The sequence below is a fragment of the Salvia hispanica genome, chromosome 5 (genome assembly GCF_029641045.1).
Source record: "Salvia hispanica isolate PSC_SH4W2 chromosome 5, Shi_PSC_v1, whole genome shotgun sequence".
NCBI lineage: Eukaryota > Viridiplantae > Streptophyta > Magnoliopsida > Lamiales > Lamiaceae > Salvia > Salvia hispanica.
In genome coordinates this window covers 9,176,457-9,248,545 of record NC_142696.1, presented here as the reverse complement: position 1 = coordinate 9,248,545, position 72,089 = coordinate 9,176,457, and the positions used below count along the sequence as shown (strand labels likewise).

General features: G+C 43.0%; 1 protein-coding gene and 1 pseudogene across 1 annotated transcript; one reads left to right on the top strand and one right to left on the bottom strand.

Annotated features, from left to right (window-relative positions):
• The first annotated feature begins 30,162 nt into the window (after positions 1-30,162).
• Positions 30,163-32,521, top strand: LOC148924326 (uncharacterized; annotated as a pseudogene).
• Positions 32,522-35,076: 2,555 nt separating this feature from the next.
• LOC148924325 (uncharacterized) lies at positions 35,077-52,087 on the bottom strand. Its single transcript, XM_089059054.1, has 2 exons — positions 51,191-52,087; positions 35,077-35,106 (listed from the first exon to the last, which is right to left on the bottom strand). Exons 1-2 carry the CDS (start codon positions 52,085-52,087, stop codon positions 35,077-35,079), a joined length of 927 nt encoding a protein of 308 aa, XP_088915180.1.
• Between the last annotated feature and the right edge of the window lie 20,002 nt (positions 52,088-72,089).

The following is a 72,089-nucleotide window of genomic DNA, read 5'->3' as shown; positions in this document are numbered from 1 at the left end:
GGTCAAGGGGGGGAGGGGGGGATCAATTCTGTGTCTGGCCCCCTTGGGAGCCAGACTTGGATGGTACGTTGGGGCGGTTCAACTTCAGTTTCTTCTTAGCCGGTGACGCCGCCCCTTCTTCTTCAGTTATCACGGAGGTTTTAGACAGGGGTTTCTTCGCAGGCACAGATGGGGCTACCAAATGCTTTGACGCAGGTGGAAGTTGCTGGAGTGATGAGCTTCCCTTACCAGGCTGCTTGACCGCAGTACCGGGTCTAAGAGGCAGCCTCTGCTGGGTCTGGAAAAGCTTCTCCTCTAGCCATTCTGCCATCCTTTTCATTAATTTGACTGCATCGGTCATCCTTCCGTTCTGCGCTGACGACCTCTCGGCCAGGACATCCAGACTTCCCTTGATTTCCTGCAGAGCCTTTTTGACTCCTCCGACCTCCTCTCTCATCACAACCATCTCTTTTCGCAGCTCCGCCACGTCCGCAGTCACCACACCCTCCACCAGGTCCGGTTCCCTCTTTACCTTGTCCACGTTTTCCCTTACATTGTAAAAGCACACCTCTTCTCCCTCCATGTACAACAACCCTTGTTGAAAAAGTAATCCATACTAAACACCTCCGGTGGCTCACACATCGTCACATCCGGTTCTTCCTTCCCAAACTTCATTATAAAATTACGTTGGATGTACGCACCCTGCAAATGACAAGTGTACATGTGGCGAGAGGGATTTGCGGTCATTTGATGGCAGGCTTGGGCTAACCAATAACCCAGGTGGACTTTAATTCGTTTGGACATGCACCATGTGAAGTAAAACTCGGTGGTAGTAAGGGCGGAGCTCGCGGTTCCCATCAGATTATATCCAATAAACTCCTGCGTGAATCTTAAGAGATGGTTTGTGATGTGTAGGACTTTCGAGACACTCGTCTTGAACTTTCCACTCCTTCCATGCGTGAGAGATTCCCATGCGGTGTAAATCCTGAGGTATGCTTTGGTGGTCTGAACATCCGATCATTCCAGATTCCTTCGTCATCCTCTTCATTTGTAAATAATCCCATACACACAGACCACTCTCTGATACTCATTTCGTGCTCTATGTTGAAAAGGCGGAAGGAGATCGAGTCTGCATCCAGGTCAGTGGTTGCCTTGAGCTTGAAAGTTGAGAAGAATTCCCTCGCTGCTATGAGCGGTACCTCCTGGTCACTATGGTTCAGCAACCATTCGAAGCCAATGTCCTTAATAAAGGACATAAATTCCTCTTCTGACTCGATGTGTTCCAGAGATTTCAGATCAAAGCGCTTCCCAAACTTAGCCAACTTGCCCACTGCACTCCTTTCTTTGTATGTTTGGGCTCACTTGGGGTCATCGAATTTCACCATGGATGTCAGCAATTTCTTTGTGACCCAGATCTTTGTCCGCTCATAATTCGGCACCTCTTCTTCCTCCGACTCTTCCTCTGACTTGTACTCAACTGCCGGACTTCCAGATCCAGAAACTGCTTGTCCCTTTGTGTAGGGAACTTTGATAGGCACGGGGAGTGGTGACTCTTCCTCTCTGATGGAAGCGACTCTCGTTGATTTCCTCGGTCGAGGAGTGGCCACGTGCTTTCCGTTACGCTTTCGCTCCAGTGCTAAGCGACTTCCCTCTGCTTCCTCAATGTTCTCTTCAGACCCATGAATTGCTTCCTCCTGTGCACCTCTCCCCTCCTAGGCAAAGAATCTTGGTTCTTGGGTTTGGTTGACATCGCCCACTTCGTCCAGCAGACTCCTTCTTGTTCTTCTCCTAAACTCCTTACGCTTTACTGGTGAATCCTCGTCCTCTGGTGCATCCACCAGGTCTATAATTACCTTCAGCCCTTCTTCTCTGGGCTCCTGTGTATCAGCAATTATGAGGATCTCATCCCCTACAGACTTTTCAGGGATTTCTCCCTTAGCAAACATGGTCGGGGTTGCTCCCTCAGATGATTTCAGACTCTCCTCCTCAGTATTTTTTGGGGTTTCCCCCTTAAATTTTTCAGGGATTTCTCCCTCAGCAAACATGGTCGAGGTTTCCCCCTTAGATAGTTTCGGAGTCTCCTCCTCAGTGTTTTTCGGGGTTTTCCCCTCAGCCAACATACTTGGGGTTGCCCCCGCAATAGATTCAAATGGGGTCCCCTCCTCAACATATAGATTTGGGGTTACCCCTTCCATAGACTTTGAAACAGGGGTTTCCCCCTCAACAGACTTCTCCAAAGACATTTTACCTTCCCCCGCACCCTCATTCCCAAAATCGTCCACCGTCAAGCTCCTCCGCAAAACCACGAACACCTTCCTGCTCCTCCTCAAGTCCACCCATGCCCTTTTGTTCTGCGATGTTAGGGTTCGGCCCTGTTTCTCCTGTTTCTGCATGTGGTTGATCTTGTTAGGTTTGGTATACTGACTGCAATCAAGCAGAACACTCCACCACCTTCTCCAACTGGAGGCCAAGAAGCCCCGGCACTACCATATGATCAGCCGGACAACTCGCTGGATGTGGAGCAAGCAAATGCCGCAGGATACTACAATTCCAACGGCAATTGGATTCCGGGGAAACAAAGAGATGCACCGTGGAGGGACCACCAAAATTTCCGATGGGGAGATGGAAATCAGAATCAGAACCAAAATCAGGCTCCAAATCAACCCAACCCCCAACCGTGGCCCAACAAACCCTGACTACCAGTCTAACTGGGCAGGAAGAAACCAGCATCCTCAGAACCAAAACTCTCAAAACCAGAACCCGAACCCTACCTATGTGCCACCCCATCAGCGAAACTCTCAAAACCAAAACCAGAACCAAAACCAAAACCAGAACCAATGTAACCCAGGGCCTCAGCATAACACCACCACCAAAACCAAAGTCAGTACCAGCACAACCACGACCAGTATAACCCTCCTGCCCAGTATAACCAGTACCCACCGAACCAAAACCAACAAAATTTCTCAGGCTACCAATCAAACCCACCACCTCAGTATAATCAGCACCAGAGTTCAAACCAATTCCATCAGCCAAACAGGTCGAGGAGGTCTATGGAGGGCATGATGGGGGAGATGCTTGCCTCGCAGCAAAGCATTAAAAATGACTTGCAGTCCAGTAATGAAATAATGCAAGGAATGCAAAGTGCCCAGAAGGAGCATAGGGAAAACATGGATATGATGAACAGACAGTTGGCCCAACTCGCTAACTCGGTGGGTGAAATGAAAGGGAACTCAGGGAAACTCCCATCTACAGTCCATGTACCTGAAAAAGCAAATGTGAGTAAAATTACACTGCGGTTCGGGACAACCTATAATGGACCTCAGCTCAAGAACCCTGTTGGGGAGTCTAGTAGAGAAGAGGTGCTGAGCGACATCATCCCAGCGGAAGAGCTCAAGAGGCCTCTGCCTCAGATGGAGGATCCATTTTTTCTAAACGAGGAGCCTACCGTGGAAGGAAAGGAGGGAGAAACACAACCTGGAAATAAGCAGCCGGGAGGAGTGATGCCCACATCGGAACCTCAAACCCAGGAGAAGCCAAAGGGAATTCCACAAGGACTGACTGGAGAGGCTAAGGGAGAAAAACCGTTTCCATATCGGTTTGTGACGAAGAGGAAGAAAGAAAACCCTGTGGATTTTATGTCGATCTTTGGGAAGCTGGATGTCACCATACCATTCCTCTAAGCCGTGAGACTGCCCCCTCTGGAAAAGTTTATAAAGGAGTTCATAGCCGGGAAGGCCCAGGAGGATGGAAAAATCATGGTGGAAGGAATAGCATCAGCCATTGTACAGGAGAAGCTACCACCCAAGAGAGCCGACCCAGGTATGTTTACCCTACCCATAACAATTGGGGATGTGAAAATCGAGCATGCAATGTGTGATTTAGGAGCATCTATCAATGTTATGCCGTTATCCATTTATAATCGGTTAAAAGGGGTAAAATTGTCGAATACTAGGGTGTTGATCCAACTGGCTTATAGGTCATGTATCAATCCTGAGGGTGTGTTAGAAAATGTATTGGTCAGGATACAGAACTTTACTTATCCCGCTGATTTTTATGTCATTAAAATGAGTGAACCAGAAGCTAGGGAGTCTAGCGGGATATTGTTAGGAAGACCATTTTTAAGAACGGCTAAAACAATTGTGGATATGGCTGAGGGGACAATATGCATTGACTTTAATGGTGAGAAATTTGTCTTTGAAATCAATGAAGCCATGAAAAAACCAATAGATTCTGAAAATCTATGTTATGTTGATGTAATTGACCCCTTAATCCAAGAATTTCTTGAGACCGAATTATTGCAGGAAAAACTCCAAGCCTTGGATGTGTATGCCCAGGTTGATGTGGAAGCAGCTGCATGGTGTGATCTGATCAGTAGCCGGGGGTTGACTGACGAAGAGATCGAAGAAGCAATTACGGAATTCTGTCAGAAGTCAGAACTAGCAGGATCCGTAGGGGCCGTTGTGCCGGCCCGGATGGAGGAAAAATCAGATGCTGAACAAGAGCAAGAGGATGATTCAAAGAAGAACCCTTTACCTACAGACACACTGCACCCGCAAGTGGAGTTGAAAAAGTTGCCAGCGAATATTAAGTATGCCTACCTAGGGGAGGAAGACTCATTCCCTGTAATCATCAATAGCGGGCTGACTGAAGAGCAAGAGGCAAGACTACTAACCGTGCTGGGAAAAAACAAGAAGGCTATTGGATGGAGCCTTACGGACCTGGTAGGTATAAGCCCGGATGTCTGCATGCACCACATTAGGCTGGAGGATGGAGCCAAGGCGCATAGAGATTCTCAAAGAAAGGTGAACCCAAACATGCGAGAAGAGATACTGAAGGAAATCTTGAAGTTGCTCTCACTGGGCATTATATATTCAGTACCAGATAGTGAATAGGTTAGCCCAATCCATATGGTCCCCAAGAAGTCAGGGATCCAGGTGATTAAGAATGAGAGAAATGAGCTAGTTCCCACCAGACTAGTTACCGGGTGGCGAATGTGCATAGATTACCGAAAGCTGAACACTACAACCAGGAAGGACCATTTTCCCCTGCCATTCATCGATAAAATGCTGGAGCGACTGGCTGGGAGGAAGTACTTCTCCGCAAGGAAGATCGATTGGGAAGAAGTGGTGAGACTTACTGGTCAGGACGCAACAACCAAGGGCAAGGAGAAAGAGGGACAGGAACCCTGGTATGCGGACTTGGCAAACTACCTAGTAACGGGAGAGCTACCAAGGGTGCCAAACGTGACAAAGGCTCAGAGGATGAAGATAAAGAGCGAAGCAAAGTATTATTTCTGGGACGACCCATACTTGTGGAAGGCAGGAACAGACCAGGTCATTAGAAGATGTGTTCCTGACTGGGAGCAACGGGATGTACTGACGCACTGCCACTCCTTGGCATGTGGAGGACATTTCGGGCCAAGAAAGACTGCCAGGAAAGTGCTAGATAGCGGATTCTACTGGCCGACCCTGAATAGAGATGCATACGAGTTCTGCAAAGGCTGTGACCGTTGCCAACTGACCGGTGGGATCTCCGCGAGGGACGAAATGCCGCAAGTTCCAGTAATAGTTTGTGAGGTGTTCGACATCTGGGGTATGGACTTCATGGGTCCTTTTCCCTCATCTTATGGGAACTCCTACATCCTGGTGGCGGTTGACTACGTATCAAAATGGATAGAAGCCAAAGCCACAAGCACTTGTGAATCCATGGAAGTCACCAAGTTCCTCAAAAGTCATATATTCAGCCGATTTGGAATACCAAGAGCAATCATCTCCGATCAAGGCACTCACTTCTACAACCGAACGGTCGAAGCATTGATGAAGAAGTACTGAGTTCATCACCGCCTATCCAGTCCTTACCACCCTCAAGCCAACGGGCAAGCAGAGATCTCAAACAGGGAAATAAAGAGCATTTTAGAGAAGACGGTCAACCCCTCCAGGAAAGATTGGAGCACAAGGTTAGAAGATGCTCTGTTGGCATATCGCACAACATACAAAACTCCTATCGGGATGTCCCCCTATCGCATCGTCTTTGGGAAAATGTGTCAGTTGCTAGTAGGAATTGAACACCGAGCATACTGGGCAGTACAACAGGTTAATGTGGATGCTAAGGCCTGTGAAGAGGAAAGGAAGCTACAACTACAGGAGCTGGAAGAACTCAGATTGGAATCATTCGACTCAGCCATGTGGTACAAGGAGAAAACAAAGATGTGGCACGACAAAAATCTGAGAACCAAGGATCTCCAAGTTGGTCAGAAAGTACTACTCTTCCAGTCAAGATTGAAGCTAATGCCTGGGAAGCTCAAGTCCAAATGGGCAGGACCTTACATTATCACTGCATTACGTGCTAATGGAGCGGTCGAGATTTCAGGGAGTATCCCTAACTCCGAACCTTTTGTCGTTAATGGACATAGATTAAAAATATATAGGAAAAATGAAGAGATGTGTGTTGTGGAAGAAATTCCACTACACTCTAATGGCATCTAAATGACCAGTAGAAAAGGGGTTTGGAGTTTCACCTGGTCAACATCATATGATCTGAACTTACTGACCTGGTAAAACTTCAAATACCCTTAGCAATGATGTAAATATTATAAATATTTAGTAAATTAACTTAAGTTAAAAAGAAAAACAGCAAAAATATTTTCGGATCTTTAATATTAATTTAGTGCCCGTACTGATCAGAGGATACTATTTGGGTGAAACTCTGAATTATATTAAAAGAGCCATTTAATTTCTTATTTTCTAATTCTAGCAAACTGAGAAAAAGGGGGATGAGTGAAGTTTGAAATTTTGGGGTGTTGCAGCTTTGCAGGCGGGTGCAGAGGCTGGGAGGCGCGTGAAGCAAGGACGTGACAAGCAATGTCCAATCAGCTGCCAGCAAGCGCAACCGCCTTCCACTCGAAGCGTCTCGATCGGGCGACCGTTTACAACCGGTCAAAACCCTCAACTACCTGCCCCTCTATAAAACACCCCACCGCCTACTCCCCTTCACTTTACAAACCCTTACCTGCATTCTCTCACCCTTAACTACCCACCCCACTCCGAAAACCACCACCCACTACAGAAACTACCGCAAACCACCACCGGTACAGTCATGGCAAAGCAAAAGGCAACAAACAACCCAGCAGCTACCACCGGCAAAGCCCCGTCAGAAGTCCAAGCAACAGTCGAGTCACAGCCACCGCCGACGACACAAATTCCGGCGATGGTTCCTTTAGACGCACTGGTGGCGTTTCTAAGGAAACAAGACCCCAACAGAGACTGGACAACAACCCTAGCCGGATTTAGCCTAACCGGAGGAATGCCGGCGACATCAAACCCTACCCCAACTGCAACCACAGAAAACCTACCCACCGCCACCCCAAGTACCTCAATTCCGACATCCGAACAGATTTCCACAACAGTAACCGCACAATCAGAACCCTTCCACCCTTATCCCATGCACCAACAAACAGAGCCGCTCGACGTCAGCCCTCTTTCCGCCCATCAAGATCCCAACTGGGGAGAAACAAAAGAAAAGGAGAGTGGGGAGAGAGCAAGCGCGAGCGAAAAAGAGGAAACAGAGGGGATAATGGCCACTGAGGCCAAAATCGATGAAGCAGAGAGGGAGGGGATAGATCTGAACGCAATGGACAAGAAGCAAGGGTTAATGATGGAAGATGAATTCCAAGCGGTTTTGGGCAAGGGGGATAGGATCGTGGTAAACCCTGAAGGGGTGGCTGAGGTACTGGACCTCGCATCCCAGGCAGTAGGGAAGGGGGAAGCAACAAAGGAAGCAGAAAGGTCGGAAGGGGTAGTCCACCAATCAGTAGAGGAGAAGACAGCCGAACAACTTGAGGAGGAGAGGCAAGAGCCAGAAACACATCAAGAGGAAGCCTCAGTGGTAACTAAACCGAAACCAGTAAAGAGGAGGCTAGTGTTGAAAAACGACCCCAAGGCAGAAAGGCAGAAACCCCAAAGAGTGTCACAGCGATGCTTAGGGAAGTGGACGTCCAACAAGGTAGGAGCAAACACAACAGCAGATGCAGTGGAGGTTTCGAGTGAAGACGAGAAGACTACTCCTACAAAACCTGGGGAGGAGCCCTCGAATGCTAGCCAGGAGGACACCCAAATGGCAACAGGGACAGTATCAGCAACGCCGACTGACCAGGAGGAGAATACTGACAAGGTGGCTGAGGGTCTGGACCTCGCATCAGAGTCAGTAGGTCGGGAGGAGGCAGCAAGAAGTGATACTAGTACCCGCGTGGTGACCAAGCCTACCACCCAGGAGGACGTTTCAACACAAGCCGACGGAGACACATAGGCAATGGAAACCGAAGACACCAAATACATTCAAGAAAGGAAGAGAAAGGGGAAGGCCCCTGTCAAGAAGAAACAAGTCATGAAGAAACAGCGCACTGCCAATGCAAGCATAGTGATCAGAGAGCCGGAAGAGAAAGAGAGATCAAGCGACACCGACTACACTTCCAGCGAGGAGTCTGACTCGGAGAGTGATATCTCTCTGGAAGGAGAAGAATATCATGAGCAGCAGCTCCCCGACAACCACCTTGAACTAGTCTATCCTCCGGTAGAGAGGATCGTGTACCGGCGGTAGAGGGTAGTGCTCACTGATGAGCCTATGGAGGACATGAAGCACTACGACACCAAATAGCTTCAAGATGCATTTGACGACAAGGATGACAGTAGCAAGCAAGTCAAATGCGGAAAGGTACTCCATATACCCTCTTTGGATGAGTTGTCTGTTCGTGATTCCTTCCTGGCCAGTATGGAAGCATTGGGTTTTGAATGGCTGTTAGAGAATATATATGGACCCAGAGATATCTGTGAGATTAGCAAAGGAGTTATTCACCACGTTTAGGTTCCAACTCACTACGGACCTAGACGAGGTGTCAATTTCCTTTAGGATATTCGGTGGAGAACTGTCCATGAGTCTGATAGAGTGGACTGTGCGACTGGGTATGTGTAGCCTGGAGGAGGCTATAGGTCCGGACTGGAGAAGCCGTGAGAGGGGGGTATCGAGGCGACATATAGAATTTGAGCCCCAGGAAGCCTGGGAGGAGTTAACCCACCCCAATGCTGGCCAGTTCGCCTCCACAAAATCCAGATCCACCCACTTCAATAACTCCATGCTAAGATTAGTGCAGCTCTACTTAGGCTATAACCTATTGGGGCAGAGCAACTCCGTTGCAAGAACGTCTATGACCGAATTGTACTTGGTATGGTGCGCTAAGCGTGGAAGAAAACTGCACTTGGGATTTTGGACAGCCTACCAATGCCACATGATAGCCACCTACCCAGCCAGAAACTTGTCGCTCTGCCACATACTAGGAGCCTTCGTGCGCAACAACATCATCATAACAGAGGCAGAAGACCTGTCTCCAATGTACATGGTCGACGCTCCTGACCTGTTTGATATACCCTTCTTCGTCCGCACCAACTTGGTATACTACAGAGAAGGAGTACCCTAGTTCTACCAAATGGGAGAAGCCCCTGGAGGAAGGGCACAACAAGGCCAGGAGGTGCAAGCTATCCAGCTCGACCAAGCACAGAGGCTGAGGCAAGAAAACCTGGAGCGGGCAGAGATGGCGAAGCTGACAACCCTAATGGAGAGCATCCTAAAGGAGTTGGCAAGAGGCAAAGCAAGCATTGGAGCTGGAACAAGCGGACATGGAGGACAGGAAGAAGAACCCACCGGACCTGAGCAAGAAGAAGGAAATGGACAACAGGAGGATGATGACAACCAACCTGGACCTACTGAAGAAGAACCAACGGACCCACCTGCACAGAACCCTGCACCAAGAAGGAGCAGGAGGAACATCTGACCGAACCACCCCCAACTAACCAGTTAGTTTTCTTTTTAATTTTTAAGTTTTTTTTCTTTTTGTTTATGTTTTCGTACTTTTATTAAATAGTTAGAATTATATGTTTTAATTGTGAGAAAACCCCATTCATAACACTTAGCCTATTTAATAGTCTAAGTGTGAGAAGTAAAGGGTTTGCTCCTTTGGTGCATGTATGTTTATTATGTTTATCTTTGTGTTTTGTCGTGGGCATGTTACCTCACACTTAGCCTACTGCGTAGTCTAAGTGTGAGGAGTTTATATGTTTATATTTCATGTTTGTAAATATTTTGCTCTGCTTTGTTTATAAATCTAGGTATATATCTGAAACTCTCCCACTTAGCCTATTGCATAGTCTAAGTGTGAGAAGTTTTAGATATAATATGTGTTTGTTATAAGTATGTGTCTGTCATACTAGCCATTCTCAATTTTCACTTCACAGCCCGTATCTGGGGCAGACACTTGTGAAGTGAGAGGGGGGAGCAAATGGCCAGTATGACATGTATATATGTGTTATTGAGTCAGTGCATGTTAGTTTTTTTTTTAAGGTTTGTTTAGGTCTAGGAAATATGTGTTATGTTTTATGAATGGGCTTAAAACTCAACTGCCTCGAACTGACGGTGAGGGGAATTGAGGGAGATAAGGCATGCCGAAAAACAGAAACCACCCCCTCCAATAACCCCTAGTCAGTATAGATGATGCAAGTATGAAGGAAAAACCCATCCCTTAGGTCAGACACGAAAGCCCTCTTAAAAGGTGAGTTAGAAACCCCAAGTGGAACTACTTTCCACTAAATACTGAAAAAAAAAGAGAGGCTACCACATGATGTCTAGGGCAAGGTGACCGCGTGTAGCAAACCCTGAAGGCAGTAGGAAACCCCCTTGAAAAAAAAAAAGAGAGAAAAAAAAAGGAAAAGAAAAACCTACCCTTAGAACCCCATTTTCTAGCCTAATTTATACCCCAAAATAACCCATCAGCCACTGGAACTGTGTGCGTGCAAGGCATGAGGCAAGGAAGCAACTGCCCAGGAGGACATACAAAAGGAACCAGCTGAAGAAAAGAAAAACAAAGAAAGAAGGAGAAAATCGATCTGAAGTTTCCAGATCCAAAAAAAAAACTAGAAGAAGGAATAAGGGTGGCAAAGCCACAGAAAGGAAAATTGAAGAAAATGGTCGCAGATACTTGACCACAAAAAGAGAAAGGAGGAAGAAGGAATAAGGGTGGTGAAGCCACAAAGAAGCTACTGACCAGTTGAAAGCCAATGTCAGAAATTGTCCGGCCGAAGAAGAAGCCTTAGCCAGAAGCCCGAATGCACACAGTTCTCCCTCATCAAATAAGTAGTTAGTTTTTGAACCCTAGAGCCTTAGGGAAAACTACCCCAAACACTACAAACCACTAGTCCCATTACAAGCCTTAAAGACCATCAGGAGCTGCATGTGAGATCTGAGTCCGAAACACTTGTGGTTTAGCATTGAGAGAAAACAATCCTAACATCCCCTGTGAGGAATGAGTGACTGAGTGAACCCAGTGTTTGGCCTAGGATTGGGTGATCCTGACAAGCAGATATACTGACTGGGGATGAAAAGGGGGGCGGCGGAAGTTCAAGGCTGCCTAAGGCCGGATTGCACCTGATCTCGAGGGGAGGGGTGGTTGAAAATATAGCCTGTTCTATGTGTTTAAGTTAACTATATGTGTTATGTGTTTGTGTCGTTATTTTGTTTTCATTTCTTTTGCGTCAGAGTCTTGAGTCTAGTTAGGTAGAGTCGGTCAGGGGGAGTAACCAGGCTCGAATTCGACTTATTTCTTTTTGTTTATCTTCACGCTTGAGGACAAGCATGTGGTAAGTGTGAGCAGTTTGATAAGTCGTATTCTAAGCCTTGGTTACTGGTCAGTATGTCGTGAAATGCATGTATTATCGGCAAAACAGTTGCTTAAGTGTGCAGGATTAAAGGATCCAAGTCAGTAGGAGACGATTCAGGTGACACAAGTGAAAAGGGCGCTAGAAGGGTGCGATACTGACCAGGATGCATGCCAGAGAAAAGGCTCGAGATGGAAAAGGAGGATAGCTGGGATGATCATTGACAAGGGCAAAAAGGTCAAAACGCGGGAGAAGTGTACCCTAAAAGTAAGGGCAAGCCTCTCTATAAAAGAAGCCACTTAGAGAGAGAGAATAGTTGGGATAGACGCCTCCTAAGAGTTCGGTTCGAAGTTCTCGGTTCTCAACACACTTAGTAGAATTCTCTCTAGAAGATCAGTTCCTTCAGCATTATCCTACCTCTCGTTCCTCGCCACAGCCATGGTCACTTGACGTCGAAGAGTTTGCCGGAGAAGTCATCAGTCCGCCGTTCCAGCCAGTTATCGTAGGAGTGTAGTAGTATCATCGCCCGGAGTGGCACAAACAATCTTAATCGCTTTCTTAGTTTAAAGTTTACTTGTTTTCATCGTTAGTTATTTGCAAACACTCATCGTTGTTGCTCTTTTGAAGTACTTTGTTATTTTCCAACTTTTACATTATGAAGTTTCTATTTCGCATGTCACTTTGGTTCGAGTTTGCTTCATTCTGCCTAGGAAAGTTAAATTTAGTTATTGCTTTCAATTTCTAAGCGTTTTCTTATCGGGAGTTGTTGATTCAAGGTTGTAGCTATGTTTAGTCAAGTTTTCGTGCATGAATTTCTTTACTGCGCCGTGATTACCACCTTGCATGTCAGTCAGTAGAAGTAAAGTTGCAGTTTCACTGTCTAATTTAAGTTTGAGCATTTAAATCGATGGATCTTAAGTTTGAATTTGTGAATCTGAAGTTCAGTCATGGTGTTTGTGTTTATCTGAATTCTGTTAATACTTGGTGAAGAAGAAAACGTCAAAATCAACTTTAGTTTGAACCACTTTACTTTTAAGTTACTTTTGCTTTTGTTCCCTACTTTTCGGATGTACTGCCCAGACCTGTCAGAGAACCACCCAGCCACCAAATATGCCTTGTAGTCTAAATTTCCGCTTTTAGTAACTGTCTACTTTTCATATGCCTCTGAGACACATTGTCCCCTATTTTCACGAACACTCCCACATATCTGTTATTTTCACGCCTACTAGTCAGTAGAGTACCACCTTTATTTCCTGTCTAGGTAAAATCTCAACCCAAGCGTGGTAGCTAACCAAACACCCAGGAAAGTCACCGCAGTTATCAAAACGTGTCCATCCTCGAGGGAATCGACCCTTACCTCCATTATACTAATCAGTAGAAGTGGGTTGAGGAAACTTGTTTGAAGCCAGGTCCCGGTTATCGTACCAACGACTCAGCTGGATCGGGAATCTCTTCCTGATCAGTTGGATACACTCCAAATTACATACGAAAACCATCACAACACTCGAAAGAGTGGGGGAAGAAAACCTTGTCCGTCATATACACATAAACTTTTCACACTTAGACCAAGAATTGGGCTAAGTGGGAGAAAGCAGAATTATAACAAAAAAACAGCATGCTCAACTTAAACAGAACTTCTCACACTTAGACCAAGGATTGGGCTAAGTGGGAGAAGACACATAACACAACTACACATGCTCAGCACAGTTAAAATACAGTAATACAAAAGAAAGAATATAAAATAAAATAAAATAAAATAAATAAAAAAACAGAATTGTAAAATTTACTTGGTCAGGGGGGGGGGGGGGGGGGATCAATTCTGTGTCTGGCCCCCTTGGGAGCCAGACTTGGATGGTACGTTGGGGCGGTTCAACTTCTGTTTCTTCTTAGCCGGTGACGCCGCCCCTTCTTCTTCAGTTATCACGGAGGTTTTAGACAGGGGTTTCTTCGCAGGCACAGATGGGGCTACCAAATGCTTTGACGCAGGCGGAAGTTGCTGGAGTGATGAGCTTCCCTTACCGGGCTGCTTGACCGCAGTACCGAGTCTTAGAGGCAGCCTCTGCTGGGTCTGGAAAAGCTTCTCCTCTAGCCATTCTGCCATCCTTTTCATTAATTTGACTGCATCGGTCATCCTTCCGTTCTGCGCTGACGACCTCTCGGCCAGGACATCCAGACTTCCCTTGATTTCCTGCAGAGCCTTTTTGACTCCACCGACCTACTCTCTCATCACAACCATCTCTTTTCGCAGCTCCGCTACGTCCGCAGTCACCACACCCTCCACCAGGTCCGGTTCCCTCTTTACCTTGTCCACGTTTTCCCCTACATTGCAAAAGCACACCTCTTCTCCCTCCATGTACTACAGCCCCTTGTTGAAAAAGTAATCCATACTAAACACCTCCGGTGGCTCACACATCGTCACATCTGGTTCTGCCTTCCCAAACTTCATTATAAAATTACGTTGGATGTACGCACCCTGCAAATGACAAGTGTACATGTGGCGAGAGGGATTTGCGGCCATCTGATGGCAGGCTTGGGCTAACCAATAACCTAGGTGGACTTTAATTCGTTTGGACATGCACCATGTGAAGTAAAACTCGGTGGTAGTAAGGGCGGAGCTCGCGGTTCCCATCAGATTGTGTCCAATAAACTCCTGCGTGAATCTTAAGAGATGGTTTGTGATGTGTAGGACTTTCGAGACACTCGTCTTGAACTTTCCACTCCTTCCATGCGTGAGAGATTCCCATGCGGTGTAAATCATGAGGTATGCTTTGGTGGTCTGAACATCCGATCATTCCAGATTCCTTCGTCATCCTCTTCATTTGTAAATAATCCCATACATAGAGACCACTCTCTGATACTCATTTCGTGCTCTATGTTGAAAATGCGGAAGGAGATCGAGTCTGCATCCAGGTCAGTGGTTGCCTTGAGCTTGAAAGTTGAGAAGAATTCCATTCAAAGCCAATGTCCTTAATAAAGGACAGAAATTCCTCTTCTGACTCGATGTGTTCCAGAGATTTCAGATCAAAGCGCTTCCCAAACGTAGCCAACTTGCCCACTGCACTCCTTTCTTTGTATATTTGGGCTCGCTTGGGGTCATCGAATTTCACCATGGATGTCAGCAATTTCTTTGTGACCCAGATCTCTGTCCGCTCATAATTCGGCACCTCTTCTTCCTCTGACTTGTACTCCACTGCCGGACTTCCAGACCCAAAAACTGCTTGTCCCTTAATGTAGGGAACTTTGATAGGCACGGGGAGTGGTGACTCTTCCTCTCTAATGGAAGCGACTCTCTTTGATTTCCTCGGTCGAGGAGTGGCCACGTGCTTTCCTTTACGCTTTCGCTCCAGTGCTAAGCGACTTCCCTCTGCTTCCTCAATGTTCTCTTCAGACCCATGAATTGCTTCCTCCTGTGCACCTCTCCCCTCCTGGGCAAAGAATCTTGGTTCTTGGGTTTGGTTGACATCGTCCACTTCGTCCAGCAGACTCCTTCTTGTTCTTCTCCTAAACTCCTTACGCTTTACTGGTGAATCCTCATCCTCTGGTGCATCCACCAGGTCTATAATTACCTTCAGCCCTTCTTCTCTGGGCTCCTGTGTATCAGCAATTATGAGGATCTCATCCCCTACAGACTTTTCAGGGATTTCTCCCTTAGCAAACATGGTCGGGGTTGCTCCCTCAGATGATTTCAGACTCTCCTCCTCAGTATTTTTCGGGGTTTCCCCCTCAGATTTTTCAGGGATTTCTCCCTTAGCAAACATGGTCGAGGTTTCCCCCTTAGATAGTTTCAGAGTCTCCTCCTCAGTGTTTTTCGGGGTTTTCCCCTCAGCCAACATACTTGGGGTTGCCCCCGCAATAGATTCAAATGGGGTCCCCTTCTCAACATATAGATTTAGGGTTACCCCTTCCATAGACTTTGAAACAGGGGTTTCCCCCTCAACAGACTTCTCCAAAGACATTTTACCTTCCCCCGCACCCTCATTCCCAAAATCGTCCACCGTCAAGCTCCTCCGCAAAACCACGAACACCTTCCTGCTCCTCTTCAAGTCCACCCATGCCCTTATGTTCTGCGATGTTAGGGTTCGGCCCTGTTTCTCCTGTTTCTGCATGTGGTTGATCTTGGGTAGACTCTTCGATTGGGGCTTGGGTTTCCTCCGAGTGTGGATTCGAGGGTTTGGTTTTTGTATCCTCAAGAATTCTTGGCGGTTGTGGTGTTGTGGCTGCGGCTCCGACAGATTTTCCTTGGTGTATCGCCGGAAAGATGGCGAATGTTCTGTTGGCCTCCTCCTTACTGCCAAATTTTTCCTCCAACTCTTTCAAGAATGTCGCTTCTTTAGGGTCTTCGACGTCAGAGGGCTTTGGAACTGAGGACGATTGCCACTCAGAGCGTATATCTAGTACTGGAAAAGTTGCTTGCGCGAGAACCGGAGTCTTTGCTGTCAGATACGCCGACGTTTTTGACGAATCGCCGGAAGGCGGCCTTGTGGTGGGGTTTTCCTTCCTTGCAGTAGTAGCTGATACCTTCTCCGTGGTTTTTCTGCAAAGATTTCACGTAGACTAGAGAAAAATCTGGTTAGGGTTTGAGAGAAATTGTGTATTGAGAGAGAGATTTGAGAGAGAAGGGTCGGTTGGGATTTTTTTGATTTGAAAGGAAAAAGAAAATATTTTTTTATTTTTAGAAGAGACAGGCGAACAGTTGTAGGGTGATGTAAGCAACCGTACGCCTCCTAAAAAGACAGATTTTGAATTTCAAAAGGTAACCGACTTCCCTCCATAATCCTGCTCTGAAATTCCTTCATCCCCCCAGCAACTCACGATCCCATACAAAAATAAAGGTGAAACACCAAGTTCTCAGGTCGAGGAGTGTGAATGACAAAACAATTTACCTAAAGTGCGTGGTGCTTCAAAAATGTTTTTGGAAGATTAATTTTTTCTTTTGTTTGGATTTTCTTATTTTAGAAATCCATTAAACTATTTACATCTGCAGATGAGTATTCTTAAGATCCCCTAGGTCAGTGCACAGATAAACTTTTATTCCCATTTTATCTGACCTAGGAATTCATTGAGAATAGTCATTTGCCTGACCAGTTAGGCAATAATTACGGATGCATGCAGTGGCACTTCCTCCACTACATCCAATTTCGAATTATCCCTAAATACCTTTACCCGATGTCCATTGATGAGGAATGGAATAGAATTTGGGGCGCATCCTTGGATTTCCACTGCTCCATTTGCTCGAAGGCCGACAATGGTGTATGGTCCGATCCACTTGGATTTCAACTTAAGCCGAGATTGAAAAAGAAGTACTTTCTACCCCACTCGTAGTTCCTTGACTCGGAGGTTTCTATCATGCCAGAGCTTTGTTCTTTCCTTATACCACATCGCGGAATCAAATGCTTCTAGCCTTAGTTCCTCCAGTTCCTGTAGTTGCAGCTTCCTTCTTTTTCACAGGCCGACGCCTTCATATTTATCTCCTTTATGGCCCAATATGCCTTGTGTTCCACTTCCACGGGCAGATGACACATCTTTTCGAACACCAATCTATACGGTGACATCCCAATTGGTGTCTTGTAAGCGGTCCTATAGGCCCAGAGAGCATCATCAAGGCGCTTACTCCAATCTTTCCTCGTAGTATTTACCGTTTTCTCCAGAATGCTCTTGATTTCCCTGTTTGAGACTTCAGCTTGACCATTCGACTGGTAGTGATATGGGGTAGATAACCGATGGTGTACACCGTATTTCCTCATCAATGCCGCTATGGTGCGGTTACAGAAGTGTGTTCCCTGGTCTGAGACTATAGCTCTAGGCATCCCACACCTGTTGAAAATGTTCGCCTTTAGGAACTTGGCTACTTCTTTTGATTCACAGGTGGGTGTAGCCTTTTCCTCTATCCATTTGGACACATAGTCCACCGCGACCAATATATAAGTGTTGCCATAAGAATATGGGAATGGTCCCATGAAATCAATCCCCCATACGTCAAAGATTTCGCAAACTATTATTGAAACTTGGGGCATCTCGTCTCTCCTTGAAATACCTCATGTCTGTTGACATCTCTCGCAAACTTGACAGAATTCAAAGGAATCCTTGTTCAGTGTCGGCCAATAGAATCCACTGTCCAAAACCTTTCTGGCAGTCTTCCTAGGTCCAAAGTGACCTCCATATGCCAGGGCGTGGCAATGGTTGAGCACGTCTCTCTGTTCCCACTCTGGAATACATCGTCTAATAACTTGGTCTGAGCACATCTTCCATAGGTAAGGATCGTCCCAGAAGTAGTATTTGGCTTCACTTTTCAACTTCATCCTCTGGGCCCGGGAAATTTCTTGAGAACCTGACACTTCTCCTGTGACCAAATAGTTGGCCAGATCAGCGAACCATGGCTCTGTATTCATCGGATGTTTCCCTTTGTCTGATGTACTTGGACCCGTTACTACCAATACTGTTTCCCAGTTAATAGGTCTAGCAGATCTCCCTAGATAGTACAGATGTTCCTCGGGGAAGGCATCAGGTATGGCTTCGTCCGTGTCCCCTTGAAATATTTGACTCAAATGATCTGCGACCTTGTTCTCTGTTCCCTTTTTATCTTTTACCTCCCAGTCGAATTCTGCAGTAGTAGCACCCACCTGATCAACCTTGGCTTAGACTCTTTTTTGGCCAGGAGATATTTAATGGCTGCGTGGTCAGTGTAGACTATCACTTTCGACCCTAGTAAGTACGGTCGGAAATTTTCAAATGAGTACACCACGACCAACATCTCCTTCTCTGTAGTGTAATAATTCTTCTGAGCCTGGTTGAGGGTCTTCGAGGTATAGAAAATGACATAACTCTACCCCTCGATTCTCTGACCCAGGACTGCTCCTACTGCAAAATCACTTGCATTGCACATCACCTCAAAGGGGTGATTCCAATCTGGTGCCCTGATTATTGGAGCAGAGATAAGCTTATCCTTCAACATTTGGAAAGCCTTCTTGCAACCTTCGTTAAAGACGAATTCCACATCATTGTGCAGGAGATGAGTGAGCGGCTGCGCAATCTTCACGAAGTCCCTGATGAATCTTCTATAGAATCCTGCATGCCCCAGGAATCCTCTGACTTCTTTCTGATTCGTAGGGTAGGTAGTTTCGAGATAACATCTACTTTGGCCTTATCCACTTGAATACCTCTCTCCGAGACCACATGACCTAGGATTATTATTTCTGGCACCATGAAATGGCATTTCTCAAAGTTTAGGACCAAATTCTTCTCCTGACATCTTCTCAGTACCAGATCTTGATTGGCCCAACAAGAATCAAAGGAATTCCCATACACAGTGAAATCATCCATAAAAATCTCAATACACACTTCCAGCAGATCTGAGAAGATGCTCATCATACAACGCTGAAAGGTTCCAGGTGCATTGCTTAGACCAAACGACATTCTTCTGTATGCGTAAGTGCCGAACGGACACGTAAAGGTTGTCTTCTCTTGGTCTTTAGGATCTACATATATCTGGAAATACCCACTGTATCCATCAAGGAAGCAGAAGTACTGCTTCCCAGCCAATCTTTCCAATATCTGGTCGATGAAGGGCAAGGGAAAATGATCCTTTCTAGTGGTTTCGTTAAGCTTCAGGTAGTCAATGCACATTCTCCATCCAGTCACTAACCGAGTCGGTACCAATTCATTTTTATCGTTCTTGATCACCTGTATCCCTGACTTCTTAGGCACCATGTGAACTGGGCTGACCCATTCACTATCTAGAATGGAGTAAATAATTCCCAAGGACAACAGTTTCAGGACTTCCTTCAGAACTTTCTCTCTCATGTTCGGATTCAGCTTATGTTGCGAATCTCTATGGGCCTTTGCGCCTTCTTCCAGTCTGATGTGGTGCATACAAAGGTCAGGGCTTATTCCCACCAGGTCTGAGAGAGTCCATCCTGTGGCCTTCTTGTTCCTTCCGATTACCTCCAGTAACTCATTCTCCTGTTCCTCTGTCAAATGGCTGTTTATTATCACCGGGGAAGTTTCATCCTCTCCAAGGTAGGCATACTTTAGACTCTCGGGCAATTTCTTCAGCTCCTTCTTAGGTGCGACGGCTTCCTGAGGTAAGGGATTCTTTCCCAAGATCCTGGTTGTCATTTCCCCAAAATCGGTTGCCTCGTCTGGACCTTTTGCTTGAACAAAACAAGTCAATTCTAACGATAGTGGTTGGTGGCAGAATGCCATGATCGCTTCATTGATCTGTTCGTCTGTCATGTCCTGAGTGAATAGGGTTTCACACCACCCTGCTACCTCCTTGTCAATAGAGTGACTCAACTCTGAATTGTTGAACTGTTCCTGCATTAATTCAGTCTCAAGATATTCCTGGACTAGGGGCTTAATAACATCGATAGCATGCAAATTTTCAACATCCAGTGGTTTTTTCATAGCTTCATCAATGCTAAAGGTGTATTTCTCCCCATGATAGTCCAGGCATATGGTTCCATCAAACACATCGATTATAGTCTTCGCGGTGCGTAAAAATGGTCTTCCTAAAAGCACTCCGCTAGACTCAGCAGATTCATTCTCACTCATTTTTATCACATGAAAATCAGTTGGGTACAGGAAATCATGCACTTTAACTATTACATTCTCCAGCACACCTTCGGGTGAAATGCATGTCTTATCAGCCAACTGGATTACCACTTTCGTGTCAACCAAACTTACCCCTATCAACTTTTAATATATCGAAAGCAGTAGAACGTTTATCGATGCTCAGATCACACATTACATGCTCAATCTTAATGTTACCCAAGGAAATAGGTAAAGTGAACATACCTGGGTCTGTGCATTTTGAAGGCATTCTCCTCTTCTGTATCACAACTGACACGTTTTCTCCAATCACTATCTTCCCATCGGGTTTGGTTTTCCCAGCAATGAACTCCTTGATAAACTTGCTAAAGGTAGGCAGCTTCAGAGCCTGCAGGAATGGTAAGTTGATTTCCAACTTGCCAAAAATCTCCATGAAGTCTTCGGTATCATCCTTCTTCTTTTTGGCCTCCCTTCAGTGAGGAAACGGCTTCATGCGTTTCAATGTTCCCACTTATCCCCAAATTGAGGGTTCTCCAGTTTCTCTCCTTAATTCATCACTCTCCACCTCTGGCTGCGGGTCTAGGAAAAAGGGATCGTCCATATGAGGTAACGACTTCTCCAGATCACCTTTTTGAATGTCCTCTTCTACTCTGGTACTTCTCTCAGCACTTCCACGGTCAGGGACTACATTCTCATTGCTTATAACGGGGGGTATACTTTCATCATTTTTCATCACCGGATCTTCATAGCCACGTCCTGATCTCAGAGTGATCTGACTGATGTTTGCCCGGTCAGGTGGTTTTACCGAGGCTGGTATCCTTCCCTTGTTTCCCCTCATCTCATTCAACGAAGTTGCTAATTGAGACATTTGCTTGGCCAACATGTCCATGGCAGACTTTTGCTCCTGTTGTGCATCTTGAATTTTATGTACCACATCATTATTGGCCTGCATGTTGTTCTGCATATGTTGTTGAGAGCTGACTAGGTCGTGTACCATATCATCCAGATTCCTCTGAGGCCTATAGTTGGGCTGATTGGAACCTGACCCTTGATTATGGTTCGGTCCACTCCCCTGATTTGGGCGATAGTTTCCTTGACCTCCCTGATTGTTGCTGAACTGATTTCCTGACCCTTGATTCCCTTGGTGGCTAGGCTGGAAATTCTGATTATTCCCAGTGGCATTCCTCTGATGTGGCGGCACATAAGAACCCCCTTGGTTGTTCTGATTCCTATTGCCCCAATTAGGCTTATCTCCTTGATTTCGGTAGTTCCAATTGTTTGACCCTTCTTGACCTTTCCCTAACCAGTTCGAGTTGTTGTTCTATGGCCCTTCTTGATTACGGTTAGGCCAATTCTGCTGGGTTTCGGCTGGACCTGGGTACTGTAGTTGAAGCTATTGGTTCCCATCAGCCCATCTGAAACAGGGGTTGTCTCTCCATGGGGCCTCTTTGATCTTCCACTGATTCCAGCTTGTATTCTAATTATTCTGATTCCAATTTCCCACTGCGTTCACCTGGGCTTGGAATTTTACATCGGGTGGTGGACCATAATAGAGCTGGAGTTGATTGTCCTCCTGACATGGAGACTTTTCCTTCTCCTGCGAGGCAGGGGAATCTTTCGTTTCAATAGCGCTTAGAAGTGTCTTCTCCAGTCGATCTATTCTGTCTCCAACCCCTTCTCCTTCTTGCTCCTTTATTGCATTAGCTGAGCTTCTCCTCATGATAGTACATGGGTTATCATACGCCTTCTTTGCATCTATTAACCTTCCCAGAATCTTTCGTGCTTTACTTGCCTTGTTCTTAGTGAAATTCCCCTCGATCGAGGAATTCATCAAATCATTAGACTCAGGATTAGCTCCTTCATAGAATAAGTACAATGTCTCGGCCTCCATCATTCTATGATTTGGACAAGCATTGAGCAGTCCTTTAAACCGAGACCAGTATTGGCTCAAGGACTCATCGTAGTCCTGCTTACACTCCTGAATCTCCTTCTTGAGGGCATTAGTTTTGTTGGACGGGAAAAAGTAGTCCAAGAATTCCAGCTTGAAATCCTTCCATGTGTGGATTAAGTCCGGTGGCAGCCTCAACAACCATGTGTTGGCTTCTCCTTTCAGAGCGAACGGGACTGCGCGCAGGCGATAGTCCTCCTCCGTTGCATCATTTGGCCTCTTTTGAATGTTGCACAGCTTGCTGAACTCATTCAGGAACTCATATGGGCACTCATTCCTTCGTCCTGAAAAGGTAGGTAGAACGCCTAGCACGTTTGTCTTGATGTCGATTGACCTTTTGCGCTGATTCGAGACAATTGCATGGGCTGGCTCGCCATCTAGATGTGCGGTGAGCGAACTGATCTCAGGATCAGGGTCCCCTAGATTTTCCATGTCTACAGACTCCTCTTCCTCTGTTTCTGAGTGTTCAGTTTCTGATGACGACTTTGGGTCCTTCCTGCCTGACGAATTCCACTCTTCGTCACTTTCTGAGCCAAACGGAAATGGATCTTTGGTTGTTAACCCCGATCTGGTGGTGACTGTGGATATTGACTCCTTGACCTGCCACCTGAATTGAGCGTTCCTTGACCCAGACAAGTTTCTCCAGTTTCCAAACCGTGAGCCTTTTCTCATATACTACAAAGAAAAACAATAAAAGGGAATTAAAACTATTTACACCAAATCTCTAAACACGTAAACAAACTACGCCATCCATCCCCGACAACGGCGCCATTTGAAGAAGCTAGGAAATTCTCGTGTGAGTATGTCAATATATTCAAACTTCTCAGATCCAGAGAATCCACTAGATCACAGGGTCTAGGAACTCATCGTTCGGCACACAATCACTTCCTGCTTTTCAAAACCCTCAACCTGCTATGCTAAAAAGGATTAGTACAGGGAAGTAGGGATCGAATCCCACAAAGATGGATGCGTAAGTAAACATGTAAGGAGACCTGGAAACTGTTTTTGGCTGCTGCCAAGCATTTTTGGGGTTGAGATTAGATTCCTAGACTTGGGAAATGAAATACTCTATTCTAACAGCTAGATTTAGGCAGGAATAACGGGAACATGCATGACGATTAACAAGATGTACTCAATACCACTCTCCAGTGAAAACCATTACCAGACCTAGTAAACGTCTTCCTAAAACTAACCTAGACAGAGGAAAATTGAATCGTGGGGACCATTTCCCAAAGTAGCAGAGTACGAATGAAAAGCTGCATATTAACTACATAAAGGCTTAACTAACAGTGACTTCATCTTCTCAAAAACCTTGATTACGAAATGCAGAGGAAATACAGAGCAAAACACAGAGCGAAACAGAGCAAACGAAATTAAACCGATTAATGCGATAAACTCTTGAAACTAAAGCAGATCTACTATCCCTAGACGAAGCAATTAAGGAAACATAATTTAAACATTGTGGAAGAACCACGGGCACGCAGAAGCCACGTGGGAGCTTGAGGACAAGATGATGGAATTGTACCCGGATTCTCCCATGAAGGTACCAAATTTCGGGATGAAATTTCTTTTAAGAGTGGTAGGATGTAACGCCCCACTTTCTGAACCCTAAATTGCGACACATAAAATTTTTGCATTAAATGCTTTTAATGCCGTGAAGTATGTGAATTAAATAATGAGTGAATTAATTGCATGATTTCTGTGTAACCTAATTGCATTTTGGAGTTGAGATTTGATTTGAATAGTCAATTCCATTGAGTATATAACGTGGATATTGAATAGTCAAAGACGTGGAGTATATGACGTGGCCGTTGAAAGGTCAATGTGTTGAGAATATGAGGTGGAAGTGAAAATGGTTGAAATTGTGACGTGACTGTGTGAATATTTGATGTGTGGTGAAATATATTGTGGTGAATTATTCCTGAAGGGATGAGTGAGATTAAATATAAGCATCGCTATTTATTTGGCATTTACGACCCCTATTAATGTTGGAGAAGAAATCCTATTTTTCTTGGATTTAATTAATTGCTTGGGATATTTATCCAAATTAAGTCCAAAGTCCGATTATTCCTTATTTTCTCCATGAAATTTTCGACCCCTATGCTTATACTATACAAATTTTGAAAATCTCCTATTTATGTAAGAAGGAATTGTTTATTATATTTTTTGATCTCTTATTTATTCACTTCCATGGATAAATATAAATATCCTAGCAAATCTTACCATGTCTAGATCTTGCCATATCCTATTTAAATTAGGATTTGAATTTATATCCTACGCATAAAATCGCCTACTCCATATTTTATTAGGTGGATTTGTTATTTTTATTCTGCTCGGTGATATTTTATTCTATTCCGTGAAATACCAAATTAAATCATAGGCTAATTAAGTAGCCTAGATTTCGAAATTTCTCCTTATTTCTCCCCAAAAATCACGCCAACTCTCTCTCCATCATATCTTCTCAAATCTTTAATTTATTTAATTAAAGATTATATTTTGCACTCCATAAATACATGAGAAACCCAAAACCTAGAATCAAAAATCACGCCTACCACTCTATCCCCTCTCTCTCAAATTTTCTTCTATTTTCTCCAAGAATTCTTCATCTTTTGAGAAGAATTTGAGTTGAAGCCTCAAGAATTGTTGAAGAATCAAGATTATACTTATTTCTACCGATCGTTTCTATCAAGAAGAGGTATTTTGATCTATCTTTTCTCATCCAACCGATTAATCGGTGTTCTTGAACCCTCATGCATATAGATCGAGTGAAAATGGAAAACCAATTGATGAATGAGATGCATGTGTGTGTGGATCGACGTGTGTGTGCGTGTGCGTGTCGACGTGTGTGTTTGTGTGTGTGCGTGTGATGTGTGTTGAAAGACACTCATGCGTGGCCATGATTTGATGATAGATCTGGAGTTGTAGTACGAATAAATTGTTATGATGAGCATGTCTTGATCTTGAATGATAATATAAAACAAATCGATGGGAAAAGAAAAACGTTGGGGACATGCATGATTTTGAGTCAATGATTGAGACTGATTTGTGATACACATAATTTAAAGGTGATAACTCGCGCTCTCAGCGTGATAGCAAGGGGAAGAAAGTACTTGAGATCTAAGAAGTCGAGGTGGGATTTTCTTTTAAAATAAGGACAACGTCCTAAATCTTTATTGATGAGAATGAAATCTGTGTTTATCATGCCGTGATTTGTTTTGTCGTGCCTATCCCTTGTGGCTCTGCCACTATTAATTAAATCGAATTCGGATCCTCGTAGAGCCGCAAACTCTACATGGATTAGTGTACACCAATGTTAGACCGTGTGCCGACGTACGGGTTGGCCGGTCTAGTGACCTAGTTTGCGGCCGCATTCCTTGTCATGTAGAATGAGGATATGATAAACGTCGATGAGAAAAATGGTTGTGCGACCGTGAGTTTCGAATGAAGGAAATATTTTGGTGCCTCGGGCAATTCTAAAGATAAAACCCCGATGGACACTTGAAAATAGCATGATAAATAATATTTTGATAAAACTGTTTTCGGCATAAGTCCACTGAGTGTCTTTATAGTACTCAGCCCTGCATGTGTTTTCCCCATGTCCAGGTTGAGCGGCGACGAGCGGTTGGCGGTGTTGAGCAAGTTAATTGAATAATATGGTCGTTTTGAAACTCCGAGTGTAGTTGTGTCTTCATACATGACTTCACTCTTCTCTTGGATGCTTTCGCTGAAACATGAAACTTCTTATCGTTTGATCGAGTTTGAAACTATTTCATTTTATTTAGAATATTGAGACATGATACATTTTGGATCACATTAAGCCCCTGTCGTTTTGAGCTTAATTTTTGATATCTATTCTTCATTGGATTTCATTGCTAAGCCGTTGCTTTTATCGTTTTAATTATTCATTAAATACTTTGGTCAAACCCTTTTAATGAAACTCTAGCCTATGTTCTTTGTTGCATTTAAGTCCGCCTAGGTCGCGATCGCCCGCATTTATTATACCCTAGAAGGGCGGTCGTGACAGTTTGGTATTAGAGCCACAGTTCTTTCCGCTCTGGACCCAAGAGTCTTATTGAGTTAAAAGTCTAAGCATGTGTAAATTGACTAAGTGATAATCTGATAATCGTCGAAGGCTCAACACCACGACTCGTCCCCGCCCAACCACGAAGATTGAGGTAACAGGTATCTTGATGAATATTGATTTGAATCATAAAATGTTGGAAATTACAATGAATGAAAGTTAATGTGAAGTTTTTGAGATTTTCTTGGAGTATGAAATGACGAATATACATGAATGTGGAATTACTAATTGCGACTATGCCAAGGTATAATGGCAAGGTATTTCGAAAATGACCGTGTGACATGGCCAAAAAACTTTGAAGATGCGACCATAAAAAATAGTTATTAATTTCGATGACAAGATGAATCTTAATTTGGAATCCACGGTTTCATAGAACGATTTTACCATGTTCAGGCTCGCGAAAAATGTGCGAGGGAGTGCGACCTTCCTAGCTAGATTGGCCGATTTTTAAATCTACAGTACTTACTTGGATCCTAAGTTCTTTTCAGGACGTTTTGAATAACCGTGAGCCCTTGTCTATTTAAACACCTTGGTTGACTCACAATTTGCAAGTGATGTCCATTATTTCTTTTCCTATATCGAGTCATGACTCACTTGGAGTTCCAATCACTTTGAGTTGCCCTCAATAAACCTATGAATCCATTAATGTGATTTCATTTTTCAATAACATGATGTCGTTGAATCATTATTAGTGCTACTTCATGACATTTGTCTATGTTTCTAAATTCTGTCGCGACTGATTGTTTTAGGCCTTGATATGTTTGAACGATATCATTCATTGTTGTCCGGAATTTTTGCAAATTTTGATTGGGCAGTCTGCTATGGAATTTGAGATTTATTGCAGTTTCATCCTGTTTTCATGACCTATCTCATGTTCTTTCGAGCTCTCGTCAGAAGTAAATTCTCAAGCTCTATTGGTTTTACTTGATACCTCTAAACCATTTAATTCTCAGAATGGACGGGTTCAGTTCAATGGAACTTAGTCCTTGCTCTATTTCAAACCAATTGTGAATGATGAGATTTGAAATTTTCGAGCTAGAAATGTTATTCTTGTTTCCTTGATTAAGTTTAGAGCCTTTCCGATGAAAGATATTTTGTGCTGCTTCTTCGAGTTGAAATCAGTTTCTGTCCAAGTAAGACTGTTTGATCAATTTTCGAATTATTAATACTAGACTCAAGGAAATGTTAGAGCTGTGCTTTTCTGATACACACAAGGAATAAGTTCATAAGTCCACTCTTGAAGTAAATGTGATATTAATTAATTAGTTCAATTGGCATTTATATCTTAAATACGAGAAATAATTAAAGAAATGAGGAAACCCGAATAACTTATAATTTTGGATTTGGATTGCCAGTCAATATTATTATGGGTTTTTGGCTTTAAAAATCATAAACTTTTCCTGAATTCCGGTTTTTCCCATCAACTTTAAGATTTGTTTTTAAAACCATGAAATTTCGATTTGTGTGCTTCTTTACACAACGGGTTGATAAGGCTAATTTCATGCATTGGTTATGGGGTTAAATTCTATAATTTCCTGAGTCTGACAAGGTTTTGTAAGACATGTGTGTAGAGAAAAGGCAAGATCCAGGAAGAAGATGAAATCGCCTGGAGAAGGAAGCTGACAGAGGAAGCAAGCAGAAAAAAGGGAAGAAATTCACTAGACGGAGGAGAATTCTAAACAAGGGCAAAATAGGAAGCACAAGGAAGAGTCTAGAAGCTCCGATCCTTATAAATAAGAGCACGCGCCTTACATGAGAGAATCCATCACCTTTAGCTCTTAGCTTAGCTTTCTCATTCTCTACACACACACACTTGGGGGATATTAGTTGGGGGGTTCACAGTCAGAAAATTCATCGGAGTTTTGTAACACCGTCTCCACGGAAGGCGAAGATACAATCTATTTTCTGCTTTTAGTTTATGTTTCTGAATTTCCCGAGACTTCGTTGTTCGAAGCTCGGTCGTATCTTGTTAAATTTCCGTTGGATATTGCACTCTTTTACTATGGAATTTACTGCTATAGTTTTGTTTCATGTTATCGCTGCATTTTCTGTTTGCTTTGGATGTTTTTGCGATTGATCTGTGTTGGAAGTTGAATTGTGCAGAGATTGTAGTTGATCGGTTAAATCTGGTTGAATCAGTGTGATCGGAGATGGACTTTGCTGTGAAATGTTGTGGATGGCTTAGATCCGGAGTGGATGAAGCGTTCAGAGTTTGGATCTGTTCATGTTCGCCCGGGGACAGGGAAAACGCCCGGGCAGGTCATTTTGGCATGTGAAAAACGCCCGACCGGGCGATTATGCCGATTTTTAGATTTTGTGGGCCAACTTTCTATTTTTGGACCCATAGTATAAATATCTATTGATGTCATTTTTCATTCTAGATAAGATTGTGATTAAGATATCTCCTTTGTGAGTTTTTCCTCTTTGAGGAATGTATCCAATTCCTTCCTTGAAGGTTGCTTGTTTCCATCTTTGATTGATTCAAGTAGAGGTATGCTTCAATGGAGTGTATCCATTGAGTAGTGGAGCCAAGGGGTGATAGAGCTAATGAAAGTTGCCTAGGGTTGTCTCCATCTTTTTGGTTAAGGTCCTATGGTTGTAGCTCTCTTATCTCATCTTTATACACATGCTTTCCATTCCTAATCTTCCATCCATTCTTGTTTAGATTCAATTTTTGTTGGTTGGATCTTTATTATCTTTTGTTTTGTGTTGATAAATTGAAAATCAATCTCACAAAAATAGTTAGATCAAGCATCATTAAATGGGTAATCCTTGGGAAATGGATCATAAAATATATGGATCCTTATCATGTGGTATCTAGAGCCTAGTACCCACTAGGTGTTTGATCTTTTGTTGCTTTGGGTTGGGTTATTTTTTTTCCTTTTGGTCTTTTGTTTTTGCTCTGTTTTTGTTGGGATGATCGGATTGATCAATTGTGCTTATATTAAGCTGAAATTTGGTGTGTATGATCTATGTTATGTGACCTATGTACCTGCAAAATTTCATCAAAACATTCCTTCGTTTGCCTAGTTAACTGTGGAGATTAACATCATTTCCCTGTTTTTGCATAGTTGGGGAAAACCATACAAAACATATCCAATCATCAAATATGACTATATATGGATATTTTTCCCTTGATCTAGAGTTGTTTGGGAATCTATCCACTAAAATTCATCCAAATTGGGCGCGGGGATCAATACCAAAAAAATTCATAAAAATCAGCCAGATTTCAGCATAAAGCTTCATCCCATGTCTTGTGTTCTTTAGTGTGTTTGCTCTAGGCCTAGTTTTCTTTGCTTTCATATGTTTAATCATTATTACTTTGGTATTTACTACTTGGTGTCCATATGTTCTTGAGGTGTATACCTTGATTGAGTTGTCCGGGCGCCAACGAGTGGGAATTGGATCGAGAGTGTGTGATACTAGCCCCACTATATTCTAAACCTACCGAGTGACATTGGTGAGTGACTTGGGGGGTGTTGGGATACTACATTGGGGTGAGTTAGCTTCTTAAATCTCTCTTTCTTATTTTACCAATCTCTAAGGCTAGTTCCTAGTCTTTGTCTTTGCGTTTGTAGGTAACTTGGATGCCTCCTATTACTCGATCTAACAAGATGGGGGACGTCCATGAGGAGGAAGTAAGGAAGGGGGAGGGCTCAAGTAGTTCCAAACCCGAAAGTGATCTTGTGAGCATGATGGCACAAATGATGAAGGAATTCAAACAAGAGTTGATGATCCAAATGGATGTGCGAGCAAAAGAATCCATTGCTCAATCAAAAGAATCTGAAGCCCGCATGCTTGCCGCCCAAAACACTTTATTTGAGGAGTTCAACACCTTGAAGGGAGGCCGCACATCTAGGACTCCTACTTCTAGGGGTAACAATCTACCTAATGTTGCCCCAGATGAGATGATGGAAGAAGTGGTGTATGAGGGATGGCAAAGGGGGGATGATAGAAAGAGAGTCAATCACATGGAGAATGATCGGTTTGGGGGAAGAAATGGTGTCCGTGGCCGTTTTAAAGGTGACTATGAATCAAGGTACCATGGAGATGGGCTTCATAGAGGATATAGTGGGAAAAGAGCTCCCAAGTCTCATGGAGAGTGGTATTCTAGGAGGGTGAGAGATCAAGTTAGCCATAAGGGGTTTGAGAGGCCAATTGAAGAAGAAGTCTCATATAGAGCTCGATTGAGGCCTACCTACCCACATGGTGGTGTTGACACAAACCAAAGAGGTAACTCATCAAGTAATTTGGCTGTACCCTCTTCTTTCCATTTATCACATAAGTCTCTTGATGTATATGGAAATGTCTCCTCTTCGAAGAGCTTAATCCAAATTAGTAGAAAAAAAGAACGCGAGAGAGAGAAAAGGCTTGAGAGTGAATGTGAGTCTAAAAAGCCAAGAGAGCGTGATAAAAGACAAGAGTGTGAGGTGCAAAAGTCAAGAGAGAGTGGTGGGGGTGAGAGAAAAGAAAAATATCAAATGAGAGAAAAACCACAAGCACAAGTGAGTAAAGGGTGCTTGTTAGATTCTAAGGTCAACCTTGGGTGGGCACCAAATGATCCTTTGCCTCTTGCCCTTGGTGAGGAAACTAAACCCTTACCCACTAACACTTCTTCTATGTCTTTTTGTGTTCATGAATTTGTAGGAAATTTAATTGAAGGCATGGAAGTGAGGCATCATGTTGTACATGGCTTGGAAACTACTCACCCGGAGAAGGAACAAGAGGAACGAGGGCAAGTGGATGAACTCCTTGCCCAAGGTTCAAGTGCACTATCCTTATGTCCTTGTGATGTTTCATTGAATGAGATTATATTAGAGAAGCTCCTTTGTGTTGATAAATTTTTTATTGATGTCTTGTGTAAAAAGTGGTCTCATGAGCTTGAAACTTTGAATGCTTAATCTACCTTTGCACCATATATTGATCCTTTCTTGGTAAAATCAAGCATTGAGAGACATGACATTTCTCTTGTGGCTTCTACCTTCAATGTTGGAGTGACTTCCTTGCATGCTAAGATGCCTAAACTTTCATTTGTTGGTAATTTTGAGCTTCATGTGTATGTGGATGAGGATACTAAGACCAAGAAGAGTAACATGGATAATGACTTTAGAACTTGGTGTTTCCTATGTCTTCATTGCAAAGTGGTTAAACCCTTCAATGGGATTGGAGTATTCTATGGCCGTTTTGTGAAGGATTTTTCCACTCATATGTCTCTTGAGGATGATGTTGTGACTAATGGCATAAAATTGCATCGTTCTCATGTTTGTGGTATTGTTTTAAAATTGTTAGAGCAATTGTGTGGGGCTAATTTGGAAACATTTCTCATGATACTTGATGTAGTTTTTTACAAGTATCATATGCATAGTGTTGTGTCTTGTCTCCATGTCATGCATGAAGGTTTATGGACACATTGCTCCCTTATGTTTGATAATCTCTTGAAATTGATGGGGCAATGGGATGAAATCCATATTGATGAACTTTGTTTGTTAAATGATAATCCTTATTGCAAACTTGATGTGTGTTGTGATGAACCTACTCTATGTGTTAAATATGGGCTTGTCAATTTGTGGAGTAGCTCTCATTTGAGCAAGAATGATGTATCAATGGTTCCTTATGGTCTTTTGTTGTTTAACCTTGAGGATAGGAATCTTGTGAATAGACCTTATTCGGTTACCTTTGAATATACACACTATGAGGACCCTTTCTTGTATATGCCTAGTCTTGTTGAGAATGCCAAATCTTTTGTGAAGATGTTCAAGGATTTGGGCATCATTTGTATGAGGATGATCGAACCAAATAGAAACAAGGTGCTTGGGGCATTTGTGTTTTGGCATGTTGATTGCTTTTATTGCATGTCCATCAAACCATTCAATGGAGTTGGGATGTTTTATGGTCTATTTGTGAAGAACTTTATATCTAATGGCTTTGTTTGGGATTACATTGTGAAGGAATGTCTATGTTTATTTGCACATATATCTTATACCTATATTGTGAGGTTGTTTGAGTTTTGTTATGAAGGGTATCTTGATGATTTTGTCTTGATTTCTTATGGGAGGGATTTGGACATGAATGGAATCATTAATTCGTGCTCTCATGTTTATTGTCACTTGGCCTTGAGCTTGAGGGAACATGAATTTGGAGGCCCACACAACGTCTTTGGTGTATTATTGTCTCTTAGAGCCGTTAGTGGTCTTAATCCTTTTCATCATACTTTCATATTTGATTTGTTCTTTTTCCATTTCGTAGATGTACGAAATCCGGATTTGAGGACAAATCCTTTCCAAGGAGGGGAGGATGATATGACCATGAGTGCTAGACGTCAAGGGTCTCCATTTCGGCGTGAGCCATGGGTTGATTGGGGCCCAAGGATGAAAGAGAAGACAAGCCAATGGTCCAACAAAGCTAGAGGGATTCCCGATGAGGCATTGAATAAAGACGGCTTGGATTTGAGGACAAATCCTTTTCAAGAAGGAGAGGATGATACGATCATGGAAGCCGTGTGTCAAGGATTTCAACTACAGTTGAATTCAACTGGAAATCGTCCTATTGAGATGACATCTGAAAGCTATGAAACTACCACCATTGTCTTCGTCTTGGAAATGGCTTCGCGTGGGTATCTCGCACATCCCGATCAGAGTCCGAATGAAGGAGTTATGGCAGTTTTACGGAAGTGGCGCAGAGAAGGCCGGGAGCTTCGGGAAAAACGTCCGACCGGGCGTTTCGCTTGTGAAAATCGCCCGGGGACAGGGAAAACGCTCGGGCAGGTCATTTTGGCATGTGAAAAACGCCCGACCGGGCGATTATGCCGATTTTTAGATTTTGTGGGCCAACTTTCTATTTTTGGACCTATAGTATAAATATCTTTTGATGTCATTTTTCATTCTAGATAAGATTGTGATTAAGATATCTCCTTTGTGAGTTTTTCCTCTTTGAGGAATGTATCCAATTCCTTCCTTGAAGGTTGCTTGTTTCCATCTTTGATTGATTCAAGTAGAGGTATGCTTCAATGGAGTGTATCCATTGAGTAGTGGAGCCAAGGGGTGATAGAGCTAATGAAAGTTGCCTAGGGTTGTCTCCATCTTTTTGGTTAAGGTCCTATGGTTGTAGCTCTCTTATCTTATCTTTATACACATGCTTTCCATTCCTAATCTTCCATCCATTCTTGTTTAGATTCAATTTTTGTTGGTTGGATCTTTATTATCTTTTGTTTTGTGTTGATAAATTGAAAATCAATCTCACAAAAATAGTTAGATCAAGCATCATTAAATGGGTAATCCTTGGGAAATGGATCATAAAATACATGGATCCTTATCACATTCGTTAGACCGAACGACATCACAACGAACTCGTAGTGTCCATATCTTGTGCGAAACGCACGCTTCGGTATGTCCTCCCTTCGAACTCTTAGTTGGTGATATCCGGACCTCAAGTCCATCTTTGAAAACACGTCGGCTCTTCGAAGATGATCAAACAGGTCATCTATCCTTGGCAGTGGATACTTGTTCTTGAGGGTTAATTTGCTCAACTCTATAGTCGATACACATTCTCATCGACCCATCCTTCTTCTTGACGAATAGAACAGGTGCACCCCACGGTGAGACACTAGGCCTAACGGAACCTAGGTCCATGAGCTCTTGAAGTTGTATCTTGAGTTCCTCCAATTCTTTTAGGCGCCATTCGATACGGTGCCTGAGACACAGGTGTGGCTCCTGGTTTGAGGTCGATTGTGAACTCCAATTGTCAATCTGGCGGCGGTCCAGGTAACACTTCGGGGAAAACGTCTAGAAATTCTCGTACGACAGCGACGTCTTCTACTTTCCTTTCCTCCTTCTCCTCTCCGTGGAGATAAACGAGATATGCAGGACGTTCTTTCTTCATCATCGCGGTAGCTTGCAGTGCAGAGATTATAGCGGTTTACCGGTTCCTCGAGATTCCATGGTATACGGTGGGTTCCTTTCCCGGAGCTTGTAGAGATATTTGTCTCTCCTTACAATGAATCGTCGCAAAATTCGTGGTCAACCAATCTATTCCTAAGATTACGTCAAAATCTCCCATCACCATATCTTGCAGATTGTGAGCGACTAACTTACAATTTCTACGTTCGAGCATATTCGAGAGATTTCTATCGTCCCACCCACTAGTGAAGACACCATCATCTTATCGATCAACAATTATCACATTAAAAGGCATGCATACTTCAAAATAAGCAAGTAACAAATAACATTTCGCATCTACTTTCAAAACAACCATTTTCTTCAAACTCACACTTTTTCCTCAAATTTCCATATCGCCTCTTATAACGATTTTGATTTCGAGTCTGGTGCTAACAAGAAACTATTTCATCATCTTCTCTCCAAGCATCCGATTACAACAAATACCTAAATTTTTTGCTTCATTATTTATGCATTGATCATCGGCTATTCGTAAACATATTTCCTTTCTCAAGAGATTATTGTTTAAGTTCGATCTTCTAGCGGCTTGTGACAGGTAGTTCGTTGTTGCAGAATATCTAACGTCTCGTTTATTGGTTATGTCGACGCTTTTAGTTGGTGTAAAATTTCCACGCGTGTTTGGCCATTGGAACTTATTCCTCGTGTGTATCCGAAAAGCACAGCTCTAACATTTCCTTGAGTCTAGTATTAATAATTCGAAAATTGATCAAACAGTCTTACTTGGATAGAAACTGATTTCAACTCGAAGAAGCACCACAAAATGTCTTTCATCGGAAAGGCTCCAAACTTAATCAAGGAAACAAGAATAACATTTCTAGCTCGAAACTTTCAAATCTCATCATTGAAAATTGGTTTGAAACAAAGCAAGGACTAAGTTCCATTGAACTCAACCTGTCCATTCTGAGAATTAAATGGTTTAGAGGTATCAAGTAAAACCCATAGAGCTTGAGAATTTACTTCTGACGAGAGCTCGAAAGACCATGAGATAGGTCATGAAAACCGGATGACACTGCAATAAATCTCAAATTCCATAGCAGACTGCCCGATCAAAATTTGTAAAAATTTCGGACAACAATGAATGATATCGTTCAAACATGTCAAGTGATGGAGTTTTGGTGCCCCTTGCACAGCGGAAGACTTGTACAAAACAAATAAATCAAATAAGGATCTATTTGACCGATTATGCGATTAATCAATTCACATGTTAAACAGATAATTGCATGCTAGAACGCAAATAATTCATGCTCAAAGAATATAAATCCTAAAACATGAATTTCTACGGTTTAGGGTTACCGATTTGATTCTCCAAAGAATCGTCGATTGCTCGCGCCTTCTCCACGTGATGATCTTCGATACTAGACCACAGATCTTCTCTCTGGTTCCCGAACTGTATCTCGATATCAGGGTGGGCGGATCTTATCAAAATACTAGGACTCGAATAAAGAAGACAAAAGAAATCCTTCTCCAATTAGGAGAGAAATTCGAACTACTCCAGGTAGAGGGGGACGAAAATTAGAGTAATAATAATAAAATGATTTCTGTCTCCTTTATTCTCCTATTTATATTATGTTCCTTTTGGGCTCAGACAGGGATCTATGGAAGGTTTTGGATATGGGCTCGCCCAATTAGCTTTTTACTAATTAAATTGAACCCACAATTTAATACAAGCTTATATTGGAATATTATGAGCAGCCACTACAGAAGTAATATTGAACTCTCCCCAAACAAATCCGAAATTACAAGTAATCCGGGTTTCCACTTTGTTTATTATTTATTTCTCGCGCTTAAGATATAAATGTCCATTAATTAATTAATGTCTGCTATGGACTTAATTAATTAATATCTTATTAATTCCAAGAGTGGAATTAGCAAGAAACATTTATTTATTATTCATAGAGTAATAAAACTCCAACTGGCCAGTTTTCTGAATAATAAAACCTTGTTCGAGCTCCTCTTGAGGACATTATCAAACGAGACTCACCTCGCGCACGTTTCAACATAATAGCAATCCTAGCACCGCTAGATATTAATCACCACTACCCAATATATCAGGATTATTGGGTTGCGAAAAACCCGCACCATTTGATAAGTCAAAGTAGTGCATAATCAATACCGTATGCTCAATGCTAACATATGTAGATTAAGAAATAGTATTTTATCAAGACCTAATCTTTCAGTAGATAGCATAAAGATACGTCTTGCTGTTAGATTCGTTCAGTGCTATACCACACCAATGTCATCTTATTTCAGTAAAGCTTAGAAATATGCGGACTGACATTGCAACCTTTCACGATAGGTAGCCAAAGCCTATCTAGGTTGTGAAATTCTTCTTTTTCTTTTGCAAAGCATTGGATAGATCTGACCGTGTTACCTTAAAGTGGACGACGCCCACAACCGGTCTACTAAGCAAAAGACTTAGACTTTGTTTACTTCTTATGCATTTTATGTTTGTAAAACATCTTATAAATGCACAAGCAAACACAATGTAATAATAATAGTGATTCTATTCGTGCGAAACTGCTCGAATAATACTGAATCGGGTTAAAAGTGGATTGTAGAGTTTTACGTATACAAGCAATATTCTATTCGCGCGAAACTTGCTCGAAACATGCTTTTCAGTATACCAAACCTAACATCAAGGCCTAAAACAATCAGTCGCAGCAGAATTTAGAAACATAGACAAATGTCATGAAGTAGCACTAATAATGGTTCAACGACATCATATTATTGAAAAATGAAATCGCATCAAAGGATTCATGGGTTTGTTGAGGGCAACTCAAAGTGATTGGAACTTTTCAAAATATTAACACGATCAAACCCGATAACGAAGAAGAGAACATCATAGCCTTAACTTGGTGTTGCAGAAAGAAAAAAATCACTGAACTAAAAAGAATTTCACTTCTGCAAGAAAGAACTGGCGAAATGAAGAGGTTAACAAAAATTCCAAGAAGAATATTCCATCATTTGAAGAAAACAGGTCTGAAGATGTGATCATACTGAAAGTCATAACTGCAAACAACTTTAGGAATGAAGTTCAATGGCGGAAGCTCATAAAATCAAATATCGTCCTTATGAATGACGAATTAAAGAAGACTACTCAATCAAGATGTCCACAGTTACAAGGGCAAATACCAATTTTCAAGCCAAGTGAGTCATGACTCGATATAGGAAAAGAAATAATGGACATCACTTACAAATTGTGAGTCAACCAAGGTGTTTAAATAGACAAGGGCTCACGGTTATTCAAAACGTCCCGAAAAGAACTTAGGATCCAAGTAAGTACTGTTGATTTAAAAATCGATCATTCTAGCTACGAAGCTCGCAGTCCCTCGCACATTTTTCGCGAGCCTGAACATGGTAACATCGTTCTATGAAACTGTGGATTCCGAATTGAGATTCATCTTGTCGTCGAAATTAATAACTATTTTTTATCGTCGCATCTTCAAAGTTTTCTGGCCATGTCACACGGTCATTTTCGAAATACCTTGCCATTATACACGTGGTCTTAATGTGTCATAAACGTTGTCATATATGTGTCGCATTGCCACTTTCGCATGGTATGCTAGACTGCATAGTTTTATTAGATCTTAGGTATGATCTCGCCATTGTAAGGATACACAAAAGTTCGAAATATATATATATATATATATATATATATATATATATATATATATTTGGTTCTATCACTCAGGAAAGTGAAATTGCAGTTGTCAACTTGCAACTGAGTTCTAGCACGTTCAGTCTGGCCTACTTCTTAGGCACTCTATAATTTTAAGCATAGCTTGAAGTCTCATACTTTAACATATATTTGATCATTACTTAAATGCTACCCAAGCTTCATAGGGCTTCTAATTTCGCAACAAAGTTCAAAAATTTCACACTTCACTCTCATCGTGGTTCGATACGATACCTTGTACTTCATCGGTTACGAATTTTCACCACACAAGCATCATCCATATATTGCACAATCAACATGTTTATTTGAATAGTATATTTCACCACATAAATCATTTGGTGTTCCTTAGCATATCAAGCATCGTACATCAGCTCTCAGTCAATCAATCATTCATGGAATCGCATTTCATAAATCATGCAGTTCATGCTCATCTGTATCCTAATCATAACTCGCAACTACACGCGTATCATGCTTTGCATTTCACAGTTTCATAGTCATAAAATTTCAACCACATAGGCATAAAATTGTGTCTTTCATGGAAGCAACATGAATTTTCTTCAAGTTAATTTTGCAGTTTCGTAGACGTAATAACAAATTTCAACATCAACCAATACAAGTTCACAATCATACTTCAATATCCATCACATTCAACGCCATCATGCCTCACTGTTAAACAAAAGCAATTGTATATTCTTATAATGTCTCCCGTTTCATATCTTCACAACATTTTCCAAAAGCCATAGTATTTACTTCACATTTTCCATAGATGTCGTTTCATCATACAATCAAGCAATCAAAATCATGCAAAATTTCATTCATCCAACTCATAGAGGTCTTGACACATATTCACTTTCATTTTTGGCATAGTCGCAATTAGTAATTCCACATTCATGTATATTCGTCATTTCATACTCCAAGAAAATCTCAAAAACGTCACATTAACTTTCATTCATTGTAATTTCCAACATTTTATGATTCAAATCAATATTCATCAAGATACCTGTTACCTCATTCTTCGTAGTTGGACGGGGACGAGTCGTGGTGTTGAGCCTTCGACGATTATCACTTAGTCAATTTACACGTGCTTAGACTTTTAACTCAATAAGACTCTTGGGTCCAAAGCGGAAAGAACTGTGGGTCTGATACCAAACTGTCACGACCGCCCTTCTAGGGTATAATAAATGCGGGCGATCGCGACCTAGGCGGACTTAAATGCAACAAAGAACATAGGCTAGAGTTTCATTAAAAGGGTTTGACCAAGGTATTTAATGAACAATTAAAATGATAAAAGTAACAGCTTAGCAATGAAATCCAATGAAGAATAGATATCAAAATTTATGCTCAAAACGATAGGGGCTTAATGTGATCTAAAATGTATCATGTCCCAATATTCTAAACAAAATGAAATAATTTTAAACTCAATCAAACGATAAGAAGTTTCATGTTTCAGTGGAAGCATCCAAGAGAAGAGTGAAGTCATGTATGAAGACACAACTACACTCGGAGTTTCAAAACGACCATATTATTCAATTAACTTGCTCAACACCGCCAACCGCTCGTCGCCGCTCAACCTGCACATAGGGAAAACACATGCAGAGCTGAGTACTATAAAGATACTCAGTGGACTTATGCCGAAAACAGTTTTATCAAAATATTATTTATCATGCCATTTTCAAGTGTTCATCGGGGTTTTATCTTTAGAAATGCCCGAGGCACAAAAATATTTCCTTCATTCAAAACTCACGGTCGCACAACCATTTTTCTCATCGACGTTTACCATATGCTCATTCTACATGATAAGGAATGCGGCTGAAAACCAGGTCACTAGACCGGCCAACCTGTACGCCGGCACACGGTCTAACATTGGTGTACACTAATCCAAGTAGAGTTTGCGGCTCTACGAGAATCCGAATTCCATTTAATTAATAGTGGCAGAGCCACAAGGGATAGGCACGACAAAACAAATCACGACATGATAAACACAGATTTCATTCTCATCAATAAAGATTTAGGACGTTGTCCTTATTTCAAAAGAAAAGCCCACCTCGACTTCTTAGATCTCGAGTACTTTCTTCCCCTTGCTATCACGCTGAGAGCGCGAGTTATCACCTTTAAATTATGTGTATCACAAATCAGTCTCAATCATTGACTCAAAATCATGCATGTGCCCAACGTTTCCCTTTTCCCATCGATTTGTTTATATTATCATTCAAGATCAAGACATGCTCATCATATCAATTTATTCGTACTACAACTCCAGATCTATCATCAAATCATGGCCACGCATGAGTGTTTTTCAACACACATCACACGCACACACACAAACACACACGTCGACACGCACACACACAAACACACACATCGACACGCACACACACACACACGTCGATCCACACACACACATGCATCTCATTCATCAATTGGTTTCCCCTTTTCACTCGATCTATATGCATGAGGGTTCAAGAACATCGATTAATCGATTAGATGAGAAAAGATAGATCAAAATACCTCTTCTTGATAGAAACGATCAGTAGAAACAAGTATAATCTTGATTCTTCAACAATTCTTGAGGCTTCAACTCAAATTCTTCCCAAAAGATGAAGAATTCTTGGAGAAAATAAAAGAAAATTTGAGAGAGAGAGGATAGAGTGGGAGGCGTAATTTTTGATTCTAGGATATGGCAAGATCTAGATATGGTAAGATTTGCTAGGATATTTATATTTATCCATGGAAGGGAATAAATAAGAGATCAAAAAATATAATAAACAATTCCTTTTTACATAAATAGGAGATTTTCAAAATCTGTATAGTATAAGCATAAGGGTCAAAAATTTCATGGAGAAAATAAGGAATAATCGGACTTTGGATTTAATTTGGATAAATATCCCAAGCAATTAATTAAATCCAAGAAAAATAGAATTTCTTCTCCAACATTAATAGGGGCCAAATAAATAGTGATGCTCATATTTAATCTCACTCATCCCTTCAGAAATAATTTACCACAATATATTTCACCACGCATCAAACATTCACACAGTCACGTCACAATTTCAACCATTTTCACTTCCACCTCATATTCTCAACACATTGACCTTTCAACGGCCACGTCATATACTCCACGTCTTTGATTATTCAACAACCACGTTATATACTCAATGAATTTGACTATTCAAATCAAATCTCAACTCCGAAATGCAATTAGGTCACATAGAAATCATTCAATTAATTCACTCATCATTTAATTCACATACTTCACTGCATTAAAAGCATTTAATGCAAAAAATTAATTCTTCGCAATTTAGGGTTCAGAAAGTAGGGCATTACATTTTGGTATATCAAAGCAATGCATAAGCAATACCATATGCTCAAAGCAATGTTGATAATCAAGATCTTCGTCTTTCAGCAAGATAGTATTAAAGACATGTCTCTCTATTAGATCTGTTCAATGCTATATCACACTAGTGTCATCTTATTTCGTCAAGGCTTGGAAATATACATACTGATTGTGTTATCTTAAAATAAACGACGCCCATAACCAGTTTACTTAAACAAAATACTTAAAATTGTTTTGTTTCTTAGACAATTAAATATGTAAAACAGTCATTAAATGTAAAAACATAACACATTGTAAAAAAAATAATTTATTTTATTCCTTGAAAATAAACAAAGAGTTTTTACAATATATAAGCCCTCGAAAAATTCTTAACTGTATACAAAACTCTAAATCTATACTCCCTTTGTTCCATTATTAGTGTTGGAAATTTTTTTTTCGCACTCGTTTTAAAAAAATAATAATAAATAGTTAAAAGTGGATAGAGAGTGAACTAAGAGAGAGAATAATGACACATCAAAAAAAAAAAGAGAGAGAATAATGTAATGAAGAGTCTTCTCTACATTATTTTCTCTTTTACTTTACTCACTTTCCACTTTAACTATTTCTTGATACTCCCTCCGTCCCTCTGTAGTACAGACTTTTTTTTAGGCACGAGATTTAAGAAATTTTGTTAAAAGTGAGTTAAGTGAAGGGAGTATAAAGTAGGAAAGGAAAAAGGTGGAGAGATGAAGAGAGAATAAAGTAAGAGAGAAGAAAAGTTGATGCTTTTTACCAAAATAGAAAAGTACTCAGCTATAGTGGGACAACCAAAACAGGAATTCGACTTAGCTACAGAGGGACAAATTGAGTATAATTTTTTAAAGAATGAACTACAAAAATAGTAGTGCAAAAATGGGGTTTGCACCCTTTTGGTACCCAATGTAGGAAAAATCAAATTTAGGCACTTGAATTGGGAAAAATCGCAATTTAGATACCTCTTTTCATCATTTTGCCCTTGGGATCATTAAGGGCATATCAGTCTTTTGTCTTATTAGCTAAAACACCTAATTTGTGATTTTTCCCTATACCTAAAACGTGATTTTTCCTTCTTCACATACCAAAAAATTGCAAACCATATTTACCATTTATCAAAATAATAGTAGTTTTTTACAAATAATTTAATAATTTGCATGGTTAATTGGGTCAAATTTTGGATTTATACCTCCTTTCGTCCCAACTAAGTTGATACAAAATTTTTGACACATAGATTAAGAAATTGTGTTGAAAAATAAGAGAAAAGAATAAAGTAGGAAAGATAAAGAAAGAATAGAGTAAGTGATGAAGTAAAGTAAAAGTGATTGGATGTTTTGTTTTTTGTCAAAAAATGAAATGACTCAACTTTGTTGGAACATTCCAAAAAGAAATACAACTCAACTTAGTTGAGACGGAGGAAGTAGTATTTTTGAATTAAATATTGGCGCAATAAGATTTTAATATTGAGAGACATATATGTTCATCTAATAACATAATATGTTCTTGGGAGTATTTAAATGAGAAATCAAGAGAGAGAGGGGTAACGAGACAGAGGAAGACGATCTGGTACGACATCAAGAGAGAGAGAGAAAAAATGATTTGAGAAAAATTCAAGAAATTACCAGCGATGACTGAATTGAGAATTGCAATTTATTTTGTTGCAGATTCTTACAATTTTTTTTGCCAATTACTGCACATTCGTCAGTCATGTGTCGAGATCAATTTTTGTGAATGATGTCAGTCATGGAGTTTGAGATCAGTTAGTTTTGGTGAATGACGGAACGAATGTTTTGAATAAAAATAAATATTTGTCTTAAAAAATAGGTTAGTATGAGGGTATTTGTGTAAGAACATATTTGTTATATTTCAAAATTAATGTTGACAAATAATCAGACCATGGAGACCAGATAATTAATCTGAAATATTGGAGTTTATTATCTTGGGCTTCATTGGGCCCTACCTTAATCATAGACTTTGGAGTAAATAAACTATGCTACCAAATTATCAATAATATAAGTTAGATAAATTAATCTAGAATTAACATCAAACTATACCTTAGTTTAGCCAATTAAATAAAAAAATAAGACACAATAAATATATGATTTTACACATAGACTGAGAGGGATCGAAATCTAGTCCGAGTCCACATCCACAACATCACCAATTGCAACAGATCCAGCCCTTCTGTGAAAGGAGCCTGACGTTGCACGAACACGGCCTAAGCACACGACAACGTGCCCAGCCGCTGTAATGACATGTCACTAAATAGAACATACCTAATTCAAATCTTGTTTTATTTGGAAGATTTGATAATCGAGTCCTATGATAAATTCATTTCCATGTATATCTTCTCGGTTTTTCTTGTTGGCTCTTACCCGAGTCTCGAACTATGCAGAGTTGGAGTTTTATAAATACTGGAATAAAGGAAAATATTTATTCTCACTCACTGTTCTACCAAAACATTTGAAACCTTAGAACTCAAACAAGGTTTCGCAACGTTTCATTTCTTATTTTCGTGTTTGCAAATTGTGTATTTACATAGCTCGGCAAGATAAAGCCTATTACAGAAATAAAGTAAATTGTCAATACATTATTAACATATTAAATTAAATTTTGGATTTTTATTTTTTACTAAATTGGAAAATCGAAATTCGCCAAAAATTTAATTCAAGCTAAACTATAATCCAAAAAATATGAACCATTTTTTTCAGCAGCACGGCCAATCGCTGTCTACCCACTTTATCCATGTCCAGCTCTTGGAGCTGTTTCGAAGAGGAGAATGGCTTTTTAAGAAAGCTAAAGAAGCCGCCACTATTTGCGATGCTGAGATCACTCTCATTGTTTTCTTGGCCACCGGCAAGCTCTTCGACTACTCCACCTCCAGATTCTCTCTCTCACTCACACTGGATTTATGTTTCTAGGGATGGGAATAATTCAACAAAGTTCCCCAACCACGAGATTAAAGTTGGCACTAACTAACTGACCATCTTTTACAATGAGAAGATTAAAACTCAGAGGGACCTTTTTCTAGTTAATTACTTAAACATGATTAAGAAATTAGCACGTGGAGCTCGGGATTGAATCAAGGCAGCTACCAAAGAGAATAAAATTAAGATTTAAGACCATCTGATCTAAATGTATATATAGTGAGTTGAAATATAAATCTAGTGTGTGTGAGAGAGAGAGAGAGAAGCTGGGGCTGGAGTAGTCCAAGAGCTTGCCGGTGGCGGAGAAAACAATGAGAGCAATCTCAGCATCGCAGAGAGTGGTGACTTCTCTAACTTATTTGATAAGTCCTCTTCTCGCTTCCAAAATGTAACCAGCCTTGTTGTCAACTTCACCTCACTGCAATTTGCATCTCATCAATTTTATGACTCCAATGCGGTTTAAACCCCTACCAATTTTTTTTTCCTTATTTAAAAATGTGTAGGAATTGTCGAAAATCATCTTTCAAGCATATAAATTTATAGAACTTTTATCAGTGTACATGATTTACACGGTGAGGAGTGAGGAAGCGGCTTAAGCTCCTGCAAATTATATTTTCATCTTTTTCTATTTTAAAATGCATACAAATTATCGAAAAATTATCTCTAATTAATCGAACTCATTCCTACAAAATTATGTTGTTTAAATTTGGAAGGTTTAAGAAATGACATCACCTGAGGAAGAGAAAGTCAAACTGCCAATGCCACCAGCCTGAAAGCGCAGGTTTTCTCTCGGTCAACGTATATTTTGGAAGTGTATCCAACTGATCAGGATGAGATCCCCGACCTAGCTGAGTCGTTGGCACGATAACCGGAACCTGGTATCAAAAAAATATTCCTCAACCCACTTCTACTGATTAGTATAATGGAGGTAAGGGTCGAATCCCACAAGGATGGACACGTTCGGATACTGCGGTGACATTCCTGGGTGTTTTTGGTTAGCTACCACGCTTGGGTTGAGATTTTACCTAGGCAAGGAATAAAGGTTGTACTCTACTGACTAGTATGCGTGAAAATAACAGGCATGTGGTTGTGTTCGTGAAAATAGGGGATAAGGTGTCTCAGAGGTATATGAAAAGTAGACAGTTACTAAAAGAGGAAATTTAGACAACAAGGTATATCTGGTGGCTGGTTGGCTCTCTGACAGGTCTGGAAGGTACAACTGAAAAGTAGGGAACAAAAGCAAAAGTAACTTAAAAGTAAAGTGGTCCAAACTAAAGTTGATTTTGACGTTTTCTTCTTCACCAAGCATTAACAGAAATCATATGCATACAAACACCATAACTAAACTCAGATTCATGACTTCAAACTCAAGATCAATTGATTTAAAATACTCAAACTTAAGATGGACGGCAGACTGCAGTTTTACCTCTACTGACTGACATGCAAGGTGGTGATTACAGTGCGGATCGAAAGACTCATGCACGAAAACTCAGACTGAAACATAACTATAAATTCGATCAACAACCACAGATCTAGCTTACTCGAAAGAAAATACATGCACGCACTTAAAAGTTAAAAGCGATAACTAAATCTAACTTTCCTAGGCAGAATGAAGCAAACTCAAACCAAAGAGACATTCAGAATAGAAATTTCATAGCTTAAACGTTTGGATCTTCACTAAGTACTTCAAAAGGCAACCAAGATAAATGTTTGCAATAGATCCAACGAAGTAAGCAGGTAAAAATTAAACTAGAAAGCAAATAACGATTGTTTTGCCACTCCGGGCGGTGATACTGCTGTACTACTACGACAAATTGGCTGGAACGGTAGATTGATGACTTCTCCGGCAGACTCTTGGACGTCAAGTGACCATAGCTGTGGCGAGGAACGAGAGATTGGATAATGCTGAAGGACTGATCTTCTAGAGAATTCTACTAAGTGTGTATGAGAACCGAACTTGCGTACTTCGAACTCTTCTATCTCTCTCCAAGTGGCTTCTTTTATAGGGAGGTTTGCCCTTACTTTTAGGGTAGACTTCCTTCACTATTTGACTTTTCCGCCCTTGTTAATGATCATCCCAGCTATCCTTCTTCTCCATCTCGAGCCTTTTCTCCGGCATGCATCCTGGTCAGTATTGCATCCTTCTAGCGCTCTTTTCACTTGCGTCACCTGAATCGTCTCCTACTGACTTGGATCCCTTAATCCTGCACACTTGAGCAACTGTTTTGCAGATAATACATGCATTTCACGACATACTGATCAATAACCAAAGCTTAAAATACGACTTATCAAACTGCTCACACTTACCACATGCTTGTCCTCAAGCGTGAAGACAAACAAAAAGAAATAAGTCGAATTCGAGCCTGGTTACTCCCCCTGGCCGACTCTACCTAACTAGACTCAAGACTCTAACTCAAAGAAAAAGAAAAAAAAACAAACAACGACACAAACATATGACACATATAAATAACTTAAACACGTAGAACATGCTATATTTTCAACTATCCCTCCCCTTTAGATCAGGTTCAATCCGGCCTTAGGCAGCCTTGAACTTCCACCGTCCCCCTTTTCTTCCCTAGTCAGTATATCCGCTTGTCAGGATCACCCAATCCTAAGCCAAACACTGGGTTCACACAGTCACTCATTCCTCACAGAGGATGTTAGGACTGTTTCCTCTCAATGCTAAACCACAGATGCTTCCGACTCAGATCCCACGTGCAGCTCCTGAAGATCTTTAAGGCTTGTAACGGGGCTATTGGGTTGTAATGTTTGGGGTGGTTGTTCCTAAGGCTCTAAGGTTCAAAACCTAACTACTTATTTTGATGAGGGAGAACTGTGTGCATTTGGGCTTCTGGCTAAGGCTTCTTCCTCGGCTGGACAATTTCTGACATTGGCTTCCAACTGGTCAGTAGCTTCCTTGTGGCTTCGCCACCCTTATTCCTTCTTCCTCCTTTCTCTTTTTGTGGTCAAGTATCTGCGACCATTTTCTTCGATTTTCTTTTCTGTGGCTTTGCCACCCTTATACCTTCTTCTATTTTTGGGTTTAGAATTTTTTTCAGATCGATTTTCTCCTTCTTTCTTTGCTTTTATTTTCTTCAGCTGGTTCCTTTTGTATGTCCTCCTGGGCAGTTGCCTCCTTGCCTTATGCCTTGCACACACACAGTTCCAATGGCTGATGGGTTATTTCGGGGTATAGATCAGGTTAGAAAATGGGGTTCTAAGGATAGGTTTTTTTTTTTTTTTGTGTGGGGGGGTTTCCTACTGCCTTCAGGGTTTGCTACACGCGGTCACCTCGCCCTAGACATCATGTGGTAGCCACTCTTCTTTTTTCAGTGTTTAGTGGAAAGCTGTTCCACTTTGGGCTTCTAACTCACCTTTTAAGAGGGCTTTCGTGTCTGACCTAAGGGATGGGTTTTTCCTTCATACTTGCATCATCTATACTGACTAGGGTTTACTGGAGGGGGTGGTTTCTGTTTTCCGGCATGCTGAAGGTGTCAGTTCTCTGTCCTCGATGGTTTCGCATGTGAAATTGGAGTGTATCCAACTGATCAGGAAGAGATTCCCGACCCAGCTGAGTCGTTGATACGACGACCGAGACCTGACTTCAAACAAATTTCCTCAACCCACTTCTACTGATTAGTATAGCGGAAGTAAGGGTCGAATCCCACGAGGATGGACACGTTTAGATAACTGTGGTGACTTTCCTGGGTGTTTGGTTAGCTACCACGCTTGGGTTGAGATTTTACCTAGACAGGAAATAAGGTAGTACTCTACTGACTAGTAGGTGGAAAAATAACAGACATATGGGAGTGTTCGTGAAAGTAGGGGACAAGGTGTATCAGAGACATATGGAAAGTAGACAGTTACTAAAAGAGGAAAGTTAGAAAACAAGGTGTATCTGATGGCTGGGGCCTTTCTGACAAGTCTGGATAGTACCTCTGAAAAGTAGGGAACAAAAGTAAAAAGTAACTTAAAAGTAAAAGTGGTTCAAACTAAAGTTGATTTTGACGTTTTCTTCTTCACCAAGTATTGACAAAAATCATATGAACACAGACACCATAACTAAACTTCAGATTCATGAATTCAAACTCGAGATCCATCGATTAAAATGCTTAAACTTGAATTAAACGGTAAACTGCAACTTTTACTTCTACTGACTGACATGCAAGGTGATAATCACGGCTCAGAAAAGAAACTCATGCACGAAAACTTGACTAACTTAGCTACAACTTCAAATCAACAACTCTCGACAAGAAATAAAACTTAGAAATTGAAAGCAATGACTAAATCTAACTTTCCTAGGCAGAATGAAGCAAACTCGAACCAAAGTGACATGCGAAATAGAAACTTCATAACGTGAATGTTGGAAAATAACAAGGTACTTCAAAAGAGCAACAACGATGAGTGTTTGCAAGAAACTTAAATGATGAAAACCAATAAACTTTAACTAAGAAAGCGATTAAGATTGTTTTTTGCCACTCCGGGCGATGATACTACTACACTGCTACGGTAACTGGCTAGAACGGCGGACTGATGACTTCTCTGGCAAACTTCTAGACGTCAAGTGACCATAGCTGTGGCGAGGAACGAGAGGTAGGATAATGCTGAAGGATGGATCTTCTAGAGAGAATTCTACTAAGTGATTGTCAAACTCCGAACTGAACTCCTTCTCTCTCTCCAAAATGGCTTCTTTTATAGGGAGGCTTGCCATTGAATTTAGGGTAGACTTCTCCCGCACTTTGACCTTTTTGCCCTTGTAAAATAATCATCCCAGCTATCCTCCTTCTCCATCTCGAGCCTTTTCTCTGGCATGCATTCTGGTCAGTATCGCACACTTCTAGTGCCCTTTTCACTTGCGTCGCACGAATCGTCACCTACTGACTTGGATCCTTCAATCCTACACACTTAAGCAACTGTTTTGCAGATAATACATGTATTTCACGACATACTGACCAGTAACCAAGGCTTAGAATACGACTTATCAAACTACTCACACTTACCACATGCTTGTCCTCAAGCGTGAAGACAAAAAAGAAATAAGTCGAATTCGAGCCTGGTTACTCCCCCCGACTGACTCTACCTAGCTAGACTCAAGACTATGACGCAAAAGAAAAGAAAACACTAACGACACAAACACATACACATATAGTTAACTTTAACACATAGAACAGGCTATATTTTCAACCACCCTTCCCCTCGAGATCAGGTGCAATCCGGCCTTAGGCAGCCTTGAACTTCCGCCGCCCCCCTTTTCTTCCCCAGTCAGTATATCTGCTTGTCAAGATCACCCAATCCTAGGCCAAACACTGGGTTCACTCAGTCACTCATTCCTCACAGGGGATGTTAGGACTGTTTCCTCTCAATGCTAAACTACAGATGTTTCGGACTCAGATCTCACATGCAGCTCCCGAAGGTCTTTAAGGCTTGTAATGGGGCTAGTGGCTTGTAGCGCTTGGGGTAGTTGTCCCTAAGGCTCTAAGGTTCACCAATAACTACTTATTTGATGAGGGAGAACTGTGTGCATCCGGGCTTCTGGCTAGGGCTTCTTCTTTGGCTGGACAATTTCTGACATTGGCTTCCAACTGGTCAGTAGCTTCTTCGTGGCTTGCCACCCTTATTCCTTCTTCTCCTTTCTCTTTTTGTGGTCAAGTATCTGCGACCATTTTCTTCAATTTTTCTTTCTGTGGCTTCGCCACCTTTATTCCTTCTTCTATTTTTTTGGATCTGGAAACTTCAGATCGATTTTCTCCTTCTTTCTTTGTTTTTTTTTTCTTTTCTTCATCTGGTTCCTTTTGTATGTCCTCCTGGGCAGTTGCTTCCTTGCCTCATGCGTTGCACGCACACAGTTCCAGTGGTTGATGGGTTATTTCGGGGTATAAGTTAAGCTAGAAAATGGGGTTCTAAGGGTAGGTTTTTTTTTCGGGGGGTTTCCTACTGCCTTCAGGGTTTGCTACACGCGGTCACCTTGCCCTAGACATCAAGTGGTAGCCTCTCTTCTTTTTTCAGTATTCAGTGGAAAGTGGTTCCACCGTAGGCCTTTAACTCACCTTTTAAGAGGGCTTTCGTGTCTGACCTAAGGGTTGGATTTTTCCTTCATACTCGCATCATCCATACTGACTAGGGGTTACTGGAGGGGGTGGTTTCTGTTTTTCGGCATGCCTTATCTCCCTCAATTCCCCTCACCGTCAGTTCGAGGCAGTTGAGTTTTAAGCCCATTCATAAAACATAACACATAATTCATAGACCTAAACAAACCTAAAAAAGAAACTAACATGTACTGACTCAAATAACACATATATACATGTCATACTGGCCATTTGCTCCCCCCTCTCACTTCACAAGTGTCTGCCCCAGATACGGACTGTGAAGTGAAAAGTGGGAATGACTAGTATGACGGACACACACTTATAACAAACACATATTATATCTAAAAACTTCTCACACTTACACTATGCAATAGGCTAAGTGGGAGAGTTTCAGATATAAACATAGATGTACAAAATAGAACAAAATATTTACAAACATGATATATAACATATAAACTCCTCACACTTAGACTACGCAGTAGGCTAAGTGTGAGGTAACATGCTCACGACTAAACACAAAGAAAAACATAATAACATATGCACCAAAGAAAGACATAATAACATAATAAAAGAAACACTAAAAAAAAAATTAAAAAGAAAAACTAACTGGTCAGTTGGGGTGGTTCGATCAGATGTTCCTCCTGCTCCTTCTTGGGGCAGGGTTTTGTGCAGGTGGGTCCGTTTGTTCTTCCTCCGCAGGTCCGGGTTGGTTGTCATCACCTTCTTCTTCCTGTCCGGTGGTTCCAGCTTCTTGTCCTCCATGTCCACTTGGTCCAGCTTCGTTGCTTGCTTTCCCTCTTGCCAACTCTTTTAGTACGCTCTCCATCACTGCTGTCAGCTTCGCCATCTCTGCCCGCGATTGTCTGTTCTCCTCAGCCAGCTCATTCACTGCCCGCTCCAGATTCTCTTGCCTCAGCCTCTGCGCTTGGTCGATCGGGGCAGCTTGCACCTCCTGGCCTTGTTGTGCCCTTCCCCCAGGGGCTTCTCCCATTGGGTAGAACTGGGGTACTCCTTCTCTGTAGTATACCAAGTTGGTGCGGACAAAGAAGGGTACATCAAATAGGCCAGGAGCGTCGACCATGTACATTGGAGACAAGTCCTCTGCCTCTGTTATGATTATGTTGTTGCGCACGAAAGCTCCTAGGATGTTGCAGAGGGACAAGTTTCTGGTTGGGTAGGTGGCTATTAGATGGCATTGGTAGGCTGTCCAAAATCCTAAGTGTAGTTTTCTTCCACGCTTAGCACACCACACTAGGTACAATTCTGTCATGGACGTTCTGGCGGCTGAGTTACTCTGCCCCAGCAAGTTGTAGCCTAAGTAAAGCTGCACCAATCTTAGCATGGAGTTGTTGAAGTGGGTGGATCTGGATTTTGTGGAGGCGAACTGGCCAGCGTTGGGGTGGGTTAGCTCCTCCCAGGCTTCCTGGGGCTCAAATTCTACATGTCGCCTTGGTACCCCCCTCTCACGGCTTCTCCAGTCCGGACCTATAGCCTCCTCCAGGCTACACATTCCCAATCTGACAGTCCACTCTATCAAACTCATCGACAGTTCACCACCGAATATCCTAAAGGAGATTGACACCTCGTCTAGGTCTGTGGTTACTTGGAACCTAAACGTGGTGAAAAACTCCTTCGCTAATCTCACAGATATCTTTGGGTCCCTATTATCTAACAGCCACTCAAAGCCCAATGCCTCTATACTGGCCAGGAAAGAATCACGTACAGACAACTCATCCAAAGAGGGTATATGGAGTACCTTTCCGCATTTGACTTGTTTGCTACTGTCATCCTTGTCGTCAAATGCGTCCTGAAGCTTTTGGGTGTCGAAGTGCTTCATGTCCTCCATAAGCTCATCAGTGAGCGTTACCCTCCACCGCCGGTACACGATCCTTTCTACTGGAGGGTGGACTAGTTCAAAGTGGTTGTCTGGGAGCTGCTGCTCGTGATAGTCTTCTCCTTCCAGAGAGATATCACTCTCTGAGTCAGAATCCTCGCTGGAAGTGTAGTCTGTGTCACTTGATCTCTCTTTCTCTTCTGGCTCTCACATCACTATGCTTGTATTGGCAGTGCGCTGCTTCTTCTTTACTTGTTTTGTTTTGACAGGGGCTTTCCCCTTCCTCTTCCTTTCCTGAATGCTCTTGGTTCCTTCGATATCCATTGCCTCTGCTTCCTCGTCGGCTTGTGTTGAAGTGTCCTCCTGAGCGGTAGGCTCGGCCACCATGCGGGCACTAGTATTACTTCTTGCTGCCTCCTCCCGACCTACTGACTCTGATGCGAGGTCCAGACCCTCAGCCACCTTGTCAGTATTCTCCTCCTGGACAGTCGGCGTTGCTGATACTGTCCCTGTTGCCATTTGGGTGTCCTCCTGGCTAGCATTCGAGGGCTCCTCCCCAGGTTTTGTAGGATTAGTCTTCTCGTCATCACTCGAAACCTCCACTGCATCTGCTGCCTTTTCCCCGTTGTTCTGCCTTTTCCCCGTTGTTCTGCCTTTTCCCCGTTGTTCGTCTGTCCTCTCCTCCACTGATTTGTGGACTTTCCCTTCCGACTTTTGCGCTTCCTTTGTTACTTCCTCTTCCCCTACTGCCTGGGATGCGAGGTCCAGTACCTCTGCCACCCCTTCAGGGTTTACCACGATTCGATCCCCTTTTCCCAAAACCGCTTGAAATTCTTCACCCGTCATTAACCCTTGCTTCCTGGCTGTTTCGTTCAGATCTATCTCCTCCTTCGCTGCATCGATTTCTGCTTCAGTGGCCCTAATCTCCTCTGCTTCATCTTTCTTGCTCTCGCTTGCTCTCCCTCCACCTTCCTTATCTTCTGTTTCTCCCCAGTTGGGATCTTGATAGGCGGAAAGAGGGCTGACGTCTAGCGGCTCTGTTTGGTGTATGAGAGAAGGGTGGGAGGGTTCTGCTTGTGCAGCAATTGTTGGGGAAAGATTTTCGGACGTTGGAATTGAGGTTTTTGGGGTGGTGGTGGGTGGATTTTATGTGGTTGTGGTTGGGGGTAGGGTTTAATGTCGCCGGCACTCCTCCGGTTAAGCCAAATCCGGCTAGGGTTGTTGCCCAGTCTCTGTTGGGGTCCTGTTGGCTTAGAAACGCCGCCAGTGCGTCTAGAGGAATCATCGCCGGGATTTGTGCCGTCGGCGGTGGTTGTGATCGTTGTGGGCTTGGCGGCTGCGGCTTGGCGGCTGCGACTCGGCTGGAGTTCTGACGAGGCTTCGCCAGTGGTAGATGCCGGGTTGTTGGTTGCCTTTCTCTTGGCCATGACTGTACCGGTGGTGGTTTGCGGTGGTTTTTGGAGTGGGGTGGTGTTTGTGGGTGAGAGAGTGCAGGTAAGGGTTTGTAAAGTGAAGGGGAGTAGGCGGTGGGGTGTTTTATAGAGTGGTGGGCAGTTGAGGGTTTTGACCGGTTGTAGGCGGTCGCTCGGTTGAGACGCTTCGTGTGAGAGGCGGTTGTGCTTGCTGGCAGCCGATTGGACGTTGCTTGTCACGTCCTTGCCTCACGCGCCTCCCAGCCTCTGCACTCTCCTGCAAAGCTACAACACACCCAAAATTCAAACTTTACTCAACTCCCTCTTCTCAATTAGCTAGAAATAGAAAAAGTAAATAAATGGCTCTTTAATATAATTCAGAGTTTCACCCCAAGTGTTATCCTCGTGGTCAGTACGAACTCCGAATTAATATCTAAGATCCGAAAAATCTTTTTGTTGTTTTTCCTTCTTAACTTAAATTAACTTATCAAATATTTACAATATTTACATCATTACTAAGGGTATTTGAAGCTTAACCTGGTCAGTAGGTACATTACATATGACGTTGACCAGGTGGAACTTCAAATCCCTTTCCTACTGGTCATTTAGATGCTCTTAAAGTGTAGTGGAATTTCTTCCACTACACATACTTCTTCATTTTCCCTATGTATTTTTAATCTATGTCCATTAACAACAAAAGGTTCAGAGTTAGGGATACTCCCTGAAATCTCGACCGCTCCATTAGCACGTAGTGCAGTGATAATGTAGGGTCCTGCCCATTTGGACTTGAGCTTCCCAGGCATTAGTTTTAATCTTGACTGGAAGAGTAGTACTTTCTGACCAACTTGGAGATCCTTGGTTCTCAGATTTTTGTCGTGCCACATCTTTGTTTTCTCCTTGTACCACATGGCTGAGTCGAATGACTCCAATCTGAGCTCTTCCAGCTCTTGCAGTTGCAGCTTCCTTTCCTCTTCACAGGCCTTAGCATCCACATTAACCTGTTGTACTGCCCAGTATGCTCGGTGCTCAATTCCCACTGGCAAGTGACACATTTTCCCAAAGACGATGCGATAGGGGGGCATCCCTATAGGAGTTTTGTATGCTGTCCGATATGCCCACAGAGCATCTTCCAACCTTATGCTCCAATCTTTTCTGGAGGGGTTGACTGTCTTCTCTAAAATGCTCTTTATTTCCCTGTTTGAGATCTCTGTCTGCCCGTTGGCTTGGGGGTGGTAAGGACTGGATAGGCGGTGATGAACTCCGTACTTCTTCATCAATGCTTCGACCGTTCGGTTGCAGAAGTGAGTCCCTTGATCAGAGATGATTGCTCTTGGTATCCTAAACCGGCTGAATATATGACTCTTGAGGAACTTTGTGACTTCTTTAGATTCACAAGTGCTTGTGGCCTTGGCTTCTATCCATTTCGATACGTAGTCAACTGCCACTAAGATGTAGGAGTTTCCATAAGATGAGGGAAAAGGACCCATGAAGTCCATACCCCAGATGTCAAACACCTCACAAACTATTACTGGAACTTGCGGCATTTCATCTCTTGCGGAGATTCCACCGGTCAGTTGGCAACGGTCACAACCCTTGCAGAACTCGTATGCATCTCTATTCAGGGTTGGCCAGTAGAATCCGCTATCTAGCACCTTTCTAGCAGTCTTCCTAGGTCCGAAATGCCCTCCACATGCCAAGGAGTGGCAATGCGTTAGTACATCCCGTTGCTCCCAGTCAGGAACACATCTTCTAATGACCTGGTCTGCTCCTGCCTTCCACAAGTATGGATCGTCCCAGAAATAATACCTTGCTTCGCTCTTGATCTTCATCCTCTGAGCCTTCGTTACGTTTGGCACCATTGGCAGTTCTCCTGTTACTAAGTAGTTTGCCAAGTCCGCATACCAGGGTTCCTGTCCCACTTTCTCCTTACCCTTGGTTGTTGCGTCCTGACCAGTAAGTCTCATCACTTCTTCCCAATTGATCTTCCTTGCGGAGAAAATTACTTCACATAAATGCTCTTCCAGGAATCGATCCCTCACATCTTCACTGTTCCCTTCTTGTATTATTCTGCTCAAGTGGTCCGCTACCTTGTTCTCGACTCCCTTCTTGTCTTCTACCTCCCAGTCGAATTCTTGTAAAAGCAGCACCCATCTGATTAGTCGGGGTTTTGACTCCTTTTTCGCAATGAGATACTTGATCGCCGCATGATCAGTATAGACGATGACTCTGGATCCCAGTAGGTACTGTCTGAACTTCTCAAATGAATAGACAACCGCCAACATCTCCTTCTCGGTGGTGTCATAATTTCGTTGGGCTTGATTCAGGGTTTTTGATGCATAGAATATCACGTACCTTTTTCCGTCTATCTTTTGACCCAACACGGCTCCCACTGCATAGTCACTAGCATCGCACATCACCTCGAAGGGGTGATCCCAGTCAGGAGCCTGAATGATCGGTGCAGAAATCAATATTTCCTTAAGGAGGTTGAAAGCAGCCTTGCAATGCTCATCGAAGACGAATTCCACCTCGTTCTGGAGAAGCCTGGTGAGTGGTTGGGCAATCTTGGCGAAATCCTTGATAAATCTTCGATAAAATCCCGCATGGCCAAGGAAACCTCTTATTCCTTTCTGATCAGTAGGGAAGGGTAGTTTGGATATGATATCCACCTTAGCTTGATCCACCTGGATTCCTTTTTCCGACACCACGTGTCCTAGGAAAATTCCTTCTGTAACCATAAAGTGGCATTTCTCAAAGTTCAAAACCAGACTCTTTGCTTGACACCTTCCTATCACCATATCCAAATGTTGCAAGCACGAGTCGAAAGAGTCTCCATAGACAGTGAAATCATCCATAAAGATCTCTTTACAATCTTCAATCAAGTTCGAGAATATGTTCATCATGCACCGTTGGAAAGTACCGGGGGCGTTGCATAGGCCAAATGGCATACGCCTATACGCATAGGTTCCAAACGGGCATGTGAACGTGGTCTTATCCTGGTCCTCCGGGTTCACATAAAATTTAAAGTATCCACTGTACCCATCCAAAAAGCAGAAGTACTTCCTCCCAGCCAGTCGCTCCAGCATTTGATCGATGAATGGCAGGGGGAAGTGGTCCTTCCTGGTTGCAGCGTTCAGCTTTCGGTAATCTATGCACATTCGCCAACCAGTAACTAGTCTGGTGGGCACTAGTTCATTCCTCTCATTCTTAATTACCTGGATCCCTGACTTCTTGGGGACCATATGGATTGGGCTAACCCATTCACTGTCTGGCACCGAGTATATATTGCCCAGTGAGAGCAACTTCAAGATTTCCTTCAGTATCTCTTCTCGCATGTTTGGGTTCACCTTTCTTTGAGAGTCCCTATGCACCTTGGCTCCATCCTCTAGCCTAATGTGGTGCATGTAGACGTCCGGGCTTATACCTACCAGGTCCGTAAGGCTCCATCCAATAGCCCTCTTGTTTTTGCTCAGCACGGTCAGTAGTCTTGCCTCTTGTTCTTCAGTCAACCCGCTATTGATGATTACGGGGAATGAGTCTTCCTCCCCTAGGTAGGCATACTTAAGGTTTGCTGGCAATTTTTTCAACTCCACTTGCGGGGGTAGTGTGTCTGTAGGTAAAGGGTTCTTCTTGGAATCCTCCTCTTGTTCTTGTTCAGCATCTGATTTTTCCTCCATACTGGCCGGTACCACGGCCCCTACGGATCCTGCTAGTTCTGACTTCTGACAGAATTCCATAATTGCTTCCTCGATCTCTTCGTCAGTCAACCCTCGGCTACTGATCAGATCACACCATGCGGCTGCTTCCACATCAGCCTGGGCATACACATTCAAGGCTTGGAGCTTTTCTTGCAATAATTCGGTCTCTAGAAATTCTTGGACTAGGGGGTCAATTACATCAACATAACATAGATTTTCAGAATCTATGGGTCTCTTCATGGCTTCGTTGATGTCAAAGACAAATTTCTCACCATTAAAGTCAATGCATATTGTCCCTTCGGCCATATCCACAATTGTCTTAGCCGTTCTTAAAAATGGTCTTCCTAACAATATCCCGCTAGACTCCCTCGCTTCTGGTTCACTCATTTTAATGACATAAAAATCCGCGGGATAAGTAACGTTCTGTATCCTGACCAACACATTTTCTAACACACCCTCAGGATTGATACACGACCTATCAGCCAGTTGGATTAACACCCTAGTATTCGACAATTTTACCCCTTTTAACCGATTATAAATGGATAGCGGCATAACATTGATAGATGCTCCCAAATCACACATTGCATGCTCGATTTTCACATCTCCAATCGTTATGGGTAGGGTAAACATACCTGGGTCGGCTCTCTTGGGTGGTAGCTTCTCCTGTACAATTGCTGACGCTATTCCCTCCACCATGATCTTTCCATCCTCCTGGGCTTTCCCAGCTATGAACTCCTTTATAAATTTCCCCAGGGGGGGCAGTCTCACGGCTTGGAGAAATGGTATGGTGACATCCAGCTTCCAAAGATTGACATGAAATCCACAGGGTTTTCCTTCTTCCTTTTTTTGTCACAAACCGGTATGGAAACGGTTTTTCTCCTTTAGCCTCTCCAGTCAATCCTTGTGGATTTCCCGTTTGAGCCTCCTGGGTTGGAGGATCCGATGTGGGCATTGCTCCTCCCGGTTGTGTTTCTCCCTCTTTTTCTTCCACAGTAGGCTCCTTGTCTAGAAAAAACGGATCCTCTATCCGAGGCAGAGGTCTCGTGAGCTCTTCCGCTGGGATGACGTCGCTCAGCACCCCTTCTCTACTTGACTCCCTGACAGGGTTCTTAAGCTGAGGTCCGTTGTAAGCTGTTCCCGACCGCAGTGTAATCTTGCTCACATTTGCCTTTTCCGGTACATGGACTGTAGATGGGAGTTTCCCTGAGTTTCCCTTCATTTCGCCCACTGAGTTAGCGAGCTGGGCCAACTGTCTGTTCATCATATCCATATTTGCCCTATGCTCCTTCTGGGCACTTTGCATTCCTTGCATTGTTTCATTACTGGACTGCAAGTCATTTTTAATGCTTTGCTGCGAGGCAAGCATCTCTCCCATCATGTCCTCCATGGACCTCCTCGACCTGTTTGGGTGATGGAATTGGTTCGAGCTCTGATGCTGGTTATACTGAGGTGGTGGGTTTGACTGGTAGCCTGAGAAATTCTGTTGGTTTTGGTTCGGTGGGTACTGGTTATACTGGGCAGGAGGGTTATACTGGTCGTTGTTGTGCTGGTACTGACTTTGGTTTTGGTGGTGGGTGTTATGTTGAGGCCCTGGGTTAAATTGGTTCTGGTTTTGGTTTTGAGAGTTTCGCTGATGGGGTGGCACATTGGTAGGGTTCGAGTTCTGGTTTTGAGAGCTTTGGTTCTGAGGATGCTGGTTCCTTCCTACCCAGTTAGACTGGTAGTCAGGGTTTGTTGGGCCACGGTTGGGATATTGATTCGGTTGGGGGTTGGGTTGATTTGGAGCCTGATTTTGGTTCTGATTCTGATTTCCATCTCCCCATCGGAAATTTTGGTGGTCCCTCCACGGTGCATCTCTTTGTTTCCCCGGAATCCAATTGCCGTTGGAATTGTAGTAACCTGCGGCATTCGCTTGCTCCACATCCGGCGAGTTGTCCGGTTGATCATACGGTAGTGCTGGGGCTTCTTGGCCTCCAGTTGGAGAAGGTGGTGGAGTGTTCTGCTTGATTGCAGTTAGCAGTTCCTTCTTCAATTCCTCCATCTTCAAGTCCATCCGTTCCTCCTGGTCAGTAGCCGAAGCACTCGCTACCCTTTCTCTGTTGTACCCATCTCTCGCGTTGTCGTACGTCTTCTTCGCATTCAACAGCTTGCGTAGCACCTTTTTGGCTTCACTCACTCTCAACTGGGTGAAATCACCTCCAGACGATGAATTTGCCAGATCCTTGGTTTCCTTGTTCATCCCCTCATAGAAGGTGTGGTGCACCTCTATCTCCTTCATGCGATGGTTGGGGCATGACTCCAGAAGGCTCATGTACTTCTCCCAGTACTCGCTCAGGGTTTCATCATATTCTTGCCTTATGCACGATATTTTCCTCTTCAATGCACTTGTCTTCGAAGATGGGAAAAATTCGGCTAGGAATACTGACTTGAAGTCGACCCATGTATTGATGGAGTCGGCTGGCAGGCGCATGAACCAAGTGTTGGCCTCTCCCTTTAGGACAAAAGGCAGGGCCTTCAGTCGGTAATCGTCCTCGCTCGCTCCTGCTGGCCGCCTCTGTGCCTTACAGATTTTGCAGAACTCATTTAAGAATTCGTATGGTCCCTCGTAGCTCTTCCCACAGTATGTCGGTAAGATTGCGATAACGTGGGGTTTCACATCACAGGCGGTCTGGCCTGGGGTGACCACTATGGCTTGTGGGGGATCTCCGTCGGCATGTGCGGTAAGTGTTGCGAGCTCGGGATCGTCCTCACCATGGTCAGCCATCCTCACTAGTGTCCTTACTGGTTGTGGTGGAAGCTCCGGGAGCTGGTACTCTAGCTCCTCTTTTTCTTCGTCGCTACTCGTGCCCAGGTCGGACAGTGCTGTCGACAGGCTAGAACGAGTGGTAACGAGTATTGTTCCTCTGGGAAGTATCCTTGGTCTCCACTGGCCAGGAGCCGAGCCACTTCTCATAAACTGAAAATAAAAAGAAAAGAAAAATTATAAACAGTATGTACACCAAAAAGGTCACACACAATAACAGGTATGAACGCCATCCATCCCCGGCAACGGCGCCATTTTGAAGGTGTCAGTTATCTGTCCTCGATGGTTTCGCATGTGAAATTGGAGTGTATCCAACTGATCAGGAAGAGATTCCCGACCCAGCTGAGTCGTTGATACGACGACCGAGACCTGACTTCAAACAAATTTCCTCAACCCACTTCTACTGATTAGTATAGCGGTGGTAAGGGTCGAATCCCACGAGGATGGACACGTTTAGATAACTGTGGTGACTTTCCTGGGTGTTTGGTTAGCTACCACGCTTGGGTTGAGATTTTACCTAGACAGGAAATAAGGTAGTACTCTTCTGACTAGTAGGCGGAAAAATAACAGACATATGGGAGTGTTCGTGAAAGTAGGGGACAAGGTGTATCAGAGACATATGGAAAGTAGACAGTTACTAAAAGAGGAAAGTTAGAAAACAAGGTGTATCTGATGGCTGGGGGCTTTCTGACAAGTCTGGATAGTACCTCTGAAAAGTAGGGAACAAAAGTAAAAAGTAACTTAAAAGTAAAAGTGGTTCAAACTAAAGTTGATTTTGACGTTTTCTTCTTCACCAAGTATTGACAAAAATCATATGAACACAGACACCATAACTAAACTTCAGATTCATGAATTCAAACTCGAGATCCATCGATTAAAATGCTTAAACTTGAATTAAACGGTAAACTGTAACTTTTACTTCTACTGACTGACATGCAAGGTGATAATCACAGCTCAGAAAAGAAACTCATGCACGAAAACTTGACTAACTTAGCTACAACTTCAAATCAACAGCTCTCGACAAGAAATAAAACTTAGAAATTGAAAGCAATGACTAAATCTAACTTTCCTAGGCAGAATGAAGCAAACTCGAACCAAAGTGACATGCGAAATAGAAACTTCATAACGTGAATGTTGGAAAATAACAAGGTACTTCAAAAGAGCAACAACGATGAGTGTTTGCAAGAAACTTAAATGATGAAAACTAGTAAACTTTAACTAAGAAAGCGATTAAGATTGTTTTTTGCCACTCCGGGCGATGATACTACTACACTGCTACGGTAACTGGCTGGAACGGCGGACTGATGACTTCTCTGGCAAACTTCTAGACGTCAAGTGACCATAGCTGTGGCGAGGAACGAGAGGTAGGATAATGCTGAAGGATGGATCTTCTAGAGAGAATTCTACTAAGTGATTGTCAAACTCCGAACTGAACTCCTTCTCTCTCTCCAAAATGGCTTCTTTTATAGGGAGGCTTGCCCTTGCTTTTAGGGTAGACTTCTCACGTACTTTGACCTTTTTGCCCATGTAAAATAATCATCCCAGCTATCCTCCTTCTCCATCTCGAGCCTTTTCTCTGGCATGCATTCTGGTCAGTATCGCACCCTTCTAGTGCCCTTTTCACTTGCGTCGCACGAATCGTCACCTACTGACTTGGATCCTTCAATCCTGCACACTTAAGCAACTGTTTTGCAGATAATACATGTATTTCACGACATACTGACCAGTAACCAAGGCTTAGAATACGACTTATCACATGCCTTATCTCCCTCAATTCCCCTCACCGTCAGTTCGAGGCAGTTGCGTTTTAAGCCCATTTATATAAAAAAATAAAATTCCTAGACCTAAACAAACCTTAAAAATGCTAACATGCACTGACTCAAATAACACATTTATACATGTCATACTGGCCATTTGCTCCTCCCTCTCCCTTCACAAGTGTCTGCCCCAGATACGGGTTGTGAAGTGAAAAATGAGAATGGCTAGTATGACAGACACACATTTATAACAAACACATACTATATCTAAAAACTTCTCACACTTAGACTATGCAATAGGCTAAGTGGGAGAGTTTTACATATATACATAGATTTAATAAAACAGAGCAGAATATTACAAAACATGATATATAAACATATAACTCCTCACACTTAGACTACGCAGTAGGTTAAGTGTGAGTTAACATGCTTATAACAGAACACAAAAAACATAAACAAAACGCATGCACCGAAGTAGCAAACCCTTTACTTTTCACAGTTAGACTATTGGATAGGCTAAGTGTTATGAATGGGGTTTGCTCACATTAATTACACATATAATTCTAACTAGACAACAAAAGTAAAAAAAAAAAAAATTAAAAGAAAACTAAAAATTAAAAAGAAAACTAACTGGTCAGTTTAGGGGGGGGGGTCGATCAGACGTTCCTCCTGCTCCTCCTTGGTGCAGGGGTCTGTGCAGGTTGTTCCTTTGGTTCCTCTTCAGTGGATTCCGGTTGGTCAGGTTCGGTGGGTGCATCGTTCTGGCCTCCATGTCCATTTGTTCCAGCTCCAGTGCTTTTCTTTCCTCTCGCTAATTCTTTCAGTATGCTCTCCATCAGGGTTGTCAGCTTTGCCATTTCTGCCCGTGATTGTCTATTCTTTTCCGCTAGCTCAGTGACTGCCCTCTCCAGATTTTCTTGCCTCAGCCTTTGCGCTTGTTCAATCTGCCCGGCATGCCCCTCTTGGACCTGTTGTGCCCTTCCACCAGAGGCTTCTCCCATTGGGTAGAATTGGGGCACTCCTTCTCTGTAGTATACCAAGTTTGTGCGGACGAAGAAAGGTATATCGAAAAGGCCAGGAGCGTTGATAAGGCTAATTTCATGCATCGATTATGTGGTGAAAAACACTTTATTTTACTTGGTCTAACGCAGTTTTTAAGCCAGGTGTGTAAAGGAATCGCTAAATCCAGGAAGAGCTGGAGGCAATGGACCAGCGAAGGAAAACGAAGGAAAGTGAGCAGAGTTGAAGAGAAAAAAATGGCTGGACGAAGGGAGTCAATAGCTGAGAGCAAAAAATACTATTCATACCTCGCTGGGCCCACTTCTACGCCTATATATAGAAGAGCATGCAGCACAAGCGAGATAGATGATTTTGCTCTCAGCTCACACACTCATACACACACTTTGGAAAAATGGGAATTCTGGGATATTAAGGGTTTCTAGGGGTTTATCTTCGGCGAACGTTAGTGGTAACACTGTCCTCACGGAGGGCAAAGAAACAATCAGTTTACATTCAGTTTTTTGCACTTTTATTCCGTCGAACTTCAACGTTTTGGAAGTCGATTTGGTTGCTGGCTACTTATCGATTATCTATGCATTTAGTTTATGTCATGATGGAGTTTATCTTGTGTTGATTTACGTTGATTCTATATTTTGAGGTTTAATTTCGAAGTTGACTGTTATTCTCTGTTTTCGATAATTATGTGCTTGATCTGGGAAAGAGGTTGTGGATCTGTGTTGTTGTTGTTGATCGGTGGTTGTTTGGCGAATCTGTAGCTATGGATATACTTTTGGTTGGAGTTTGTTTCGGATGCTTGGATCCGGAGTGGATTTAGCATCCGAGGTTGGATCTGAACAGGGGAATCAAGTTGTGCATGGATTTCGAACACTTTTGCGCTCTTTTCATTTTACTTCGTCTAGTAGTCGCAGATCTGCTTAGTTTTAATTGTTCTTTGTTTAATTGTTTTTAAATCCAGTCTGCTTCATTTTTCGATCCACTTTCCATCTCTGTTTCTACTGAAATTTTATGCAAATTGTTGGAGAAGATAATGTCGCTGTTAGTTAGTACTTTAGTTAGTTGTTTTCCAGCTTTTCATCCGTACTTTACCTTTTCAGCAAATGGTCCCCATTGTCAGTTCATTTCCCAGGTCTAGGTAATTTAGAAAATAGTTTCTTAGATCTAGTGATTGTCTCGTTTTCCAGTTTACATGCATGATTTCTGTTCTGCCTAGATCTAGTTGTTAGCGTAGCAGATTTCAACTCCAAGTTTAGTTTAATTTCCTCAACCCAAAATGCGTGGCAACAGCCAACCCAAAAATAGTCCTGAATCCTTGAGCATGTTTAATTGCGCATTCATCTCTGTGGGATCGATCCCTACTTCCCTGTGCTAATTTTAGTATACATGGTTGAGGGTTTTGAAGCGATATTCTGTGTGTCCGACGACCGAGATCTTCCAACGATCTGTGAGTTCCTAGACCCTGTGATCTAGTGGATTCGCTGGACCTAGGAGGCTTGTTATTCCTTTCTGAGCACGCAGTCTAAACACAAAAAGTTGTAGTAGCAGCTCAGCTTCAAATGGCGTCGTTGCCGGGGATTGATGGCGTTAATTGGTTATGCGTTTGAGGATTTGGTGTAAATAGTTTAATTTCTGTTATTTTGTTTTTCTTGACAGTTTATGAACACGGGCTTCCATTTTGGAAGTTGGGCTAGTTCATCTGGGTCAGGAAACGCCCGATACAAGTGGCAAGTCAAGGAGTCTACGTCCACCGTCACTACCAGATCAGGGTTAAGGACAGTAGACCCGTTTCCGTTTGAATCAGAAAGTGAGAAGGAGTGGAACTCGTCAGGAGAAGAGAACCCAAAGTCGTCCACAGAAACAGAGCATTCCGAGACTGAGGAAGAGGAAGACGTGAATATGGCACATTTAGTGGATCCCGATCCGGAGATAGGTTCCCTCACCCCGCATCTAGACGGTGAGCCCGCCCATGCCATAGTCTCAAACCCGCGCCGGAGGTCTATTGATATCAAGACAAATGTGCTTGGGGTTTTGCCCACATTCTCTGGACGAAGGAACGAATGTCCTTATGAATTCCTAAACGAGTTTAGTAAGCTGTGCAGCATTCAAAAGAGGCCCAACGAGGCGACTGAGGAGGACTACCGCTTGCGTGCAGTCCCGTTTGCCCTCAAGGGGGAGGCTAATCCTTGGCTGTTAAGGCTCCCACCAGACTCGATCAACACATGGAAGGACTTCAAGCTGGAGTTCTTAGATTATTTTTTCCCGTCCAACAAGACAAACGCCTTGAAGAAGGAGATCCAGGAGTGCAAGCAAGAATATGATGAGTCTCTGAGCTCTTGTTGGTCCCGGTTCAAAGGACTGTTGGATGCTTGTCCGAACCATAGGATGATTGAAGCGGAGACTTACTATCTGTTTTACGAAGGTGCAAACCCTGAATCGAAAGACTTGATGAATTCCTTGAGCGGGGAAAGTTTTACCAAGAATAAAGCAAGTGAAGCCAGAGAAACTTTGGGAAGATTGATCGAGGTGAAGAAGGCCTATGATAACCCGCGGAGCATTTTGAGGAGGGGATCGGCCAATGCAGTAACAGAGCAAGATGACAAGAAAGTGGAGGACGGGATAGATAAATTGGAGAAGGCACTACTGAATGCAATTGAGAAGTACAACCCTCATGCTCCATCGGAAAATGAGAAACCCCCTTGTCCGGAGGAAAGACAACTTCAACCTTATTACAGTCAACCGTGTGAAGGGGAGTGCAAAGCCCAGGAAAATTCGATGGGAAGCTGGAATCCGGATGGAAGTTGGACCAAGGGAGACAAAATGAGTTCCCATGGAGGACTCACCCCAATTTTAGATGGACTGACAATGATCAAAGTCAGCCGCCCCCACTGCAGCTCACAAATTATGCACACCCTCCGGAGAGTCATTCCAACTGGTCAGGGAAAAATCAAGAGGCGCAACTGCAACTGAGGTACAGGAATCAGGACCATACTAATTGGGCAAACAGGAATCAGAACAATCCAGGGAGCTCCTATGTGCCACCTCACCATAGGAATAACCAAGGGAACTATCAGAATTCCCAACCAAATAACCAAGGGAATCAAGGGTCTAGCAACCTGTACAATAACCACCAAGGAAATCAGGGGAACTATCGACAAACCCAAGGACAGAACCAAGGTCAAGGATCAAATTCTAATCAATTCAACTCCAGGCCACAAAGGAGTTTGGATGATATGGTCCACGACCTAGTGAATTCACAACAGTTCATGCAGAATAACTTGCATTCCAACAACGACGTGGTGCACAAATTGTAATATGCTCAGTCGGAACACAAAGCAGCCATGGACATGATGGCAAAACAGCTGTCCCAGATCGCGGTTTCCTTGAATGAGATTCGGGGAAATGAAGGAAAACTTCCTGCCACGGTCAAGCCACCCGACCGAGCAAACATTAGTCATAATACCTTGAGATTCGGGAGGGGCTATGAAGGACCGACACTGGAGATCGACGAAGAAGTACCCACACAGGCAAGTAAAGGGAAGGAGAGTCAGGTGTTTCAAGGAGATAGCCCTAGACCCAGAGAAGTTCCTGTTCAGGATGACCTCCAGAAAGGATATTTAGGGGTATCTTTACCTCGAGCAGCTGATCCAATTTTCCTAGATCCAGAGCCTGAGTTAGTAAGTAAGGAAGGAAGTAGGGAAGCTGGCGAAACCCCAGTTGGGAGTTCCACAAATGCGGTGAAGCGAGCAAAGACGTTTCCATACCGAGGGGAAGCAAAGAAAAAGAAGGATGATACAAAGGACCTCATGGAGATTTTTAGCAAGCTGGAAATCAACCTGCCCTTCTTGCAAGCCCTGAAGATGCCTGCCTTCAGCAAGTTCATCAAGGAATTCATAGCTGGGAAGACCAAGCCGGACGGGAAGATTGTGATCGGGGAGAACGTGTCTGCTGTGATACAGAAGAGAAGGATGCCTTCGAAATGCACAGACCCAGGTATGTTCACATTACCCATTTCTCAAGGGGATATCAAAGTCGAGCATGCTGTGTGTGATCTAGGGGCGTCTATAAATGTTTTACCGCTTTCAATCTACAAGAAACTGACAGGGGTTAGGATGGTCGCCACCAAGGTGGTAATTCAGTTAGCAGATAGAACTTGCATCTGTCCTGAAGGTGTGTTAGAAAATGTCATAGTCAAGGTGCATGATTTTCTATATCCTGCTGATTTCTATGTTATCAAAATGAATGATAATGAGTCTGCTGAGTCGAGTGGCGTGCTTTTAGGGAGACCATTCTTGCGCACTGCTAAGACCATTATCGATGTCTTCGATGGAACAATTTGCTTGGATTATAATGGGGAAAAATATACATTTAGCATAGATGAGGGAATGAAAAGGCCATTGGATGTTGAGAATTTGTATGCTATAGATGTTATTAACCCATTGGTCCAAGAATATCTTGAGACAGAATTGATAAAGGAACAAATTGACAACTCGGAGTTGAGCCATTTAATCGATCGAGAAGTTGTAGGGTGGTGTTAAACAATGAACACAACAGAATTGACAGATGAGGAACTAACAGAGGCTATCATGGAGTTTTGCAGAAATCCCGAGACAGCTAGATCAAGGGGATCAGCCCATGTGGCTAGTCTGGAGAATTCTCCTGAGTCTGGAAAGGAAACATTACCTGATATTGCAGAAAAAAATCTCTTGCCCCAAGAAATGAATAACACAAGGAAGGAACTGAAGACACTCCCACCAGACCTCAAGTATGCTTACTTGGAGGAGGATGAGGCATTCCCAGTGATAGTCAACAGTAACTTGACTGAGGAGCAGGAGAAGGAATTGTTGGAAGTGATCAGGCGGAACAAGAAAGCAATAGGGTGGACCCTCTCTGATTTAGTATGAATCAGTCCTGATCTCTGCATGCACCACATCCGTTTAGAGGAAGGTGTGAAGGCTCACCGAGACGCACAACGGAAACTGAATCCGAACATGCGAGAGGAAGTTCTGAAGGAGGTGTTGAAATTGCTCTCTCTAGGGATCATCTACTCCATTCCGGACAGTGAGTGGGTCAGTCCTGTCCATATGGTGCACAAAAAGTCTGGAATACAGGTTGTCAAGAACGACAAGAACGAGTTGGTGCCCACTAGGCTGGTGACGGGGTGGAGGAAGTGCATCGACTACATGAAGCTGAATGAGGCCACAAAGAAAGGTCACTTCCCCCTACCCTTCATTGATCAGATGTTAGAAAGATTGGCTGGAAAAACAGTATTTTTGCTTCCTTGATGGATACAGTGGCTATCTCCAGATCTACGTTAACCCAGAGGACCAAGGGAAAACCACGTTCACGTGCCCTTTTGGTACGTATGCATACCGAAGAATACCGTTTGGATTGTGTAACGCACCAGGAACGTTCCAGTCGTATATGATGAGTACTTTAGGATTTGCTTGAAGTATGCATTGAGATATTCATGGATGATTTTACCGTATACGGGGATTCATTCGATACCTGTTTGGCCAGCCTTGACCTAGTATTGAAAAGATGCCAGGAGAAGCATCTAGTTTTGAATTTCGAAAGATGCCACTTCATGGTGACTGAAGGTATTTTCCTGGGTCACGTGGTTTCTGAAAGGGGAATACAGGTGGACAAGGCAAAGGTAGATGTGATATCAAAGTTACCTTACCCCACGAACCAAAAAGAAGTTAGAGGCTTCCTGGGTCACGCGGGATTTTATAGGAGGTTTATCAAGGATTTCGCGAAAATCGCGCAACCGCTCACTCATTTATTGCACAACGATGTAGAATTCGTCTTTGACGAAGGATGCAAGAAGGCATTTCAGTTGCTCAAGGACAGACTCGTGTCAGCACCAATAATCAGGGCGCCAGACTGGAATCACTCCTTTGAGATAATGTGCGACGCGAGTGATTTCGCTATGGGAGCTGTCCTAGGGCATAAGATAGACGGAAGAAGTTATGTGATCTTCTATGCATCCAAGACACTAAATCAAGCTCAGAAGAACTATGATACCACGGAGAAGGAAATGTTGGTTGTCGTTTACTCGTTCGAAAAATTCCGACATTATCTTTTTGGGTCGAGGGTTATAGTCTTCACAGATCACGCAGCAATAAAGTACTTACTGGCTAAGAAAGAGTCTAAGCCGAGGTTAATCTGTTGGGTGTTGAGAGACAAAAGAGGAACGGAGAATAGAGTAGCCGATCACTTGAGCAGAATCCGTCAAGGGGAAACGGAAGAGGCCATACCCGATGCTTTTCTTGAAGAGTATTTGTATTATCTAAGGGACTTTCCTAGACGGATCAGTTGGGAGACAGTTTTGGCATTAACCGGTCTAGGAGATTCCGACAAGGGGAAGCGAACGCTTAACGCAGAACCATGGTTTGCTGACTTAGCGAACTACTTGGTCACGGGAGAGGTGCCAAGTTCAGACGAAGTTTCCCGGGCCCAGAAGATGAAAATTAAAAGCGAAGCCAAATATTACTTTTGGGACGATCCTTACTTATGGAAGATGTGTTCGGATCAAGTGATTAGACGTTGCATTCCCGAATGAGAACAAAGAGATGTGCTGAATCATTGCCACACTTTGGCGTGTGGAGGTCACTTTGGACCAAGGAAGACAGCAAGGAGTGACGAGATGCCTTCGAGTTTTGTCAATATTGCGAGAGGTGCCAACAGACAGGAGGAATTTCAAGGAGTGACGAGATGACCCAGGTCCCGGTGATTGTTTGTGAAATCTTCGACGTATGGGGGATGGATTTCATGGGACCATTTCCATCATCCTGTGGGAACACATATATATTGGTTGCAGTGGACTATGTGTCTAAATGGATAGAAGCTAAGGCCACCACGACATGTGAATCGAAGGAGGTGGCAAAATTTCTGAAGGCCAATATCTTCAACAAATACGGAGTTCCTCGAGCCATTGTCTCAGATCAAGGAACACATTTCTGTAATCGCACCATCGAGGCTCTGATGAAGAAATATGGTGTTCACCATAGGGTATCTACCCCGTACCACCCTCAGTCTAACGGCCAAGCAGAAATTTCTAATCGCGAGATCAAGGCAATATTGGAGAAGACAGTTAATCCGTCAAGGAAAGACTGGAGTAAGAGGCTCGGCGATGCATTATGGGCCTACAGAACTGCTTTCAAGACTCCTATCGGAATGTCGCCTTATAGGCTGGTGTTTGGAAAAATGTGCCACTTGCCGGTGGGTATAGAGCACAAGGCGTACTGGGCAGTCATGGAGATGAGTATGAAGCCTTCGGCTTGTGAAGAAGAAAGGAAGTTGCAGTTACAAGAACTGGAGGAGCTAAGGCTGGAGTCTTATGAGTCTGCTATGTGGTATAAGGAAAGGACAAAGTTATGGCATGACAAAAATATCCGGGTCAAGGAACTCCATGTGGGATAGAAGGTGCTCCTTTTCCAATCCCAGCTCAAGCTGATGCCAGGGAAGTTGAAGTCTAAGTGGATCGGTCCATATACCATCGTCGGCCTCCGCGCGAATGGAACAGTAGAGATCCAGGGAAGTGCCTCTAACTCTGTCCCTTTTCTTGTTAATGGTCATAGAGTGAAAGTCTATAGGGATAATTCTGAGTTGTGTGTAGTGGAGGAAGTGCCACTACGCGCACTCCCTATTATCACCTAGTCAGACAAGGAGATATTCTCGATGAATTCCTGGGTCAGGTAAATTGGTTTACATTTTATATATATACACTGAACCAGGGGATCTCGGGAATACTCAAAAGGAGTGTGTAAATAGTTTGATTGCGTTTTTTTCAATATAGGAAAATAAAAAAAAATGTATATAAATTTTAAATCTTCCAAAAATATTTTCGAAGCACCAGACTCCATGGGAAAACCATTGTCTTATATTCTATCCTTGACCTAGGATTCTGGCGTCTTCAATTTCTTTTTAAGTGTAAAGTCATGGTCAGGGAAATCAGCTTGGGAAAGAGAGCCTGGAGAAGGAAGTCAAGGAGGGATGGAGATAATTTGAATTTCAAAATTGGCCGATATTTATGGGAGGTGTACGGTTGCTTACATCACGCCTGCAACCGCACCATCTTTTCACCAGAAAAGGCTAACCGGCATTTCTCTCTCCAATAATCCCAATCGACAAAACTGCATTTCTATTCCTTCTCTCTACTTTGTCTCTCTCTCAAGAAACACAAACCCTAACCAATTTCGACCAAGTTTTCTTTTTGATTTCAGATTTACAGCAATGGATCCAACTCAGGCCACCAGAAGTTCGCACCCGGCGGTGTACGACGCGGTTCTGTTGGCGGAATTGACGCAAAAATTAGGAAGCGTCGAGAAGGCGAAAGAAGTTTATGCTCTGTTCTCCGCCAGCCTGATGACATCCGCGGCGGCCATACCACCACCGACGATCCCAGCGGATTCAACGACACAACCCGCAGTTCCCCACGAAGAAGGGCCTCAAGATTCAACCAGGGTACCGGACTCTGGTTCTCAACAAGCAGAAACCGCTTCACTGGAGGCGGACAAGGAGGAGGCGACGAATGAACTGCCGACTGATGGTGGGCGTAATTATGGTAAAACGGAGGTGGAGGCCGAACGACAAGGAAATGGAAACCCTAACTCTGAGGGTAAGAAAAAGGGGGAAACCCTTGTTCGAGAGGAGGATACTGAGGGGGAAACCCCTGTTATGGAAGAAAATGTGGAGGGGGAAACCCCTATTGTGGAAAGGATTGCTGAGGGGGAAACCCCTGTTCACGAAGAAATTGCTGAGGGGGAAACCCATGTTTTAAAGTTAATGGCTGAGGGGGAAACCCCTATGGAGACTGGGGATGAAACCCCAAAGGATTTCAGGGGTGCGACCCCTGAACCTATGGAGGAGGGGGCGACCCCGAGTGATGTCAGGGGGGAACCCCTATTTATATTGAGGGGGTGACCCCAGTGGTGGATGATGTGGAGGAAACCCCGGAAAAGCTTGTGGAAGAAACAAACCTGAGGAAGGGCTAGATCTGATTGTGGACCCAGTGGACGACCAGGGAGAAGACGAACCCCGGGTGGACGAGAGAACAGAGAGGAGAAGGGCCAGGAGGAGTCTGCTTGACGAAGTGGATGACTTGTTCTATTCCGAGAAGGAGAAGTTCCCTGCCCGAGGGACAGAAGCTGAAGTGGCAGAGTATCTAGGTCTAGGTCTAGGAGTCAGTTTAGAGTCTAAAGAGTCGGTCAGGGGATAACCGTGCTTTGAAATTCGCCTTATTCTTTTTCTTGTCTTTATACTTGAGGACAAGTATGATTTAAGTGTGAGCAGTTTGATAAGGCTAATTTCATGCATCGGTTATGTGGT

Coding starts and splice junctions, on each gene's coding strand:
- LOC148924325 (XM_089059054.1), bottom strand. CDS start 52,087: ATGGAGGACATGAAGCACTTCGACACCCAAAAGCTTCAGGACGCATTT. Junction 35,107..51,190: donor GGGCACAACAAGGCCAGGAG/GTGCAAGCTGCC, acceptor TTTAATTCTCAG/AATGGACAGGTTGAGTTCAA.